General features: G+C 43.4%; 4 protein-coding genes across 4 annotated transcripts; 3 read left to right on the top strand and 1 right to left on the bottom strand.

The window, feature by feature from the left end:
• The first annotated feature begins 5571 nt into the window (after nt 1-5571).
• On the top strand, nt 5572-18742 carry LOC311100416 (guanine nucleotide-binding protein subunit alpha-13-like). Its single transcript, XM_084141329.1, has 6 exons — nt 5572-6106; nt 6721-6947; nt 15730-15780; nt 15885-16085; nt 16215-16349; nt 16621-18742. The coding sequence occupies exons 1-6, from the start codon at nt 5824-5826 to the stop codon at nt 16855-16857; spliced, it is 1134 nt and encodes a 377-aa protein (XP_083997455.1). The 5' UTR covers nt 5572-5823; the 3' UTR covers nt 16858-18742.
• Nucleotides 18743-29883: 11141 nt separating this feature from the next.
• bicral (BICRA like chromatin remodeling complex associated protein) lies at nt 29884-47706 on the bottom strand. Its single transcript, XM_084142030.1, has 13 exons — nt 47418-47706; nt 44988-45039; nt 44321-44366; nt 44072-44120; nt 43885-43950; nt 42606-43793; nt 42464-42509; nt 42333-42382; nt 41318-41367; nt 40402-40547; nt 33747-33841; nt 33562-33664; nt 29884-33445 (listed from the first exon to the last, which is right to left on the bottom strand). The coding sequence occupies exons 2-13, from the start codon at nt 45013-45015 to the stop codon at nt 32973-32975; spliced, it is 2340 nt and encodes a 779-aa protein (XP_083998156.1). The 5' UTR covers nt 45016-45039; nt 47418-47706; the 3' UTR covers nt 29884-32972.
• Nucleotides 47707-49477: 1771 nt separating this feature from the next.
• On the top strand, nt 49478-51198 carry tbcc (tubulin folding cofactor C). The gene is made up of 2 exons (XM_084141515.1): nt 49478-50064; nt 50202-51198. The coding sequence occupies exons 1-2, from the start codon at nt 49498-49500 to the stop codon at nt 50667-50669; spliced, it is 1035 nt and encodes a 344-aa protein (XP_083997641.1). The 5' UTR covers nt 49478-49497; the 3' UTR covers nt 50670-51198.
• A 1670-nt stretch (nt 51199-52868) lies between these two features.
• On the top strand, nt 52869-58299 carry prph2a (peripherin 2a (retinal degeneration, slow); the record flags this gene model as incomplete). The annotated part of the gene is made up of 3 exons (XM_084141402.1): nt 52869-53449; nt 55821-56067; nt 58093-58299. The coding sequence occupies 3 exons, from the start codon at nt 52869-52871 to the stop codon at nt 58297-58299; spliced, it is 1035 nt and encodes a 344-aa protein (XP_083997528.1).
• Between the last annotated feature and the right edge of the window lie 13790 nt (nt 58300-72089).

Here is a 72089-nt window from a genome sequence, read left to right as displayed (position 1 = left end):
GACATTTCAAATGTCATATTATGTATATATACAGTGTTGTAACAATGTGCAAATAGTTAAAGTACAAATGGGAAAATAAGTCAACATAAATATGCGTTGTATTTACAATGGTGTTTGTTCTTCACTGGTTGCCCTTTTCTTGTGGCAACAGGTCACAGATCTTGCTGCTGTGATGGCACACGGTGGTTTTTCACCCAGTAGATAAGGGAGTTTATCAAAAATGGGTTTGTTTTCGAATTCTTTGTGAATCTCTGTAATCTGAGGGAAATATGTGTCTCTAATATGGTCATACGTTTGTCTGGAGGGTAGGAAGTCCAGCTCAGTTTCCACCTCATTTTGTGGGCAGTGTGCACATAGCCTGTCTTCTCTTGAGAGCCAGGTCTGCCTACGGCGGCCTTTCTCAATAGCAAGGCTATGCTCACTGAGTCTGTACATAGTCAAAGCTTTCCTTAAGTTTGGGTCAGTCACAGTGGTCAGGTATTCTGCCACTGTGTACTCTCTGTTTAGGGCCAAATAGCATTCTAGTTTGCTCTGTTTTTTTGTTAGTTCTTTCCAATGTGTCAAGTAATTCACTTTTTGTTTTCTCATGAATTGGTTGGGTCTAATTGTGTTGTTGTTGTTGTCCTGGGGCTCTGTGGGGTCTGTTTGTGTTTGTGAACAGAGCCCCAGGACCAGCTTACTTAGGGGACTCTTCTCCAAGTTTCTTTTTTTTTTTTTTTTTTTTTCAGGGGGTAGATCAGCTTAATATTGCAGATAGATTGTAACTTCTATCAATGTAATTGTCTGCATCACTTCCAATCCCCCATGTTTTTTATATATATACTCCCCTTTATTACTTTTCAACCCCGCCATCCTTTCCCTACTTGGGGTAAATTAGTGAACAACAATGCCCAGGCCTCTACTTCCAGCCTATACTTACTATCTACACCTTATGGACACAGTCAATTTTACAATAATTCTATTTTATTAGTTTTTTTTGTTTTTTGCTCCTGAACTTATTCTACTCTCAACCTCTCCGATCATTTTCATGATGTCCATCCGGTTTGCTTCTATATGCCATATCTTTCTAACTGTGCTCTTTCCCAAAAGCTCCCAACATACAACCTATATACTTATTATGGACACAGTATGCTTACATTATTAGTTATCTTGTTATTATTTGTTGTTATTTGTTATTAGTCCCATCCTTCAACTCCATTCAATACCTCCCATCTATCTCTTAACACCATCCATATACTCTTATCCAAGTTAATCTCTCTGTAGGTGATGGCTTTGTTATGGAAGGTTTGGGAATCGCTTCCTTTTAAGTGGTTATAGAATTTAACGGCTCATTTCTGGATTTTGATCATTAGCGGGTATCGGCCTAATTCTGCTCTGCATGCATTATTTTGTGTTTTTTGTTGTACACAGAGGATATTTTAGCAGAATTCTGCAATTTGGTGTTTGTCCCATTTTGTGAATTATTGGTTGGTGAGCAGACCCCAGACCTCACAACCATAAAGGGCAATGGGTTCTATAACTGATTCAAGTATTTTTAGCCAGATCCTAATTGGTATGTCAAATGTTATGTTCCTTTTGATGGCATAGAAGGCCCTTCATGCCTTGTCTCTCAGATAGTTCACAGCTTTGTGGAAGTTACCTGTGGCACTGATGTTTAGGCCGAGGTATGTATAGTTTTTTGTGTGCTCTAGGGCAACGGTGTCTAGATGGAATTTGTATTTGTGGTCCTGGCAACTGTCAGGGCCCAGGTCTGACAGAATCTGTGCAGAAGATCTAGGTGCTGCTGTAGGCCCTCCTTGGTTGGTGACAGAAGCACCAGATCATCAGCAAACATAAAGACATTTGACTTCAGATTCTAGTAGGGTGAGGCCGGGTGCTGCAGACTGTTCTCTCTCTCTCTCTCTCTCTCTCTCTCTCTCTCTCTCAAAACCCCAGCACAGGGTGATGGGCAACAACAGTGAATCTAAAAAGGCTTTCATTTCAGCTTCAGCTGTATATGACGGTAAAACTTTACTTAAAGCATTCAGGTATAATGCATTGGTAGTTGTTATAAGCATGTATAAGCCCCTGTTGTGTTTTATAAATCAACTGAAATATGTTATTTCTTTCTGTGGTATTTTGTTTTACATATTCTAAATGGCTATTATACTTTTTACATTTCGTGGTAATTTTGTGGTCATTTCGTGATTATTTTCAAACCTCTTCAAACTACTCCTATAACAAAATAAGAACTGAGAAACAGATGATGCAAAAACAAGTATCATTTATTAGAAAATATGATATTGTATTATTTGGAATGCAAATGAACAATGTCCTGTATGGGCACGTTATTCAGTGTTTCCCCTTGTTGGACTGACGGCGGAGGCGGCGTGCTCTCTTCTTAGTTGAACCACGGGGGGTCACCAACACTGGAGCGGTTTGAGCATCTTTACAGCTGTCTGTCTCCCTCTCAGCTCCTCTCTCCTTTTGCTCATCTCCATGGAGCTCTAATGCGACCATTATCTATGGAAAGAAAATAAACTTAGTCTTATTAGGAAAACAAAACCATATTTTAATTCATGTTCCAAGGTCAAATGAATTGATAACAATGTGGTGATTTCTTAAGTCTTTACAGTGACATGTAAGTAATACTGCATGTCAGCTTAGGCAATATATATATAACTACAATGGGTAAATGTCACTATTTGGACCTATTCTATTGTTGTTCTTAAAGCCTTTCTCAGACCCCCTCATACCCCTAATCTCTCTTTCACATCACATTACCTGCAGTAGTCCTCTCACACTGATGGTGAGCAGCAGGCCCATTCCGTACAACCAGCAGCAGAGAGCCAGAAACATGCAGCATGCAGCCTCTATCCTCCTCTCTTCTGCCCCATTAATCACTTCCACCATCTTCTTCCACACAAGCTCACTTGCTCCCGCTCTCTCCCTACTCCTGAGCTCAGCTACTCGGGGGCGAAGCGTTCTGAGGCTGGCCGTAGAATCACTGGTTGTCTGGTGCAAAGCACTAACATCTCTGTATTTCTGGTCAATACTGTTTCTGGTCTGGGTGGTGGTGGGCTTGTCCAAGCCACAATGGCCCATAGGGCAGGAGCCTATCTCCTGTTTTTGTAGCATGAGGCAGCTTGATGTACACCCCCTGGATAGGACACAAGTCTGTCGCAGGGCCTTACCCCCAATCCATCTCCTTAATGTGTGCCAAGCTGAGAGGCACCGGGTCCCGTTTTTAGAGTCTTTGGTATGATTGGACCGCGGATAAACCACCCGACCTTCCAATCTCAGGGCGGACACGCTAACGACAAGGCCACTGAGTTGGTTAGTGTTGTTTGTAGCTACCCGGGTAGCAGTGGGTTCCAAGCTGACCATAACACAAGCCTCTCCAGTGCACTTGTGCAAACTGTGTCCAGTGGTCTCGTTGGTGTTCTGTGTGGTCCAGGGTCGTTGATGGAAGTTGATGGTGTTGGTCTTCTTCCACACAAGCTCACTTGCTCCCGCTCTCTCCCTACTCCTGAGCTCAGCTACTCGGGGGCGACGCGTTCTGCGGCTGGCCGTAGAATCACTGGTTGTCTGGTGCAAAGCACTAACATCTCTGTATTTCTGGTCAATACTGTTTCTGGTCTGGGTGGTGGTGGGCTTGTCCAAGCCACAATGGCCCATAGGGCAGGAGCCTATCTCCTGTTTTTGTAGCATGAGGCAGCTTGATGTACACCCCCTGGATAGGACACAAGTCTGTCGCAGGGCCTTACCCCCAATCCATCTCCATAATGTGTGCCAAGCTGAGAGGCACCAGGTCCAGTTTTTAGAGTCTTTGGTATGATTGGACCGCGGATAAACCACCCGACCTTCCAATCTCAGGGCGGACATGCTAACGACAAGGCCACTGAGTTGGTTAGTGTTGTTTGTAGCTACCCGGGTAGCAGTGGGTTCCAAGCTGACCATAACACAAGCCTCTCCAGTGCACTTGTGCAAACTGTGTCCAGTGGTCTCGTTGGTGTTCTGTGTGGTCCAGGGTCGTTGATGGAAGTTGATGGTGTTGGTCTTCTTCCAAACAAGCTCACTTGCTCCCGCTCTCTCCCTACTCCTGAGCTCAGCTACTCGGGGGCGACGCGTTCTGCGGCTGGCCGTAGAATCACTGGTTGTCTGGTGCAAAGCACTAACATCTCTGTATTTCTGGTCAATACTGTTTCTGGTCTGGGTGGTGGTGGGCTTGTCCAAGCCACAATGGCCCATAGGGCAGGAGCCTATCTCCTGTTTTTGTAGCATGAGGCAGCTTGATGTACACCCCCTGGATAGGACACAAGTCTGTCGCAGGGCCTTACCCCCAATCCATCTCCATAATGTGTGCCAAGCTGAGAGGCACCAGGTCCCGTTTTTAGAGTCTTTGGTATGATTGGACCGCGGATAAACCACCCAACCTTCCAATCTCAGGGCGGACACGCTAACGACAAGGCCACTGAGTTGGTTAGTGTTGTTTGTAGCTACCCGGGTAGCAGTGGGTTCCAAGCTGACCATAACACAAGCCTCTCCGGTGCACTTGTGCAAACTGTGTCCAGTGGTCTCGTTGGTGTTCTGTGTGGTCCAGGGTCGTTGATGGAAGTTGATGGTGTTGGTGTTCAGTTCAATGTGAGGCATGCTGGCCCACTGCCAAATGCCCATGGGGGGCATCAGGTTATCCCGAAAATCCTTGCCGTCCAGATGGTGTAATGCCAAGATTACATACACCAACAATTTAATACTGGAAGAGTACAAAGCCATCTCTCAATCAGTAAAATTCAAAAAGCAACTACTCTGTACAGAGATAGGTGAGTTGTGGTGTTAAGAATGTTTGATAGGACTGTTGTGCCATACAGTGGTCTATGATGTCATAGAGGGCATCCAACATGTCACCTAGGTGAAGATAACTAGAATGTCACCCCACCCTCCTTTATGACATCATTGCGATATAGATGCGGTAAAGAGGTTAATCGAACTCAACCAAAACAAAGGAATTGCCATGGCTGTGAGGGAAAGGGCTGTGAGGGAAAGGGCTGTGTGGGAAAGGGCTGTGGGGGAAGATCCTGAGTCTCCTCATTGCCCTCCTCATTGATCCCATGTGGCTTAGTTGGTAGAGTGTGGCGCTTGCAACGCCAGGATTGTGGATTCGATTCCCATGGTGGACCAGAAAGAAAAGTGTATGCGCTTACAAGTCGCTCTGGATAATTTAGGCTATTGTTTATATGTGTATTTCACACTATGTTGAGGTAGAATGTTTGTGTAGTATGTTTGTGTGTGTGTACAATGTGTGTGGGGGCGTGTGTGTGTGTGTACAATGTGTGTATGTGTGTATGTGTGTGTGTTTGTGTGTGTGTGTGTGTGTGTGTGTGTGTGTGTGTGTGTGTGTGTGTGTGTGTGTGTGTGTGTGTGTGTGTGTGTGTGTGTGTGTGTGTGTGTGTGTGTGTGTGTGTGTGAACGAGTTGCCTGGCGACAGTGGCTGCATTAACACAGGTAGCCCAATTCAGGGGTGTAATCATTAGTCCAAACAGTTGCATCAAATTGAAGTAGGTCCCTCCCCGTTTCGTTCCGTTTGCTTCCGTTAAGGAAACGTTTTACAACAGAATCTGCTTAATGAATACACTCCTGATATTTTTCCACGTATTGGTCTTTTGACCAATCAGATCAGCTCTTTCTACAATAATTGGGTAAAAGATCAGAATCTGGCTGCCAGTGTGTACTTACATCGAAATATAATCATTATATTTCTATGGTGTATAGACAGTTGCGTTTCCGCGCTCCTCACATGAACGCGCAAACTCTCTCCCGTGTATCGATGAAGCTGGTTGAAACATGGCGGACTTCCTGCCGACCCGATCCGTGCTAAACCACTTCTTCCCCGCTTGCCTGCTTACCAGCAACGAAGTGGAACAGCTGAGGAAATCTAAGGAGATTGACAAAAGTATTTCCCGGGACAAAACCTACGTGAAACGGCTAGTAAAGATACTTCTACTGGGCGCGGGCGAGAGCGGCAAGTCCACTTTCCTCAAACAGATGAGGATCATCCACGGGCAGGACTTCGACCAGCAAGCTCGAGAAGAGTTCCGGGCAACAATTTACAGCAATGTTATCAAAGGTAACTAGGGAGAAAGTCTACGGGACTATATCTAAAAAAAGTTAACGTTACATTAACATTCTTAACGTTCGTCTTTCGGGCCCTACTGTAACTTGAGCGGTGAAAACTTTTTGGCAGAGTTTCCATTCTGTTTATAAGTTGAGCTGCTAGCCGAAGTTAGCAACAGATTAGCTTGCTACTAGGGGTTTAGCTTAAGAAATACACATTCCCCGTTTAGTGGAGTAACGCCCGTGTTGATGACTATTGGCTGGTGTGGGAGTATCTCTGTTTCTAATGTAAAATTGCAATTTTATGTTATAACTAACTAACTAAATCAGATACACACTGCAAAAAAGGCATTAGGACCCCTCTTTAGAAAATATGACTTCCTGCTGTCAACTCTTCTAACGTTATTCGTTTAGGTTTTTTTCAGTGTCCGTTTCGTTTGAACAGTGGTGTAACATGCCTCCAGAGTGACCAAACTATCTAACTGTTGTTTATATCCTCCAACATTCAGACTTGTTTGAAATCAGCCTTGTTACCTTCTGATACTTGTCAGATGGGGTTGTGGGCCACAGACCCCCATCAGTGTGTGTTTGTTGTTGTTAACTCTAAACCCTATCTCTCCCCTTCAGGTGTTCGTGTGTTGGTGGATGCACGGGAGAAGCTTCATATCCCCTGGGGTTCCTCTGACAACCAGGTGCACGGAGACAATGTGATGTCATTCGACACACGGTCTTCAATGATGGTGCACGGCCAGGTGGAGACGAGCGTGTTCCTCAAGTACCTGCCCTCCATCCAGGCCCTGTGGGCCGACAGCGCCATACAACACGCCTATGACAGACGCAGGGAGTTCCAGCTGGTCAGTACACACACACATGCATGCACAGATACACACACAGACTCACCAGGCCTCTGCAGACTGGCCGAGCTGATCTGAAGTGAAAGTGAAACTGAGTCAAGACCAGAGAGTTGCTACTCCTTCCTCCCTTGTCTCTCAATGTCTCTCTCTGCATGTTTGTGAGGTTGGTGTGTGTGTGTTCAAGCACGTGCGTCAGTCTGTTTCCTGTGCAGAGCTCAGCTCTCCTCTCTTGACACCTGGGCTTTCCAAACACAAACACACACACACTAGGGCTGGGAATTCAGTCTGTTTCCTGTGCAGAGCTCAGCTCTCCTCTCTTGACACCTGGGCTTTCCAAACACAAACACACACACACTAGGGCTGGGAATTACCAGGGACTTCACAATACAATATGATGAAGATACTTAGGTGCTGCTACGATATGTATTACGGTTTTATCATGATTCTATATGTATTGCGATTCGATGTTCCAAACATATTGCTCACTATAGGTCTGCTGCAGAGGAACAAGAGCGAGCCATGAGAAAATGAGTTGGAGTCATGGAAATAAGTGCTGAAAACATTAAATCAAAGTTTATTGGTTGCGTACACAGATTTGCAGAAGTTATCGCAGGTAAGGTGAAATGCTTGTGTTTCTAGATCCAACAGTGCAGTAATACCTAGCAATACAAAACAATGCACACATAATCCAAGAAGGAAATCAAGAAATGTCGGAACAAATCCAATTAGCAACCCAAATAGCACATGTTGGCACACCATTTAAAAAGATGGAGAACAAGCTATAGAAGGAGAAATACTCGAGTTTTGGTGAGATGTTTGTTGGTGAGATCGAGTGTGATATGTGCTGGAATGCTGACATAGCAGCAATGCAGCAGTGACATAACCAGATTTACAGGATGGCAAGGAGATATATAACTATGCGAGAGAGTCAGTCTCACGCCTGAAATTTTGCGATTTCAGGGGCAAGGCCATTTGGCCTTCAAGAGGTGACCAATCTGCCAGGGCACCAAGGCCGTCTGCTAGGGCACCAAGGCCATTAACCAAATAGCCTATTTAAATTGATTTCAAAACCAAAAAACACTAGCTATTCTGTTAAGAAAAACATAAGTAAATGTACATAAATAATTAGCCTACATGTCAAAGTGTAGGTAATAGCCTATGCATATTGGCTACATTCTGTCATGTCCAGACAAATGCTGACAGGAGGGAGGCGGCAGAAAATGTAGCCAAACTTTAATTAGACTTATAATTACATATACAGTACCAGTCAAAAGTTTGGACACACCTACTCATTCAAGGGTTTTTCTTTATTTTTACTATTTTCTACATTTTAGAATAGTAGTGAAGACATCAAAGCTATGAAATAACACATATGAAATCATGTAGTAACCAAAAAAGTGTTAAATAAATCAAAATATATTTAATATTTGATCTTCTTCAAAGTAGCCACCCTTTGCCTTGATGACAGCTTTGCACACTATTGGCATTCTCTCAACCAGCTTCATGAGGTAGTCACCTGGAATGCATTTCAATTAACAGGTGTGCCTTGTTAAAAGTTAATTTGTGGAATTTCTTTCCACAATGCGTTTGAGCTAATCAGTTGTGTTTTGACAAGGTAGGGGTGGTACAGTGAGGGAAAAGTATTTGATCCCCTGCTGATTTTGTACGTTTGCCCACTGACAAAGACATGATCAGTCTATCATTTTAATGGTAGGTTTATTTGAACAGTGAGAGACAGAATAACAACAAAAAAATCATCAATGCGAGCTGTGGCAAGAAGGTTTGCTGTGTCTGTCAGCGTAGTGTCCAGAGCATGGAGGCGCTACCAGGAGACAGGCCAGTACATCAGGAGACGTGGAGGAGGCCGTAGGAGGGCAACAACCCAGCAGCAGGACTGCTACCTCCGCCTTTGTGCAAGGAGGAGCAGAAGGAGCACTACCAGAGCCCTGCAAAATGACCTCCAGCAGGCCACAAATGTGCATGTGTCTGCTCCAACGGTCAGAAACAGACTCCATGAGGGTGGTATGAGGGCCCGACGTCCACAGGTGGGGGTTGTGCTTACAGCCCAACACCGTGCAGGACGTTTGGCATTTGCCAGAGAACACCAAGATTGGCAAATTCGCCACTGGCGCCCTGTGCTCTTCACAGATGAAAGCAGGTTCACACTGAGCACATGTGACAGAGTCTGGAGACGCCGTGGAGAACGTTCTGCTGCCTGCAACATCCTCCAGCATGACCGGTTTGGCGGTGGGTCAGTCATGGTGTGGGGTGGCATTTCTTTGGGGGGCCGCACAGCCCTCCATGTGCTCGCCAGAGGTAGCCTGATTGCCATTAGGTACCGAGATGAGATCCTCAGACCCCTTGTGAGACCATATGCTGGTGCGGTTGGCCCTGGGTTCCTCCTAATGCAAGACAATGCTAGACCTCATGTGGCTGGAGTGTGTCAGCAGTTCCTGCAAGAGGAAGGCATTGATGCTATGGACTGGCCCGCCCGTTCCCCAGACCTGAATCCAATTGAGCACATCTGGGACATCATGTCTCGCTCCATCCACCAACGCCACGTTGCACCACAGACTGTCCAGGAGTTGGCGGATGCTTTAGTCCAGGTCTGGGAGGAGATCCCTCAGGAGACCATCCGCCACCTCATCAGGAGCATGCCCAGGCGTTGTAGGGAGGTCATACAGGCATGTGGAGGCCACACACACTACTGAGCCTAATTTTGACTTGTTTTAAGGACATTACATCAAAGTTGGAACAGCCTGTAGTGTGGTTTTCCACTTTAATTTTGAGGGTGACTCCAAATCCAGACCTCCATGGGTTGATACATTTGATTTCCATTGATCATTTTTGTGTGATTTGTTGTCAGCACATTCAACTATGTAAAGAAAAAAGTAATACGATTATTTCATTCATTCAGATCTAGGATGTGTTATTTTAGTGTTCCCTTTATTTTTTTGAGCAGTGTAGTTTCTACAGATTGTAAATTAAAGATAAACATTTTTGCTAAGAGTATTATTATATTATTGATCGATTGACTATAACTTTTTAAATTACCCAGCAGTGCTATTTGCAGAGTTAGCTCCAGTAAATTATTCAGCCATTCCTGAACCTGAGACCAAAAATAATTTTGTATAATAATTTTAAATTGAAAAACATAAATTTCGAATACGGTGTCGTTTTGTGTATCAGTTCATAAACCATGTGCCATGGAATCGGTACATCAAAAATCTCTTCCCAACTATTTTGCAATCTATATGGTACATCTATAAATGTTTTGGGTCCTGGTATACATTTTTATTTATGACAATGAGGCATGTCTTACTGTGTTCCGACCATAGGAGTGTTAAGGGGATTATTTTATAAACACTTCCTCATATGTAATTGAAACCAGTATTTCTCTCATTTTCTTTTGTTGTCCAGCAGCCAAAGACACAAACCTAGTCATATTAAAAACCTTTGCTAGTTGTTGCATTTTTGATTTTTCAAAAGTAAATTTTCATCTCTGTCATATGAAACCGCTCACATTTGTGGTGCGCTTTAGAGATTGGAGAATCGTGTTTTCCCGCTAATTGCATTTTGGAACATTTGTGCTTATAGCCTACTGCCGTTTGCGCATTGCTGCGCTCATAATGTGAAGATTTGGGATCTATTGTCCCACAACTGTCCCAAAGTCTGTTTTTGGAATATTTCTTTCTCGCACAGAACGACAAGTTGACCAATAGAATAGGTCAACTTTTGTACTATGGGGATAGTAGATTGACGTAGGCTAATGCTTTTGCTGTTACTCATCTTGTTGGCTGAAGAAAAGTAAATGTGGACAGTTCTTCAATATGCACCTCGGAATTAGATAAGGACTCGCGCTGTTTCATCCCTGATGTGTCTGTCTTCACTAGTAGCCTACTTCGGAGCTGGACCCGATTTACATGACGGGCGTTGGCTAATAAGAATTGAGATATCTGAGAGAGCCATGTGAGTGAGAGGTGCTTCGGAGCAGGGAATTTATAATTATAATTTTCAGCCCAAGGGCACAACGGCCACTTTGGCCGCAAGGCATGGATTTCTTTAGGGGGCATTACGAGCACACAAGGGGGCAACGACGGCCGGGAAGTCAGTCTGAGATGTAACAATTTGTGTTTATAACTCTTTGTGTGTGGGTGTGTGTCAGGGTTTACATTAGCCGGTAATAGCCGGATTTTGGCAGATTTTTATAAAAATACATGAAAAGCTGATAAATAAAACTGGCGCCAGCCAATTGTCCCAAAAAAACAAAAAACATTAGCTAAATAATGCTTTTGAACCTATTCATTGATGGAAATACCAGTCGATGGAAATACATTTGACCGGTCATGCTTGTCGGTCTATAGGTTAATTTTTGTAGTGCAGAGCATACAGAGGCTATGAGCGTAAATCTGTCAGGACAGCGTGAGAGCTGCTGCTGCTAAAGCTTCTCATTATCTCATTCGTTGCTGCTGGAGTGAAACATGATTTTATAAGCCCAATCATTGTGTAACAACTATAAATGCAATCGTGTGTTAACAGTTTTGATAGCCCCGATTTTAAAAGCGCAATTTATTTTATTTTCTCAACTAGTAATTAAAGCGTTCTTCCCATTCGCCATTCAAGTGGAAATAGGCAATGGTGGGCAGGCTTCAGCGAATCACACGCCACTTTGCAATGAGCTGGAGGCAGTATGCATTTTGAAAACATACAGTATACTTAATTGTTTGAAGCCTGAATGTTTTACTTCATATTATGAGGCATGTCTTACCTTGCTTCAAAGTAAAACCCGACCATCGATACGTGGAGGCAATTAATTTATAAAGACTTCCAAATGCCATTGAAACAGTAGCATATTTCTGTCATGGTCTATTGGTTTTCAAATCAACTTTCTTTCATTGTCAAGTAGCCAAATGCGCAATCCTAGTCATATTAGCAACCCATGCTTGTTTTAGCATCCTTAGATCTCCCCTCTTTCTAAATTTCTAACTGATTTTCATCTCTGTCACATGAAACCGCTGGCATGTACAATGCGCTTTTGACAAGTGTTTTCCCGCCTTGTGTGCGCCGCCTACTGCCTTGTGTGCGCCGCCTACTGCCTTGTGTGCGCCGCCTACTGCCTTGTGTGCGCCGCCTACTGCCTTGTGTGCGCCGCCTACTGCCTTGTGTGCGTTGCTGCGCTTAGAATGTGAAGAAATAATAGTTTATCAACGTTTTAAGCAAAACTCTCTGGACTGTTGCATCAGCCTCATTTCTTTTATGTAGCCTAGGCCTACTGGTTGGATGAATTATGGATCTATCGTCCCACAACTGTCCCAGTCTGTTTGGAACAGGCTATTTCATTCTCTCACAGAACGACAAGCTGACCAATAGAATAGGTACACTTTTCTACTATGGGGAATAATAGATTGACATAGTGGCTAGTGATTTTATTGTTCGTTACTCGTCTTGTTGGCAGAGGAAAAGTAAATGTGGCAGTTATTCTAGCATCGGAATTCGGTATGAAGGACACACGCTGTTGCATCCTCGACTTGCATGTTCTGTTAAGATGAATAGGCCTAGCCATAATCTAAATGTGATTTCTGTCATTCTGAGAACCCTGGGTGGACACCCTAATCAGGTTACGCACCCAATGCATATGAGTCCGGTAAATTTCTCAAATGTCTGTTAAATTAAAATGCTGCTGGTCAAATGTCCGGCGCCACATTTTCCTACGGAAATCATGGTGTGTGTGTGTGTGTATATCTATGTTTACAGTATGAAGGGAGGCAGGATCTGTTACAGAAAATATCAAATCGTATGCCTTGGTTTCACTTTTGGGTTGGTTGCCTGTAGCTGAGGCCATCTTTCAAATGATATCCTGGTCTCTGTGTGTATTCTGCCTGTATGGACAGACACTTGAGCTCTGATCTGTTCAACTCTACATACCCACCCCATCCCTCTGTAATCTTAGCCTACCACACACACACACAAAGACACAGGCTTTTCAGGCCAGGTGAGTTGTAGAGATAAAAGCCGTTTAGTGTCATACATTTACATCATTTAGCAGACGCTCTTATCCAGTGTCCATTTATTTTATTTTATGGGGGGTGGGGGAAGAAGGATTACTTTATACTATTCCAGGTATTCCTTAAAGAGGTAGGGTTTCAAGTGTCTCCGGAAGGTGGTCAGTGACTCTGCTGTCGTGGGGGAGTTTGTTCCACCATTGGGGTGCCAGAGCAGCGAATAGCTTTGACTGGGCTGAGCGGGAACTGTGCTTCCATAGAGGTAGGGGAGCTAGCAGACCAGAGGTGGATGAATGTAGTGCCCTCGTTTGGGTGTAGTGTCTGATCAGAGCCTGAAGGTAAGGAGGTGCCGTTCCCCTCACAGCTCCGTAGGCAAGCACCATGGTCTTGTAGTATAGGATGTGTACAGTAAAACAAACACACACACACACACTGTTGTGATCTAATCATCACAAAGACACAAGAATAGATCATTGTTTTTGTTTTTACACTTCTGTAGCTTTCATGGGTAGCGTGAGTACAGGCTCTAACACACACACACACACACACACTCAGACTGGAATGTGAGCCAGTCTTGGCTGTGCAAGCTCGTGTCTGGGCACGCCCCACTCACTGAGAAACAACACCAGGAGGACAGGGTGGAAAACACACACACACACACTCCGTTACACATCACACACACATACAGGCACACATTTACATCATTTAGCAGACGCTCTTATCTAGAGCCACTTACAAATTACACAAATGCTCACTTCACATGGATGCACTACAGTTTTTTTTAAAGACTGTAAAATCACCAGGAATTCAGCTACAAATCTATTCCCAAGTATTCCCACAAATGAATAAAAAATAGACTTATGTGATCGTGTCTCAATGATTGCGGTTACATGCACACAATAATGCAATTATTGTGGAAAGTCAGATTAATATAATAGTTTGATTAAAACGTTTACATGTTTTGCAAGAAGAACGATTTCCATAATAATTATGTTTACATGGAAACATCTGAAATCAGGCCACCTGATGGCACTCATGCAGAAATCCGCCAATCAAAATAAACATTCTACCACAGCGAACATGTTCTTTTTGGGAAGCATATTTGATTCTGAGTTTGTACATACAGTGCATTCGGAAAGTGTTCAGACCCCTTTACTTTTGACTGGTAGTAGATATAAGGTCAAACAGTTGACAGTGCATGTCAGAGCCAAAACCAAGCCATGAGGTCAAAGGAATTGTCCGTAGATCTCCAAGACAGGATTTTGTCGGCACAGATCTGGGGAAGGGCACCAAACAATGTCTGCAGCATTGAAGGTCCTCAAGAACACAGTGGCCTCCATCATTCTTAAATGGAAGAAGTTTGGAACCACCAAGAGCTGGCCGCCCGGCCAAACTGAGCAATCGGGGGAGAAGGGCCTTGGTCAGGGAGGTGACCAAGAACCCGATGGTCACTCTGACAGAGCTCCAGAGTTCCTCTGTGGAGATGGGAGAACCTTCCAGATGGACAACCATCTCTGCAACACTCCACCAATCAGGCCTTTATGGTAGAGTGGCCAGACGGAAGCCAACGGAAGCCACATGACAGCCCGCTTGGAGTTTGCCAAAAGGCACCTAAAGGACTCTGACCATGAGAAACCAGATTCTCTGGTCTGATGAAACCAAGATTGAACTCTTTGGCCTGAATGCCAAGTGTCACGTCTGGAGGAAACCTGGCATCATCCCTACAGTGAAGCATGGTGGGAGCAGCATCATGCTGTGGGAATTTTTTCAGCGGCAGGGACTGGAAGACTAGTCAGGATCAAGGGAAAGATGAACGGAGCAAAGTACAGAGATCCTTGATGAAAACCTGCTCAGGACCTCAGACTGGGGTGAAGATTCACCTTCCAACATTACAATGACCCTAAACACACAGCCAAGACAACGCAGGAGTGGCTTCGGGACAAGTCCCTGAATATCCTTGAGTGGCCCAGCCAGAGCCTGGACTTGAACCCGATCAAACATCTCTGGAGAGACCTGAAAATAGCTATGCAGTGACGCTCCCCATCCAACCTGACAGAGCTTGAGAGGATCTGCAGAGAAGAATGGGAGAAACTCCCCAAATACAGGTGTGCCAAGCTTGTAACGTCATACCCAAGAAGACTCGAGGCTGTAATCGCTGCCAAAGGTGCTTCAACAAAGTACTGAGTAAATGGTCTGAATACTTATGTAAATGTGATATTTCCATACATTTTTTCAAAAAAACTGTTTTTGCTTTGTCAGTATGGGGTATTGTAAGTAGATTGATGAGGGGGGGAAACTATTTAATCCATTTTTGGGAAAAAAAGCTGTAACATAACAAAATGTGGAAAAAGTGAAGTGGTTTGAATACTTTCCAAATGCACTGTGTAAAGTTAGTATGTGAAAACTACTTCTAAGGCACATACATTCAGTTGTTCCGAACACACTTCACTTGCGCTAAAGAGGGAGGCTCGCTAATCCGTTTTAATATCGAATTATTAGTGTGCATGTAAACATACTCAATGTATGAAATTATTGTTATTTTCAAACATAATATATTTTTGGACTTATTTGTGGTCAATGTGGTGTTTCGAATGATTATAATTGGGTTCCGGCCCCCGACCATTCGCTCCGACAAAAATCGGCCCGCGGCTGAATCTAGTTGCCCTACCCCTGCAGTACACACACACTCACATGCAGCAGTTTTAGGCTGATGTGTGTACATCATCTGAGTATTAGTAGGATTGGCAATGAAGCTAAAACAAATTTCTCCTCTCTCTCAGGGTGAGTCGGTGAAGTATTTCTTGGACAATGTGGAGAAGCTGGGGGAGCCGGTAAGTTTCTCTCCCTCACCCTCTTTCCCTCCATAAATCACTCTACCTCCTTAACACCCCCATCCCCCTCTCCTGTCTTCTACTCATCCCTCTCTCTCCTCCAGAGCTACATCCCTTCCCAGCAGGACGTCCTGCTAGCCCGTAAGCCCACTAAGGGTATTCATGAGTATGACTTTGAGATCAAGAGTGTTCCCTTCAAGATGGTTGACGTGGGAGGACAGCGCTCGGAAAGACGGCGGTGGTTCGAGTGTTTTGACTCAGTCACCTCCATACTGTTCCTAGTGTCTTCTTCAGAGTATGACCAGGTACACACACAGTGGACACTCACGCACATTGAATAAGCTTACCACACACGCCCTCTGTTTCTCTCTCTCTCTCACACACACTACCTCATTTATTTGTATTTATTACATTTTTTAACCCGTGTGTTCTAGGTCTTGATGGAGGACAGATTGACCAACCGTCTGAGAGAGTCGTTGAACATCTTTGAGACGATCGTCAACAACCGAGTCTTCCTCTCAGTCTCCATCATCCTCTTCCTCAACAAGACTGACCTGCTGGAGGAGAAGGTCTGTACAGTCACATTCCCCATAATCACAAACACATCAAACACAGTCATTAGGAATATTCTATGCTGTGTTTTCATTTACCTAAGACAGTGCTTAGAGATGCTGTGAGTAGATAGGACTCATGCGAGCAGGGTCCACACTGAAGAAAATAAGCTCTATTAGCTTTTCAGATATAAATATATTGATGTCAAGTATTGTAATTGAGGCCAAACCAACCTTCTGATTACACTGACGTTCCATGTTATGTTGGTCTGATCCCTGTTCCCGGCAGGTCTCGAATGTTTCGCTAAGTAAATACTTCCCAGAGTACACCGGGCCGGACCACAGCCTGCCGGACGTCCAGAAGTTCCTAGTGGACTGTTTCCGAGGAAAGAGAAGAGACTCGACACAGAAGCCCCTTTACCACCACTTCACCACAGCCATCAGCACGGAGAATATCCGCCTGGTGTTCCGAGATGTCAAGGATACCATCCTCCACGACAACCTCAAACAGCTGATGCTCCAGTGAACTATGACCTCTAGAGAGGACCTGAGCAAAACCAGCCTCCAAGAGGACCCAAGAGAGGACTTATTCTCTCGCCTAAAAGAGGACCTGATTGAGGACCTCTCTCACCTTTAAGAGGACCTGCAATAAACCAGCCTTTAAGAGGACCTGATTGAGGACACCCGTGCCTTGGGAGGACCTTGACGTTCCACTTTTGTTGTTTAGATGGTTTTATTTGGTTTTTACTGCCCTGTGGTGAGTGGGTGGTCTATAGACTGCTCTGAGGTCAGTTTGGCAAGGGACATGATTGAATGCTGGATAATAAGCACTGTCCCTGGGTCAGTTTATCTACCCTGATGCCTACCGTGTTGTCATAGCCCCTCTCCTGTCCACTGATCTGAGACCTGTGACTGACTGATGGAGAAACCATAACACCTTCATAAAACGTCTTAATAACCCTTAATCACTGTGTGTGTGCGCGCATGTGTTAATCTGCACTGAGTTATCTGTCTACCTGTCTAGCCTTAGGTATTTGCGTTAGCTATCATTTAATCAATCATGTCATTGATCACATACATTCCAATGTGTGTGTATACAGTTAAAATAACACCACACACACTTGCAGTCGGCATGTGTGCCGGTTAGCTAATATTGTTATCTCAGGGTTGTATGGAGACCACTGTATAAATGTCATTATTGTGTCTGTAGTCTATTGTCTAGACCCCTCAAATTCAAATCTGGACCTCCACTGATTTTTTTAAATGTTTCCCCTCTAATCAGTCTGATTTAGACCTGGGACACCAGGTAGGTGAAATTAATTATCAGGTTGAACAGAACCAGCAGTACTCCATACTTTGTAGGGTAATATTTGAATACCCATTGTCTATATTGTATACTCCAGGTTAAAGCTTTCGATTCTTAGTTAAATGTCTTCTGTGAGAACCTGTTCTGGGACGTATTCACTAGGCACGAATTGGAAGAAACAGGCTGAAATGGGGAGGTACTATCTGAACTTGTCCAATAAGAAACACTTGTTTTCTTTTTTCATTGCACAATGTTTTGAAACGTTTTGCTACAGTGTGCCCTAATGAATATGACCCAGAAGAGCAGAGGGGCGTGTCTCAGACCCTGGGCTGCATTCATTTGGGGGGCAAACATTACAGAACCTTCAGGTAGATACATGCATGTTAATTTCTATCTGAAAATTTCTATAATGTTTTGCCCACACGGAACGTGGTCCAGGTTACCACGACAAGTTAAAGGTACCGCTCCCTCCCTCTCCTCCCCTCCCATTGGTGGCCTTGTAAAGGGACGTGCATTGCGTTGGTCAGAGAGGCTGGCTATCTAATGTTTGATGTTTATAGTTGTACAGACTGACTCCAATTTAATTCTAGTTTAAATGATGACAGATTTTTCTTTCCTGTCTAACTGTAACCTGTGTTGTTGATGACCATAGTGTGTGTGTGTATACTGTCCTAACGTGTATAGGTATGCTGACACTGTAAGATCTGCCACCTTATAGTGCTGAATGACAGCTAGAGACTGACTCCAGATCAGCATTTGAACGTTTCGCTCCTGCTAAATCACACTGTGCCTTCACTGTAAGTGTATAAGGATCAATTGTCATAGTTTCCCTCTTGCTACGGAGATGGCGTTTCTTTCCACTGTGCCTCTCTCTGGCTCTGGCCTTGTACATACTGACACCTGATACCTTAATTGTAATCTACAATTATTGGGTTACTTTCATGTGTAAATAGTTGTTAAAAAAAAGGGCAGATGATTATTCGCTGATCGCTGTGTCACACTTTGCCTTGTCATTGAACAGACTATGGACGTGTTGTTTCTTTTTCTAACAATCAGCGTTCTTCGTTGTTTAATGCCACTGTAACCGTTACAATAAAGCACATTTCTTTAACAAAGTGTGACTTGTCATTCATTCACACCATAGACTATAAAGTAGGGGTTCTCAATTCTGGACCAGAGGCCGCCGCAGTGTGCATGCTTCAACTCCCCAAGGCCTGATTAGTTAAATTGAACTTGAGAAACCCTGGTATAAAGAGTTCCATCCTCTGATCAGACTGCCTTAAAATTAAATCTAAAAAGTCATTACATTTGATTTGTTTTCCTAATGATCTACACAACCTGCTCCACATTTCCAATGTGAACAAAAAAAAATAGAAATGTTTCAAAATTCATACGATATGATGAGATCTTAATTTTTTTATGTCTTCACACCCCAGAGTTAATACTTGGTGGAAGCACCTTTGTAGCTGTAGATCATTTTAAATACGATTCTACCAACTCTGCACAATTCTTAGAGCAACAAATCCATTGTTTTTGTCAAAATTGCTCACGCTCAGTAAATTTGTTGGTTGTAAGTCACTGATGGACAGCAATATTCCAACCTTTTCTATGATTTTTAAGCAGATTTATGTCAGGACTGAGACTAGACCCCTCAGGAACACTCAACACCTCTTGGAAAGCTATTCTGGTATGTCTTTTGGCATTGCAATTTGTGTAATTGTCCAGCTGAAAAATACAACTATCCCAGGATTAGGTATTCAGAAGACTGAGGCAGGTTTTCCTCTAACCTTAAACAAGGGGTTCTCCTTTCATATTTCTTTTGATCCTGACAAACTCCTGACAAACAAGCAAACCCATGACATGATGCTGCCACGATACTTGAAAATACAGAGGCATTGGCATGTATTCATGGAGGCCAAGGGAAGAGGCTTCCCCAAATATATATATATTTATTTATTTATTTTCGTCTCTGTGTTTCATACATTTCCTTCAATTCACAAGAGGCTGAATGTACAGCGGCCCTCTGTCTCTGTATGTGTAGCCAATCTATGCTGTCTGGTCAAAAAGAGGATGACATTGTTGCTGCCCGTAGCATTGAAAGAAAGGGAAGCCAGCGTTTGGCCTCCCTTGATAAAAAAAAAAGTATAAAATAATAGCCAATCAGCATTGAGCTAAACTGAGTGAGCTCAGCTGTGAATGGTGATTAGATTATGTCGAAATGGTGCTGGAAAATTGGATGCAGTGCCTGTTTTCTTTGGGACTTGCGTTAACTCGTGGTTCTAAATCAATAGTTATTTCGTAGTCTGAAAATGGCAGAAACATTAACTTGCTTGACCACGCTGTAGGTCATGTAACTTTGTTACATGCAATATGTTTTGCTCTCCGGTTTTGTGATGAAACAAAGGTTTGGTTGAATTTATTCTGCCACTGTGTCTCGGCCTTAGGCCTATACAGTGCATTCAGAAAGTATTCAGACTTGACGTTTTCCATATTTTGTTACGTTACAGCCTTATTCTAAAATTGATTAAATTGTTTGTTTTTTCCCCTCATCAATCTACACACAATACCCAATAATGACAAAAAAACTGAAGTATCACATTTACATAAGTATTCAGACCACTCAGTACTTTGTTGAAGCACCTTTGGCAGGGATTACAGCCTCGAGTATTCTTGGGTATGACGCTTCAAGCTTGGAACACCTAATTTTGGGGAGTTTCTCACATTCTTATCTGCAGATCCTCTCAAGCTCTGTCAGGTTGGATGGGGAGCTGCACAGCTATTTTCGGGTCTCTCCAGAGATGTTCGATCGGGTTCAAGTCCGGGCTCTGGCTGGGCCACTCAAGGACATTCAAAGACTTGTCCCAAAGCCAATCCTGCATTGTCTTGTCTGTGTGCTTAGGGTCGTTGTCCTGTTGGAAGGTGAACCTTCACCCCAGTCTGAGGTCCTGAGCGCTCTGGAGCAGGTTTTCATCAAGGATCTCTCTGTGCTTTGCTCCGTTCATCTTTCCCTCGATCCTAACTAGTCTCCCAGTCCCTGCCTCTGAATAACATCCCCACAGCATGATGCTGCCACCACCATGCTTCACCGTAGGGATGTTGCCAGGTTTCCTCCAGACATGACGCTTGGCATTCAGAACAAAGTGTTCAATCTTGGTTTCATCAGACCAGAGAATCTTGTTTCTCATGGTCTGAGAGTCTTTAGGTGCCTTTTGGCAAACTCCAAGCGGGCTGTCATGTGCCTTTTACTGAGAAGTGGCTTCCGTCTGGCCACTCTACTATAAAGGCCTGATTGTTGGAGTGCTGCAGAGATGGTTGTTGTTCTGGAAGGTTCTCCCATCTCCACAGAGGAACTCTGGAGTTCTGTCAGAGTGACTATCGGGTTCTTGGTCACCTCCCTGACCAAGGCCCTTCTCCCCCGATTGCTCAGTTTGGCCGGGTGGCCAGCTCTAGGAAGAGTCTTGGTGGTTCCAAACTTCTTCCATTTAATAATGTTGGAGGCCACTGTGTTCTTGGGGACCTTCAATGCTGCAGAAATGTTTTGGTACCTTTCCCAGATCTGTGACATAGACAGGTGTGTGTGCCTTTCCAAATCATGTCCAATCAATTAAATTTACCACAGGTGGACTCCAATCAAGTTGTAGCAACATCTCAAGGATGATCAATGGAAACAGGATGCACCTGAGCTAAATTTCGAGTCTCATAGCAAATGGTCTGAATACTTATGTAAATGTGATATTTCCGTTTTGTATTTTTAATACATTTGCTAAAATGTATAAAAACCTGTTTTCGCTTTGTCATTATGGGGTATTGTGTGTAGATTGATGAGTAAAAAAAAAAAAAGTAATCAATTTTAGAATAAGGCTGTAACGTAACAAAATGTGGAAAAAGTCGAGGGGTCTGAATACTTTCCGAATGCACTGTATAACAGTGTCAAGGCTGCTGAGGGGAGGACGGCTCATAACAATGGCTGTAACGGAACAATTAGAATGGCATAACCCCATGGAAACCATGTGTTTGATACCATTCCACTAATTCCGCTCCAGCCATTACCACCAGCCCGTGCTCCCCAATTAAGGTGCCACCAACCTCCTGTGGTGTCAAGGCATATGAACTAACAGGTTATAGAGCAAACAACACAATTATCACAACACATAGGTTGTAAAATGGCTTTTTTTCCCCTGGCTTGCCTTCCCCAGTGATTTTACCCACGCACCGCTACTGTACATCGTGTTCTTTTTAAGGCAGCAAAATTTGTGTTAACTGTGCAAGTGGTATTTAGACTCACTAGGCACTAGTGGAGCTGCAGTTTCCACTAGGTGGCAGCAAAGGTATATTTCTACAATTCCACGCCCACTGTCTTGACTACTAGATACATTATATACATCTGTTGTTATCATTACAACTGTCACCAATTTCTGTATTGGTAACTAGTGAAATAACAGTTTAGCAAAAGTAATGTCAGACATTTCTAAAGATTTTTCTATGCTGAAAATATTTTTGATGTGGAATGATCTAGGTCATTTACTCAGGCGTTTACTTGTGCTACCCAAGTGGTTTTTCAAAATAATTTAGTAGACAAAAAAAATCGGAATGTTATGGTTGAACAATTTTGGCTATGCAGACTCGAGAAGTCTAATACTCATCAAAGAAACTCACTCTGTGGTCAATGATGCTGGGACAATAAAAGGTCACTCTAAAATGTGCAGTTCTGTCACATAAAACAATGCCATAGATTTACATTTACATTTTAGTAATTTAGCAGATGCTCTTATCCAGAGCGACTTACATTTTCATACTAGATGTCTCAAGTTTTGAGGGAGCGTGCAATTGACATGCTGACTGCAGGAATGTCTACCAGAGCTGTTGACAGATAATTGAATGTTAATTTCTCTACCATAAGCCACCTCCAACGCCGCAGACCACGTGTAACTACGCCAGCCCAGGTCCTCCACATCCAGCTTCTTCACCTGCGGGATCGTCTGAGACCAGCCACCCGGACAGCTGATGAAACTGAGGAGTATTTCTGTCTGTAATAAAGCCCTTTTGTGGAGAAAAGCTCATTCTAATTCTGGGCCTGGCTCCCCATGGCTGCACCCCTGCCCAGTCATGTGAAATCCATAGATTAGGGCCTAATTTACTTATTTCAATTGACTGATTTCCTTATATGAACTGTAACTCAGTAAAATCGTTGAAATTGTTGCATTTTGCGTTTATATTTTTGTTCAGTATATTTTCATAATCTATATTGTTTTCTCTCTGTGTTCCTGCAGTCATGTCTTCCTCAGTAGAGGCTTGTCCATTCTGTGGGAAAACCTTCAAGAGACTGAACAACCACCTTCCCAAATGCAAGATGGCTCCAGTCACCACGACAACACAAAGCTCCCCGACCCCCCCCCCCCTTGAACTTCTACTAAGAGTAAGAAGACATCATCTTCATCATTTTCACCACCTTCATCAACACCATCGGCAAATACAACTAAGACTAAGAAAACAACTTCATCATCATCTTCCTCATCATTGCCAACTACTAAGAAGAGTAAGTAGACACGATCATCACCATCTTCACCATCATCATCTTCCACACCGTCAACAACATCAACTAAGACCATGAAAAAGCAGAAGCTCCTTGAGACTTTGATTGTCTCCAAGGAGAGTTTGGTTAAAGATCCAGCCCCTCACGAAACTCAAAGCTACTACAACCACAGCCAAGCTCAACGCAGCCCCAGCCCCAGACCCTGCTACAGTCACAGCCACAGCCAAGACTAAACCCAAAGCTACTTCAACCACAGCTAAGCTCAAAGCAGTCCCAGCCACTGCTACAGTCACAGCCAGCACTAGAGCCAAAGCTGCTTCTAAGGTTTCACTGCAAGAGGGGGTTGAACTATCCGCTCAGACAGCCAGAGCTGCTGCCACACTATCCAAGGATCCTTTACCATGGGCAAAGTGTGAAGCAAGACCCTTCTGGCAGAAGGTGGAGTTGGGGAGCAGTAGAGAGGAGGTGGAAGAAGAGAAGCTGCAGTGGTCAGGGAGTGGTCAATCCCCACATCTAAGACCACACCACCAGCACTGCTGACCTCAAACCTGACCGTCTGTATAGCAAGACAACCGCACTGGACCATAACCCAACCATAACCTCTGACCTCAATAAAGACAGTCTAAGCAGCAAGACAAGCAACAGGGGACCACTCTCACGGTTGACTTTGTTCAAACCTCAACCACAAACCCTGCCCTCAGTTGTAGCCGTGAAACTGTTGGCATGTTAGCGCCCGAAGCTAACTCAGTCCAGTCACCCACCCTCAGACCTCAGGCTAACTGGGCTAGTCACAAGCAAAAGCCAACACTAACCGAGAGGATAAGAGATCTCAACAGCAACATACAACCCAGCCTTCCCCCCTCCCTTTCAGCAGTCACCTCTCTTTCCTCTGCCCCTTCCCTCACCTCTTCAGGATTACCCCACCTGGGCCCGAATAGGGGTCACCCCACCCCAGCCTTCTAATTTAGCTCCCTCCCTCTGTCTCACCATCCCTGTCCTCTGTTCCTGCCCCTCTCTCCCTCCTCCCACCTCCCTCAATACCCCTTGGACCTCCCAGAGGGGTGTGGTCCATATGGATGCAACGCTTGAGATGCTCCTGCCCTATCAGAGGATAGGACTCAAGATAACGTCATCACCCTGCTCTCTTACTGGCCCAATACTGGTAGGGCTGATGCTTCATGCATCTACTCGGTTCCCTCCCTGTCTCCCCTCCTCCTCCCTCTCACCCTCCCAATCTTTCTGCCCCTCCTCTTTTCTTTCTCTCACCTTCTCTCCCTCTCATCGTTGCGAGGGCGAAGCCAGCAACAGCCAATCAGAGTGTGACGAGGGAGAGAGCGCCACTCAACGCCAGGATGTACGGCACTGAGCAGAGGATAATGGGTCGGTAGTGTTTCCGTTAACCATTGACATCCCTACTCCCTGTAGAATAGATGATGAGGCCATCACTAACTAACTGTCATGTTGTGTTGCAGGTGCACTGTCTCTAGGGGAGGTGAGGCTTAAAGAACTTCCTGGCTGGATCGCTAGCCGAGCTCCCCGCAACCCCAGACAGGGAATATTGGCCCTGCACAGAGGTAGGACACCCTACACACACACACTCACACAGTGTCTTTTCGATAATCACATGATATCTCTCATTTCCAACTCACATTTTCTATCTCTCTCTAGGATGGCAGTAGTACTACGGGAGGTACTGTATATAGACGTGAGGAAAGGTGGAATGGGAGGAGTGGCCATACTGCTAGCAGGATAGTGCATCCTAAATTATATTATAACCGCGATCGATAAAAAACAGTACTGTGCAGCCCTCTTCATCGACCTGGCCAAGGCTTTCGACTCTGTCAATCACCGCATTCTTATTGGCAGACTAAATAGCCTTGGTTTCTCAAATGACTGCCTCGCCTGGTTCACCAACTACTTCTCAGATAGAGTTCAATGTGTCAAATCGGAGGGCCTGTTGTCTGGACCTCTGGCAGTCTCTATGGGTGTGCCACAGGGTTCAATTCTCGGGCCGACTCTATTCTCTGTGTATATCAATGATGTCGCTCTTGCTGCTGGTGACTCTCAGATCCGCCTCTACGCAGACGACACCATTTTGTGTACATCTGGCCCTTCATTGGACACTGTGTTAACAAACCTCCAAACGAGCTTCAATGCCATACAACACTCCTTCCGTAGCCTCCAACTGCTCTTAAATGCTAGTAAAACTAAATGCATGCTCTTCAATCGAACGCTGCTTGCACCCGCCCGCCCGACTAGAATCACTACTCTCGGCGGGTCTGACTTAGAATATGTGGACAACTACAAATACCTAGGTGTCTGGTTAGACTGTAAACTCTCCTTCCAGACTCACATTAAGCATCTCCAATCCAAAGTTAAATCTAGAAACGGCTTCCTATTTTGCAACAAAGCCTCCTTCACTCATGCTGCCAAACATGCCCTCGTAAAACGGACTATCCTACCGATCCTTGACTTCGGCGAAGTCATTTACAAAATAGCCGCCAACACTCTACTCAGCAAATTGGATGTAGTCTATCACAGTGCCATCCGTTTTGTCACCAAAGCCCCATATACTACCCACCATTGTGACCTGTACGCTCTCGTTGGCTGGCCCTCACTACATATTCGTCGCCAAACCCACTGGCTCCAGGTCATCTATAAATCACTGCTAGGCAAATCCCCGCCTTATCTTAGCTCACTGGTCACCATAACAACACCCACCCGTAGTATGCGCTCCAGCAGGTATATCTCACTGGTCATCCCCAAAGCCAACGCCTCCTTTGGCCGCCATTCCTTCCAGTTATCTGCTGCCAATGACTGGAACGAACTGCAAAAATCTCTGAAGCTGGAGACTCTTATCTCCCTCACTAACTTTAAGCATCAGTTGTCAGAGCAGCTTACCGATCACTGCACCTGTACACAGCCCATCTGTAATTAGCCCACCCAACTACCTCATCCCCATATTGTTATTTATTTTTGCTAATTTGCACCCAAGTATCTCTATTTGCACATCATCTTTTGCACATCTATCACTCCAGTGTTAATACTAAATTGTAATTATTTTGCACTATGGCCTATTTATTGCCTTACCTCCATAACCTACTACATTTGCACACACTGTATATAGATCTTCTATTGTGTTTTTGACTGTACGTTTTGTTTTACCCCATATGTAACTCTGTGTTGTGGTTTTTATCGCACTGCTTTGCTTTATCTTACCCAGGTCGCAGTTGTAAATGAGAACTTGTTCTCAACTGGCTTACCTGGTTAAATAAAGGTTAAATAAAAATAAAAATTAATAAAAAATCCTCAGCTACACCTGCAGCTACCCACACATCAGTAAGTGTGCATGTGTTTGTGTTTGTTAATTCAAACTCTTTTCAGAAAATCTTTCTTTACTGACTGACTGTCCATTTTCCCTCTTTAGAGCATGATCACTGGAGGAAGTACCACTGAGTCCTGGCAGTAAGGGTCAGACTAAGGGGAAACCTCTGTCACTCAGGGATGGAGCCCCTAGTGGTGGAGACAAGATGTGAAGAGCTGTAGTCTGGTGTTACCTGGAAATAAAGGCTAGAAGACCTGAAGCTATGACGAGCTCTCAGCATAGAATCATCTCTGAGTGGTGGGAGAATGTGAACAGAGGCAACACTAAGGTGCTGAGCGAAAAAGTCTCATTTCAGTTTTAAGTTTCTTCTAGTCTAGACCTTATAGAGTGCCCTCCACTAATATTGGCACCCTTGGTAAATATGAGCAAAACAGGCTGGGGAAAAAATGTCTTTACTGTTTATCCTCTTGGTCTTTCATTCAAAATATTCACAAAATTCTATCCTTTAATTTAAGTAAAATGATTGAAAAAAATCAATGTGAAATAAATTAAATAACTATTTTTATCCAAAACATGTGTGCCACAATTATTGGCACCCATAGAAATTCTTATGAGTAAAATCTAACTGAAGTATATTCCCATTAATATTTTTCAACTGAGTGATTAGGAACTCTTACGTTGTAAGCCATGACTGCCTGTTTCACTGGGATATAAATATGAGGTGACACACAGGCCAAGTTCCCATAGTCATCCATCACTATGGGAAAGACCCGAGAATACAGTAATGATGTGCGACAAAAGGTTGTTGAGCTGCACAAATCAGGAAATGGCTATAAGAAAATAGCTCAAAAAATGCCCATTTCCACTATCAGGACAATAATTAAGAAGTTCAAAGCAATTGGAGTTGTTAACAATCGGCCTGGAAGAGGACCTGTGTCTATATTGACCCCACGCACAGTGAGGAGAATGGTTTGAGTGGCCAAAAAATCTCCAAGGATCACAGTTTGAGAATTGCAGACGTTAGTTGGGTCTTGGGGTCAGAAAGTCTCCAACTACGATCAGACGCCACCTACATAACATCAAGTTGTTTGGGAGGGTTGCCATCATCAAACAACAAACTCAAGCGCCTACAGTTTGCCAAATGTTAATGGACCTTTCAATGGGACCGGGTTCTATGATCAGATGAGACCAAAATAGAGCTTTTTGGAAACAAACACCAGAGGTGGGTTTGGCGTAGACAGAAAAAATAGCCATGCAGAAAAGTACCTCATCCCCACTGTGAAGTATGGTGGTGGATCTTTGATGTTGTGGGGCTGTTTTTCTTCCAAAGACCCTGGGCAACTTGTTAGGATATACGGTATCATGGACTCCATCAAGTACCAGCAGATATTAAATCAAAACCTGAAACTGGGCCGTGGTTAAATCTTCCAGCAGGACAATGATCCAAAATCAACACAAAAATGGTTCACTGACCACAGAATCAAGGTTTTGCCATGGCCATCCCAATCCTCTGACCTAAACCCCATAGAAAACCTGTGGGATGAGCTGAAGAGGAGTCCACAAGCGTGGACCTCGGAATCTGAAGGATCTGGAGAGATTCTGTATGGAGGAATGGTCTCAGATCCCTTGCCATGTGTTCTCCAACCTCATTATGCATTATAGGAGAAGACTCAGAGCTGTTATCTTGGAAAAGGGAGGTTGCACAAAGTATTGAATGAAGGGGTGCCAATAATTGTGGCACACATATATTTTAGAAAAATATTTGTTTCATTGTAAGAATTTATTTTGTAATTAAAGGTTAGATTTTTGTAGATATTTTGAATGAAAGACCAAGAGGATAAACAATAAACACGTTTTTTTCACAGCCCATTTTGCTCACGGGGGTGCCAATATTAGTGGAGGGCACTGAATATATACTATATGTACAAAAGTATGTGGACACCCCTTCAAATTAGTGGATTCAGCAATTTCAGCCACTCCCTTTGCTGACAGGTGTATAAAATCGAGCACACAGCCATGAAATTTCCATACACAAAATTGGCAGTAGAATGGCCTTACTGAAGAGCTCAGTGACTTTCAACGTGACACCGTCATTTCATCAAATTTCTGCCCTGTAAGTGCTGTTATTGTGAAGTACCAAGGTCTAGGAGCAACAACGGCACAGCAGCGAAGTGGTAGGCCACACAAGCTCACAGAACGGGACCGGCGGGTGCTGAAGCGTGTAAAAATCGTCTGTCCTCGGTTGCAACACTCACTACCGAGTTCCAAACTGCCTCTGGAAGCAACTTCAGTACAAGAACTGTTCGTCGGGAGCTTCATGAAATGGGTTTCCATGGCCGAGCAGCCGCACACAAGCCTAAGATCACCATGCGCAATGCCAAGCGTCGGCTGGAGTGGTGTAAAGCTCGCCGCCATTGGACAGGCAGTGGAAACACGTTATCTGGAGTGATGAATCCCGTTTCACCATCTGGCAGCCAGACGCACTAATCTGGGTTTGGCGGATGCCAGGAGAACACTACCTGCCCCAATGCATAGTGCCAACTGTAACGTTCGGTGGAGGAGGAATAATGGTCTGGGGCTGTTTTTCATGGTTCGGCTAGGCCCCTTAGTTCCAGTGAAGGGAAATCTTAATGCTACAGTATACAATGACATTCTAGACAATTCTGTGCATCCAACTTTGTGGCAACAGTTTGGGGAAGGCCCTTTCCTGTTTCAGCATGACAATGCCCCCGTGCACAAAGTGAGGTCCATAGAGAAATGGTTTGCCAAGATCGGTGTGGAAGAACTTGTCTGGCCTGCACAGAGCCCTGGCGTCAACCCCATCGAACACCTTTGGGATGAATTGGAACACCGACTGTGAGCCAAGCATAATCGCCCAACATCAGTGCCCGACCTCACTAATGCTCTTGTGGCTGAATGAAAGCAAGTCCCCGCAGCAATGTTCCAACATCTAGTGAAAAGCCTTAATATTAATGCCCCTGATTTTGGAATGAGATATTCGACGAGCAGGTGTCCACATACTTTTGGTCATGTAGTGTATCAGTATATATCTGAAGTATTTATGTGTGGGATTTTCTGTTGTTTAATTTCTGTTGTGATGAAAGGGAAGGATACTTCAACAGCACTTGTATTTCTAGGACTAGTTAAGATTATTTGTTGTGTTTACAGCAACAAAGCAAAACCAGAACCTGTGAAGGGCTCCCAAGACTGTCACTTTTGGACTGTTTTTGTATATGGCTCATGATTTTGCTATACCAGCAACACGCTACTTTGTAAGCAGTATGAGTTTCAAACTGGACCCCACAACAAACTGAATGTCTAAACTACTACCAATAAAACATTTGTTGGAGAATGTTTTAAATGAATCAGGCTGTGCCAGTTTATGATTGTATTCAAAATGAATTTATTATTGACTTATTTTTGCTGTTGTAGTAAACACACAAACTAGAAATGAACAACTGACAGTATTTTTGTAACGATTTCTCTTGGAACACTTCATAGCCAACAGAATAAAAATAACTTCATTTTTCTCGTGTTTTTTTCTGGGGGGGTTTTCCTTACAAAAGATTATAAATATTTTGTGTTTCACATTTTCATTTTTTTACCAAAAAACCCCTATCATGTAGATAGTGAGACAGACCAAAAGAAAGTCAACAGTGAAAACGGGTCAAGAAAGTAGAAATGTATTGCTCTCCTTGGCGGAAAGGGCATAGCCTAGTACTTCAACCCCTCAAGACACTCCTGTGTGAAATTACTTTTGAGTCACATAGGGTTACATAGGCTCTGGTTAAAAATATATGGGGAATAGTGTGTCATTTGAGTGTAGACCAGCAGACACAGGGGGTCTGGAATAGTATAAAAGTCATCCTTCTACCTCCCCTCCCCCAACCCCCCATAAAAGAAAAAAGTGGTTGTCCCACTGGCTGTCATAAGTTGAATGCACCAATTTGTAAGTCGCTCTGGATAAGAGCGTCTGCTAAATGACGTAAACGTCCACAGGACCAGGGCTGAGAAGGCCACACCCAGTGGTTGTGTTCCTCTGCTCAGACGTTGCTGGCACATGAAGACCTTATAACGCCTGGATAGGTATTTTACTTATCAGCTAACCAACCACATGTTACAGCAATCTGGTCCCCGACATCACGGCACAGTCAATGACGTGGCACGCAACCATTGGTTGATGCATGCAACATCTGAGCAGGAGAACACGACCATTCAATCACTCAGACACAAGATAAACTGACGAACAGGCAGAGATCTCCTTGTTTCTATCTAAGATCTTCAGTCTGTTCATTCAGTCAGTTTAAAAGCATAGTTTACATACACTTCTCTCTCTCATCTCTTACCATAACGCCTGTTGATTGGGGTTTAACTGTTGGGAGGGAGAGATGGATAGAGTGTAAAAGTGAGGGATAGAATGGAGGAGAGGAAAGTAAGTGTGCTAGGGAACGAGTAACATTCATCCGGGGTGAGTGAACACACACACACACCAACAAACATACGAACACACCAGCACACGTACACAGAGAGTCGACATACATATACAATCCATGACCTTCCAGGGTCATTGTATCACATGACAGTAACACATTACCATGGTTGCGTGTTGACGTCGCTGGGACACACATTACTAACAAAACAAATAATAGCGATGTTTCATTTCTAAAAATGAACTAAATCTAATCTAAATAAAAAAAGATAAACATGTCTTAACATTTCTCACTCAATCTGAGGAGTTAGTGTGAATGAGTGTGTGTGTGTGTCTAGGTTGGTTCTTCTATACTTGTGGGGACAAGGACAGTAAAACAAGGAAAATTCTCCCTCGTGGGGACATTTCCCACATCCCCATGAGGACAAATGCTATATTAAGATTAGAGGTTAGGTTTAGGGTTACAGTTAGGGTAAGGGTTAGGAAAAATAGGATTTTTAATGGAAATCAATTTTAGGTCCCCATGAGTATAGAAGAACAAACTGTGTGTGTGTGAGATGTGTGGGTTGGTTTTTCTATCCTTGTGGGGACCTAAAATCCCCAAAAGTCTCCACAAGGATAGTAAAACAAGGTACATTCTCCCTCATGGGTACATGAAGAAATAGGCTATTTTAAGCTTAGGGGTTAGGTTTAGGGTTATGGTTACAATTAGGGTTAGAATTAGGTTTAGGGGTTAGTGGTTAGCAGTTAGGTTTAGGGAAAATAGGATTTTGAATGGAAATTAATTTTAGGTCCCCATGAGGATAGAAGAACAAAACGTGTGTGTGTGTGTGTGTGTGTGTGTGTGCGCGGATGGTCATCACATACCTTTAAGGTACAAAAGAAAAATGTCAAATAAGATACCAAAACGGACAGAAAACCAAAACCTGCTTGTTTAGTAGTTAGACACTCAGAGTGTGAGTGAGTCTCTCTGGCTTGACTATGAAAACTGAAGTAGAGAACAGAAAAATTACAATATATTTCTTGTAGTTGTCAAATCCATCAATGACTATGGTATTATACACTGAGTATACAAAACACTAAGAACACCTGCTCTTTCCATTACATAGACTGACCAGGTGAACGCTATGATCCCTTATTGATGTCACTTGTTAAATCCACTTCAATCAGTGTAGATGATGGGGAGGAGAAGGATTTTTAAACCTTGAGACAATTGAGACATGGATTGTGTATGTGTGCCATTCAAAACGTAAATGGGCAAGACCAAAAATGTAAGTGCCTTTGAACGGGGTATGGTAGTTGGTGTCAGGCGCACCGGTTTGTGTCAAGAACTGCAACGCTGCTGGGTTTTTCACGCTCAACAGTTTCCCATGTATATCAAGAATGTTCCACCAACCAAAGGACATCCAGCCAACTTGACACAACTGTGGGAAGCATTGGAGTCAACATGGGTCAGCATCCCTGTGGAACAATTTCGACACCTTGTAGAGTCCATTCCCCGACGAATTGAGGCTGTTATAAGGGAATACTCAATATTAGGAGGGAGTTCCTAATGTTTGGTATACTCAGTGTGTGTAGGTATGTAATGTCAGGTGCAAAAATTAAAGGACATTTCTTACAAGGCTTCTTCATGTAAACATTTCAAGGACAACGTAGAATTTCTCAGGCACAGAATCATCATCATCATCATCTTCCTTCTCCCTAAACTTCAGCATAATGGCACGTGGCTAAAGTTGGGGTTCAGGGGGTTGACATCTTCTTCCGGCTCACACCCAACTGGATATGATGTAACAGAGGTCATGACCCCTGGCTGTCCTACAGTAACCATAGTACTGTAACCATAGAAAAATAATCTAGATTATATTTCTATGACAGTAACTAACTCAGAGCTGGTTGAACTGGACTGACATGAGAGAGAAAATAAGAAAATAAACAATAACAAACGTGTAGCCCCAAGAATGAGCCGGGGGGCAAAGGATGGGAGGATGAGAGAGATGGAGAGATACAACAATAGAATGGTGGCACGTCCGTCTGTCAAGTCTGTCTGTCTAACATTCTAGAATGCTGTTGACGGCTGCCTCTAGAACCGAGTCTGTGTCAGGCAGGGTGGGAGGGAGGGGCAGGGGGGCCTGGGGGTGAGAGGAGGACAGGTGAGACAGGAACTGAGTCTGTACCGCCCCTGTCGACATCGCCGCTGTGGCAGTAGCAGCCACATTGCCGTGGTGATAGTTGCTGTTGTTGCTAGAGGCAGCTTTGTTTCCATAGTTGCTATGTTGAGTCCTCTTCAGGTCCATGATACTCTTAAAAGAGTCTATTCCTCCTCCCCCTCCTCCCCCGCCTCCCCCTGGGTCTCCATAGCCCGACTGGGGGTCTGTCCTGTAAGGGGGGTCTGTGGTTGCCCCCTTCCCTGTCTGTCTACCGCCGTGGCTGGACGAGGGGGAGGAGAGAGGGTCCAAGGGGAGGCAGGGGGGAGAGAGGGGAGACGGCTTCACCCCACAGCAGAAATCTTCCAAGAAGCCATCTATGGAGGGAGAGATCAAGAGAGAGGGGAGAGAGAGAGAGAGAGATGATGATGAGAAAAATAATGTTCCACACTTTTTAAATGGTCCACACCCATGCCATGTCCCGCCTCCTCACCTGGGTCCACCAGTATCATACGTTTGTCTTGTGTCAGGTTCTGGCGCTCCTCTTGGTTGAAGGTCCTGTCAATCATCACCATCTCTGAGGAGGGACTGGAGCGCTGCAGGGAGGGGAAGGGACTTCCTGTTAGCAACAACCTTACACTTTTCAAAGATTAAAAATAATTGTGTGTGCGTACTCACCTCAGCCTCCACCATCAGCAGTCGTCTGTATTTGTTGATCATGACCTGGGTCCTCTTCAATACCTGAGTCGCCATCGACTCAAACTCATCATCCACTGTTAAGAGACAGAACACAGTGGTTACACACACACACTAGTGATGCACGGGTTGACACATAACCTGCAGTCCCTGCGGTTATATCCGCAGGGCGGGCGGGTTTAGGGTCATGAAATATGGTGTGGATGAAAAGCAGATGGGTGGCTGGCAGGCGGGTTGAATAAAAAGAAAACAATGCATTAAAAATCCATAAATGTATCATTATTGTGCAATTCAGAAAAGCTGCGAAATGGAGAGTTGAAAATAAATAGTAGGGAGGCCAGAACAGTAGCTTAATGTTTGGGGAAGATTTGGTGAAGTGGTAAATTAGGATGATAGCAGTGCCAGCTATGATATGTGTAAGGATTGTGAGGCGCTATACAAATTCATATACAAAATCTACATTTTGACTCAGGAACAGGAGTGGAGAAATATGATTTATTTCATTCAGCATCTTGAGAGAATGTGAATGAGCGATAGGGACCGTCTGTAAAGTGCTATCTTTATCAGCATCATAAAAGCTGATAGTATTTCAACCACATAAAATATGTAACCAAGCCGAACTGAAATCTTATCAGAAACGTTTGGTCGTTTTCACAGCTTTTAATTTCCTTAAAACCGGTTAAACTGATTTTTAAATTTATTATTATTGCATTTTCTCCCCGGTCCTTAAACATCTTTGCTGCGCGAGAGAATCAGAGACGAAAGACAACTTTACCGATGTCAACTAGATTGAAGCATTCATTCTATCATTAAAGACATTATTCTGGTGAGAAAGGGTTTATTTAGTATTCTAGGGCAACAAAGGTGGCGCGTCCATATGGCTAAGCTTCCCCTAAAGTAAATTGAATTCAATTGCCAAAATTATAAAGCCTAATAAGTCTATCACAGAAATAAATAAAAACATAAAAAATAGGCTACTACACCAGAACGCATGATTTGGCCACAGAGAATTATTAGCTTCTTTTAAAAAAAGAAGCTGTGGATTGTTTTAAAATTACATTGCCTCCAGCGGAAGGGCCCACAATTTGGGCAGTGCACACGGCAAATACCAAATAGATGATGGTTGAGTTGCGACTGTCAGTGAAAAGTAGAGAGGCCCAGCCAGGCATAGGCCCATTGCAATATTTCAAAATACAACTGCGGGAAAACATAGTTTGGAAAGCAAATGTCCAAATACACAAACACAGCTGATTCAAATAATCAACTAATCATCAAGCTTTGATTATTTGAATCAGCTGTGTAATGCTAGGGCAAAAACCAAAACGTTGCTGTAAAGAGAAGACAATGAAAAGACTCTAATCTGTATTTTAGTTATCAAAATTCGCAACTTAATTTAACGGACAGTATAGCCTACTCAGGGATCATTACCTAGATTCAGCCGTGGGATGATTTTTTCTTGAGCGGATGGTCAGGGGGCCGGAACATAATCACAAATAATTTGTAGACTGCAAATTGACTGCAAGAAGCCCAAACAGATATAATATTTGACTAAAACATAATCATTTAAAACCTTGCTTGCATATTTGAATACGATCACATACACAGTTTATTAGGTACACCCATCTAGTACCAGGTCGGAACCCCCTTTGTCTCCAGAACAGCCTGAATTATTTGGGGCATGGAAACGTTGCTAAACGAGTATCAAGGGACCTAACGTGTGCCAGGAAAACATTCCCCAAACCATTACACCACAGCTACCAGCCTGTACCGTTGACACCTGGCAGGATGGGGCCATGGACTCATGCTACTTGTGCCAAATCCTGACTCTGCCATCAGCATTAAAATCACTTGGAGCTAATTTGCTTGTGTTTTTACAGTCAGTTAGAAAATATACATATATCATTGATATATCATTGTTGTTTCTTCTCAGAAAATTTGGGGGCCAAATAAAACATCACCAGTTGGGGAACCCTGGCCTATCTTATTGGCCCCAGCGGAGAACATCGGCTACATCCACGGTGAGTGTGCATATTCACTCTTTATCATTGTTGGGTCAGTGCCACTTGAAAGTGTATTTGGACAATAATTTCCTCTTCCAGGTCAGATGGACGTCACATTGTATTTGTGTTTCCCCTTCTAGTAGGCCTATTATATGGATTAGACAACGACGTTTTTATTCATCTCTTTGTCAGTGTCAGCAGAGTAGGCTACCCTGTAATTTTTGTCATATTAAAAATTATTCTGCTCCAGTCATATAAAGTGTAGTAGAATTGCATGAAATGTGTTTATAAAAGGCCACATTTTCCCCCTGCAAAGATAAGAGAAGAAACGTATCTGATATATGCGGCCCAAATAAAATTCAAAGACTCCAGCCACCCAAGGGTGCATGTAACGCTTATCAATCCAATGATGTAATACGATAGTTGAAATTGAATAATAGAATATTAGTTTCAATGTTTACATTTTCTGATCCACTCGGAAATTTGAAAAATAGAAACAGAGTTAAGAAACTTCAGTTTCACATTATTCTACCCTGTAAAATGTAGATTTTGATATAGTTTTTTTAAATTTTCAAATGTACCTTGTGCCATTTGAAAAATGAAAGTTTAAATATTGGTGCGGTTAGGAAAACTGGGTGATTTCTAAATACGTGGTTCAAGTGGATGCTACCATTACAGTGCACAGGGAGAGACCCTGCTCATCCAAAGTGGTAAATTAATGTGGTCCTTTGGAGGAGAAATCTATCTCACACTCACTCACACACACACCAGACAGGACAGCGGGTAAAGACGAGTGCTGCGAGTCACGGACTGGTCCTGAGGTGAGGTTTGGCACACACACACACACCAGGTTTTTCCCTGGCAACTTATAGGCATACACGCTTCTAATGGCCATGTTGCATTATGAGCACAACCAAAAAACACTTGGCACTGTCACTGACTGCAGAGATAGTTTGCCTAATTTTATTGTACGATCTAAACCGCTGTGAAATATAATTTTCAAATAACCAAAAATATTGTATTTTCAGACAAAAACGAAAGTAACAGACACAAAAACAAAACTTTACGGGAAGCAAAGAAATAGCGCACATAGAACAGATCTACTGCTTAAACTTTCTTTCAATGAGAATGACAGATCTATAACTCACATTTCTATGTCAATTTGGTCGGGTCGCCCAAAAAGTTACATATTGCAGCTTTAACAGTAGTATTTCCCCCTTATGGCAACTATCCTTCTAACGACCGTAGGCTAGTAGGCAACATGAGCACACCCAATGAAACAAATTACTGTATATTGGGATCCTGGAGACCAGGGGCTATGCGTGTGTATGTGTCCCATGTTGAGCTGCCCTCCAAATTCACTACAACACTCCTATTTTGCAGCCCATTATCCTAAACTGTAGGCTAATAGTACGTTACAGTGGGCAAGTGAAAGTAAATTAGACTATAGCCTATCTGCATTATATCCAACGGATGTGGGAGGAGTGAAGCAGGGATTTTACGCAAACGTGTCTGTGGGAGGAGAGGCAAAGGAGCTAATCTTAGGCGCTGTTTGAATATATTGAAATAATAATTGATCTAAATAGGCCTATTTGATCAATGATGATCAATGATCATAGGCTTTATATAAATAAATAATCACTGTGTGTGTGTGTGTGTGAGACTTCGACTCCAAGGACAACATTAATTTACCACTTTACAGTGTAGACAAGGCTAATCTCCCCCCACACTGAAGTGGTAGCATCCACTTCAACCAGTGTTAGAAATCACCCAATTTTTCCAGCCACACTAATATTTCAACTTTCATTTTTCAAACAAAAAAAGGTCAACTAGAACATTTTACAGGGTAGAAAAATTAGAAATGTAAACATTTTAAACCCATTTTCTATTACTCAATTTGAACAAGTGGACCAGAACATTTTGAAATTGAAACATAGAAACAAATTGTCATGAGCCTCTCACTCCACCGGGTTACCACCTTAATTTTCTTCCACTCTGCTCACCACTCTCTCTACTCAGCCTAACTAGCTCCACCTGTCCCTGCTCTGCTCTGCTCTAATTACTCTGCCAGCTGCGCTGCATTACCCACTACCTCTCCCAGTATTTAAGGCCCTGTCTTTCAGCTCTCCGGTGTCAGATCGTCTGCAAAGCTCACACCCGGAACCTGTTTGCTCGCGCTTCTGGCTCACCCTGGTTTTGTGACCCCGGACCTGCCTGATTTTTGGATACTCTTCTGCCCCAGGAGATCCAGACCTGCTTCTGCCATAACGACTCCTGACTACTCTTCAATCCCGGTAACTCTGACCAGCCTTCTGCCTTGCTACTACGTATTTTGGATTTCCCTTGAACTGTACTGCTGCCTTGTTTCATTCCGCCCTGTTGTGTCTGTGTCTCCCCCCCCCAGGACTTCTGGACCACCCACCACCGGCTTCATAGGACGCATCGCTGCCACTGGGGGGGGCACAGACCCAGCACATTGGACGGGATCCCTGTTACCCCTGGAGCCTTCATTCACTCCCTACTTCCCTTTTCCCTTAAGTTTTAATAAACTTTCTGGTGTGACGCAATTGTGGTCCTCTGGTCGTCTGTCTGAACCGTGACACAAATATTATATTGTTCAATTTCAACGAGTGTATTAGATCGTTAGATTGATAAGTGTTACACAGACCCCCAAGCCATAGACTGTTGGCAAGCGGTACCAGTGCACCAAGTCTGGAACCAACAGGACCCTGAACAGCTTCTACCCCCAAGCCATAAGACAGCTAAAAAAGACTGCTAAATAGTTAATCAAATGGCTACCTGCATTGACCTTTTATTGCACTAACTCTCTTGCACTGACTCTATGCACACACACTGGACTGTACCCACACACTCACACTACTTACACTGACACCCCAACACACACATACATACACACTACATACGCCCACACACACATAACACGTGCACACATGCATACTGACGCCACACACTCACATACACACACTTTCACACTCACCACATACGCTGCTGCTACTGTCTAAAAATGTTATTTTTAGATGTTATTGTTAAAAAAAAATCTTTAACTCTGCATTGTTGGAAAAGGACCCATAAGTCAGCATTTCACTGTTAGTCTACACCTGTTGTTTACGAAGCCTGTGACAAATAACATTTGATTTGATTTACAGGCTAGGCCTACTCTACACCACTACGTGCTCAGCCATGCATTTTTGCAAACAGTGAGTTATATTATTAGCCTAAATTATGATTATCCAATCTACTCATCACATTAGGAATTAAGGTTATTATAGTTTTGTGTTTTTATATGAGCTTTTATTTCTTTTAGTTTTAAGTTGTTGTTTTTTTATTCGGTTTAGTTTCAGTTAGTTTTCAGATCCACTTTACTAGTTTTTATTTAGTTAAAGTTTTATAAAAACATTTCCATTTAGGTTTTTTATATTATTTAGTTTCAGTTGTAGTTTTAGTGTTAGTAAAGAAAGTAACCTATCTACTGTATCCATGGGAGGCTAGGAGCCATGTATGTGTTGTATCGTTTTCGTGTTTTTTGGGATGTCACTTCTTGCCACTGTGAGGCAGTAATACATAAGGTGATAGGTCAGGTTAAGTTTAAAGGTAGATTTAGGGAGATGACGCAAGATGACGTAGATACACGAAGTAAACAGTAGTAGTGGGTCAATTTCCGCAACAACCAGGAGTGTTGAAGCGCAAGGCTAAACCCTCAGCTGTTTTGGTCTCGTAGCTACCACGTTGTAGCAGCGTGATGCGCACCTGCGCACATGTGCAGATACTCTGTGTGACTGTGTGAGAGCAAAGCCTTGCATCATGCTCATCTCAATGGGCGCGTTCGAGCAGATCACTTTTGTCAAGTCGATGACTATCATTGGTGACCGCAGTTCAAAGTGTGTTGCATTCTGGGGATAAGAATTGTCCGACTGGCACCTATGTAGCACATGGGTTTGTATAAAACGTACTCCTCAGCCTGAAGTGTCCCCACTTACGCCAGCGAATAGCTAGCTATTTGAGTGGGGTTGACTGGTAAGACACTTCAGGAGGGCGGTCACATGTGCTAGCAAGGCACAGGTCCTGGGTTCAAACCTCAGTGTTAGCCGAATCAGGAGGAAGTGGTACTCACTAAGCAAGCAGCGTGACGTCCGTCACACCTACATGTCGACTCCATGAACTTTACAAAAATCATGTTATCAAAGGTAATGACGTTTTGACTGCAAGTTTCTTCAGTTGATTTTCCCAAACTGCGCCATGCAGCCATCGCCTGCATTGTGGGAGGCTCTAATATCAACCAATCATTAGGGAATTTTTGTTTTACCCACGCGAACGTGACCAAAGACATGACTGAAACAGGAACCAATTTGCCGGAATTTGTGTGTGCAGTGGATATATTCAAATAAATGTGATATTTGAGGCTCTCTCTCACTAATCGATTGTACAATGTGTACACACAATATTATATTATATTATGATTTCAGTTTGTGAGTGTGTGATATGGGGGTTAGATACATGCTTATTTCAACATTATAAAGAAAACCTTTCATAAACAATGACAAGACTGCCATGTTGATCTGAGCCTTGCTGTTGGAAAACCCCATTAGTGTCTGACTTTCGGTGAACAAACAGCTGACCTTGGGAAAACTCTTCCTTGTTGGGCGGAGCTCCGTGGAACACGTGGTAGGGGAGGAGTCTGTGCAGTGCGTCATCCAATGAGGTGAAGCGGGCGATGTCAGGTGACAGAACCCCAGAATGATCCATCCTCAACTGCTGTAGCATCCTGGAGAGACACACACAGTACACGTATCACACACACACTCCCTCAGCCCCCCAAGGGGGACCCAGCAAAACTGCAGTACACCACTGACACACGCATATCCAGTCGCTAGTGAAAGTCTACACACCCCTTGCACAGTCTGCACATTTTGCTGCCTTAAAATTTAATCTAAAAAGGATAAATAAAAACCAATCCAAAGTGAAAGAAAAATTCTAGAAAATTCTCCAAATGACTAAGAAATACAAAATGAGGATGTATTGATTACGTAGGACTTCACACCCCAGAGTAAATACTTAGGTGGAAGCACCTTTGGCAGCCATTACAGCTGTGAATCATTTTGAATAAGATTATACCAACCTTGCACAACTCTTAGGGCAACATCTATCCATTGTTTTTGTCAAAATTGCTCAAGCTCAGTAAGTTTGGTTGGGAATCATTGATGGACAGCAATATTGAAACCTTGCCTCTGATTATTTTAAGAAGATTTAAGTCAGGACGGAGACTGGACAATACAGGAACACTCAACACCTCTTAGAAAGCCATTCTTGCTATTTTTGTTTATTTTTGACCATTTTAATTTAAAACAATCACAGTAAGGTACTTAATTGTTATCCAGAAATGATTTGATATTGAGATAAAAACGGCTGCATTGGACGTTTAAGGCTAAATGTGAAAACTGTGCAAGGGGTGTGTAGACTTTCACTAGACACTGCATGCGCGCACACACACACACACACACACAGCATCTATAAACATACACACACACTACTTACATTCCTCCTCTGGAGAGCTGCTGAGGGGCCGGCCTCTTCTGAGCGCTGACCTACAAAAGACACATTTCAATACCATCATCATCACCACACACATAGGGCTGTAAGCCCATGTTGCGCAACATTTCTATAGGCTATGCAATTGAGTTTAGATGGAAACTAAAAATAATAATAAGCACATTGCTTCGCTTTACAATCGGAGCAGCCTACATGACTGGCATGAAAATGAACCATGGGAAAAGAGTATTCCATTGGCTATTCAAGTGCATACGGATTACATGTATTTTTTTACCCTGCCCCTGTTCTGACAGGTGAATGATAATGGCCCATTTTAAATCTAAACTAATTTCACATATATTCTTTAGTATATATATAAAGACAAGATTCAATTGAGAATAGTCTGATGGGTGAAAATATTATCACTTGTGAATGATGTCCAGCTTGTGCAGTCTAAGGCCAGAAACAGCGCATGCATTTTTTCATACTTTTTCGAATCATAGGCCTATATGTTATGATAAGGTTTGTATCAAAACTAAAGTGGCAAATAACTCCAAACGTAGCCTTTAGGCCCAAGACCCCTGGAACACTGTTGGAGAGCCCATAGCCTACAGAGCCTAGTGAAACATGTGTTCTTATAAGCCCAGTCATTGTGCAATCGCGTGTGAAAACAGAGTTTTAACTGGACACTATTTAAAAGAAGATCCCAGCTTTCTCGTGCTGCTATATTTATTGCTCAATTCTAAAAAATTAAGCACATGAATCAACTTTACAAACGGTGTTGCCTACCTGGCATATTAACAACATAACTGCACGTAACCTAACATTTTATGACCACCACAGACCTACACACACACACACACATTTACATTTTAGTCATTTAGCAGACGCTCTTATCCAGAGCGACTTACAGTTAGTGAGTGCATACATTTTTCATACTACACCATTTAAATAAATTGCTTAGCGCCCAAACACTTACTATAGTAGGAGGTACACATACAGTGTATAACATGTAGAATACCTGTGTGTTTAGCGGGGCGTCTTGGCTGATGTAGGTCATTGTTTTCACAGCTATGAGACAAATGAGAAACAGATGTCAGGAGAGGGGATTATATACATCTATAACAACTACACACACACACAAACACAAACCTTTGTTTCCAAGGAGGTTGACGAGCTGTGTCTGAGCCTGCTTGTCCTGAGGAATTGGAGAACAAAACATTACAAAAACATATTATAGAAACGCATCCAAAGAGGATAATAATTAAGTGAGAAAGAGAGTTGTAGTTAGTACCTGTGTGTACTCCTGTTCCTGTGTGGCAGTACCAGAGAGAGACAGGGGGGAGAGGGAGCTGCTGTTCTGAGTCTGAGACAGTACGAGGCGCTGCACTGGGCTGCCCGACACCTGCCCTCTAACCCCAGTTGCTGTGCCAACCAGCGTCAGACGCCCCTGATTTGATGCCGCCTGGACTGGGGCAGGGCTTGTACCAGGAAAACTCTGCCATGTTTGGGTCATGGCTCCTCCTACTCCCACCTGGCTGCCTCCCACCTGGATTAGCTGACCTCCCGCCGTCGCTGTGAAGTTCTGCCCGGCGATGAGCTGGACTGTGTTCTGATTGGCTAGCAGGGTTGATTGGGATGGGTCTGAGGGGCCATTGTGGTGGACCAGGTACTGCCCTGGGGGCAGGTTGGCCTGGCCTTGCTGTCCCTGGTTCTGCTGCCCCAAGGGAGAGTGGACCAGGATGGAGCCGTTAGCTGTGTAGTGTCCCTGGGCCGCAGTGTTAACCATGGTGGTGGTTGTGGTCTGAAGTCCCAGGCTGTAGACTGTCTGAGCCCCAGCTTGAAGGGGTTTGGGCTGGATAGGTCTGACCAGGGCCTGGGCGCCCCCTGGTCCTCTCTGGATGATGATATTCTGCAGGGGGATGTTCTTAAAGGGCAAGCCCACCTGGTTCACCTGGGCCGCTGGGGAGGGGGTGGCGAACACCTGCCCCCCTGCTGCTACTCCCCCCACCGCCCCCCCTACCCCCCCACCCTGCCGGAGGAGGATCTGTTGGACCCCTCCCCCTCCGAAGGACCCCAACACCTGGATGTGCCCCCCTGCCTGGCCATTGGGCAGCTGGGACATGCCCTGGAGGAACTGACCACTGGGAAACGCCGCTGTCGTTGTAGTGACCCCGCCACCGTACCCCCCCGAGACCAGCTGGGGGGGGAATGGGGAGGGGGCCGAGGGTAGAGGAGGGGGAGGTGGTTGAGAGTCTAGCATGGCCTCCTGTTCCAGAGTCTGTTCAGTGATGTCTGCCTCCATGAGAGACTTCTGCAGGATGTCAAAGGGCTGGTCCTCTCCTCCGCCAAGATCCATTCCTCCTGGAGAAGCTTCTCCCCCCAGCTCGTCCTCAATGAACGATAGGCTGCTGGAAAGCTGGAGGCCCACCCTCGCTGAATCCTCAAACTCTTCATCTTTGAGGCCGGAGTTAGAGCCAGCCTGAGAGAAAGAGAACACTTTATAACTATGCAGGCTCCATCAGTTTATAAACCCATTACCAGCAGGTAAGTGCAGAGTTACTTCTACTCACAGTGTTACTGGTGAAGAAGGTTCCGGCAGAGCCGTACGCTGCGTTCGTCACGTCATCCTCCTCAATCTGAGGGAGAAAATACACGTCACTTCACCTGTATCACAAAGCAGCGTGCTAACTTCATTAAATATTATATTACTTGAAATGGGCATGGATGAACTAGTAGACCAGAGGGGGAGACACTCACAGACTTGTTGGTGGAGCCGTGGAGGTAGTCATTCAACGCCTGCACATCCCTGGAGGACAGAAGGAGGGAGAGAGCTTGAGTCAGAGATCATCTGAATTTCACTTTTTAAAAAAAAAGCTATTTAGTTAACATTCGTAACCCGTGGGCAACAGACTTATCGGTTCCACTTGCCATTACTAATGCCTTAAGAGTTAGATGTTTGTAGATGTGTTATAGTGTTTGTGATTTATGTGTTCTAGATAGATTTACCCTATAATATCCAGAAGACGGCGATCGTCCTCATCATCCATGACACCTGGGAGAGGAGAGGTGAGAGCAGAGAGGGGGATGAAGTGAGAGGAGGGGGGTGAAGTGAGAAGAAAGAGGTGTAACGGAGGAAAGGATAAGAGGAAGGGGGAGATATCCTATTAGGATTTTAACTGTATACACTCTGTAACTACGCTAAAAAGCTCATAAATGCAATATAAGAGTTCTTATTCAAAACCCTCTTACTATTCTACATTTTATTTTATTTTACCTTTATTTAACTAGGCAAGTCAGTTAAGAACAAATTCTTATTTACAATGACGGCCTACATTGCTGCAACAATTCTTATGAATGCTTGTGAGCACTAAAGAGTTAAGGAAAGTAATGCAGAGACATAGGCAGTGAGACAATACAGAGGAAGTGCTGGGTGGGTGTGTGAGTCACAGGCGGCGGTGGCACCTGGGGAGGACAGGCTCATAGTAATGATTGGACTGGAGTAAATGGAATTGTATCAAACACATGGTTTTTTAATAACATTCCATTCACTTCATTCCAGCAATTATTATGAGCCGTCCTCTCCTCAGCAGCCTCCTGTGTGTGTGTGTGTGTGTGTGTGTCAGACTGTATCTGCATGCCTATCTGACAGTTGGCGACGCAATAAAACACTCACAGCTTTCTGACAGCGAGCATGGAATCATTCATTAACCACCACCTTTTATTTCCTGTGATGGAGTGGTGGGCAGAGTGAGAGATAAGAGAGATGGGTGGGGAGAAAGAGAGATTGGGGAGGCACAGAAAAAGAGAGAAGTTAAGAACAATAGTATTCAAAGTGCAGTATTGCCCCTATCCCTCCACCTACCTATCCCTATTCCATGAGAGTGAAGCTCCCGCCCCCTACCCTTCTCTCTTCTCCTGCACATTGGTTGTCTCTCCTGTCACCTCCCATTGAATGAAGATGGTCATCAAAGTCTAAATAACTCCACCCTGTTCCCTTTAAAAGGTTGTTTGTTTGGGAATTGAAGGTTTACAAAGCATTTGCTTTGTTTAATAGCCAGCATTCCACAGAACTACCTCCAATTATGTTGACCTTGTATCATGGTGAAAGGGGACATAAAAGAGTTAATAAAGTGGTGAATAGTAATGAGGAGCAAATCAGTAAATGTAGCTGGAATGTAGTATTCGAATATTCTCAAGGCTAAGCTGTGTATTTCGTTAATTCACAGAGCTGCAATGCCTGGGTTAAACAAGGTGGTGTTTTGAAAAATGGCATGCCACTGTAGGGGGGGGGGCTGTGATGTGTCCAAATGTAGCAACATTTTTGACTTTGTATCTTTCATTCGACGTCATGTCAAATTACAAATGTGATACATTGTGTCATGTCGGTGATGTAACATTGACTGTGCTCTTGTATCAGTCTGTTCACACGTTTAACCAGTTTCAAACAAAATGGCGACTCGGCCACCATCTTTGGTTGAGAAAGAACCAAGCCTAATAAGGCTCAAACAGCAAAGCGTCATAAAAGGTCTCAGCTGCAATTGAGTAGCTCGATGTAGGGAAATTGCACGATTATTATAGTTAATAAAACGGGTCGTTTTGGAATTGTGAAACAACTAGCTGTATTTTCAAAATGTGGGCTGCTAGCCTGTTTTTTGCTAGCAGCCCAGATATCTAGCTAGCTGCTAGCATACGCAGATAAGAGTGCCACTTTATATTAACCTTTCCACCAACAAAAAAGGAAATAAAACAGTAAAACAATCTTTTATTTAACAAATTAAACCGATACACGTGCTCGTTGAAGGGTCCCTTCAAGTGTTGCCGTTTTAAGATATTTTTGACAATATAACCTGGTGATGGCGTCGAGGTTAACGTTGGCTACTCGGCTAGCTAACCTCTAATGAGGTCCCTTTTCGCTTCCCATTTCAACATTGGGGTTATTTTGTGATAGTGGCTAGATTAGCTAGCACCACTAAATGGGGGAATATAGCTACACGTGTCAAATAACTGGCGAAATGCACAGTCTCAAAGCCTGGAAGAGTTAGTTCAATTTAACAGAATTTTGCGAATGGAGAAAACAAGCAGCCGCTAGCTAAACGCTGTTAGCTTGCTAGGTGCCCAGGAAAATTCAAAATAGTCACAATATAGTGTTTCCTCTCCCCTGGATACACCTAGCTTACTGGTCGGAGTAGGCGTACAAGAAGAAGAGATGGCTAGCCAGGGTCGGAGTAATTTATAAACCTGTTTATCCAAAGAATAGTCGAAACATTTAGCTCCAATAGAATTTCGACATCGTAATAACACCCTCCCAAATCATAGCATCAGACAAACAGCTAGCTAGTAACGACAGTCGTGCCACAGCCTTCAAGCTTTGGAAACGTCGTTTAGACCGCCAGCTGATGTACAGCTTGCGATTTATGTCCAAAAATAGACTGAATCGACAGACAATGATAATCGCATTCGAGCACAAAAAGCCTGTCCTCCCAGCCTCTAGCTGGTCGCTGACGTGCTCTCTTTCTCTGCTGTGTTGGGGTAGACTTCGGAAGCTACCATTTGTCTTCTATTTAGCTCATCTGCCAGCATGCAATGCAAAACGTCAGATTTCCCTCGATTTGCTGAACAGACATATTTCAATCGTGGAATTTACGACAGCGCGGAGTCTTCTTCACCAAGCAGCTCTTTGGGCTAGCTATTTGACCGCGGATTTTTTTTTACTGGTAAACATCGGCCTGTTCAAGGTTAGCTAGCCGATGTCGCCTATTTAGAATCGTCGGATAGAATTCGTTGATACGGCTAAACAGTGTCGAGACCTAAGTATTTTTTACGATTAACATAAAGACGACTGAAAGACGGCAAACCCTTACTCCTGTCTCACTCCTCTTGAAACCCAATATCTCCATTTGGCAACTTTTAATTTGCTCCCCCCTCCTTCTCCTCCTCCTCCTTCTTCCACTCATATTTTTCTCACTGTCCCTGTTGTGTCTCAGATAGATTTCTCTCCACTCTCAGTCTCTTCCCTCCCCGAAGGAAGGGAGGAAGGAGGTTGTGTGTGTTTTTTCCTAGAAATTTTATCACAAAATTATAATACACTCAAAGGGAAACTCACCGTCATGAAAAAGCAGTGCCTTGTCAACGGGGTTTCCTCGCCATCACAGCACGGGTAGTGCCGCTCCAGCAGAAGGCAGTAACATCCGAGCATTCTACAGATATCGTTGCAATATTCCATAGTAGTAACATAGGACGGAAAAATTGTCACTAAACTCTAAATACTGAAAAAATCTGTTTTACCATTAATGAACGTTTTTTAAACTTCCATGACAGCTATTTCATAATTATTCTCCCCTATGAATAGGAAATTGTTTTACAGTAGACTTGGCCATTGTGAACGGTAGGGGGCGGGCCACTAGTAGATGCCACACCTTGATGTGGCTGATAAAGTAATTGAGGAGGTTGTACATTGACCACAGAGAGATCAGCGAAACGAGGGCGTTATTCCACTCACATACCCTCCAGTGGGATATAGGAGGGGGGTAACAGCTTTTATAAGTAATCTCAAATATTAAACAATTAATCCTATTCACAGTGCTGCTCTGTACACCATGTTTCAATCAGAGATGGGTGCCAACTATACACATTGTAATTCAGTCTATTCTGGTGTACATTTTGTGAATTCATGTAGGCCTATTGTATTCCATATACTACAAACCCATTTCTTATACTTGCAACAGCGGTCTAAGTTGGAAGAGTGCAGTTATTTCTTCCTGCAGAAGAATTAACAGGTACTGTATGTGAAAGTATGAAAAATGTATGCACTCACTAACTCTGGATAAGAGCGTCTGCTAAATGACTAAAATGTAAAATGTAAAGTGAGGTGTGTGTGACATTGAGAAATGAATAATAAACGATTCTACATCTACTGTGAAGGTGGCTACTGATAGACTATTTTACTATTCTGAGATTTGTCTTCTATTCTCCTAGATTAAAGCTCAGGTTTTGCTTAATAATGTGCATTGTCATCCTTCCACTTGCTTTCGCAGTGGGGCACAATAGAACATGAACATCATTATATATGGATATTTACAGTGGTGTAAAGTACTTAAGTAAAAATACTTTAAAGTACTACTTAAGTCGTTTTGGGGGGTATCTGTACTTTACTATTAATATTTTGGACAACTTTTACTTTTACTCCACTACATTCCTAAATAAAATAATGTACTTTTTAGTCCATACATTTTCCCTGACACCCAAAAGTACTCGTTACATTTTGAATGCTTAGCAGGACAGGAAACTGGTCCAATTCACACACTTATCAAGAGAAAATCCCTGGTCATCCCTACTGCATCCGATCTGGCATACTCACTAAACACAAATGCTTCATTTGTAAATTTTGTCTAAGTGTTGGAGTGTGCCCCTGGCTCGCAGTAGATTAAAAAAACAAGAAAATCATGCTGTCTGGTTTGCTTAATATAAGGAATATGAAATAATTTATACTTTTACTTTTGAAGCATATTTTAGAAAGTACATTTACGTTTGATACATACGTATATTTAAAACCAAATACTTTCAGACTTTTGCTCAATAAGTATTTTACTGGGTGACTTTCACTTTTACTTGAGTCATTTTCTATTAACATAACTTTACTTTTACTCAAGTATGAAAATTGGGTACTTTTTCCAACACTGGATATTTGTTATGGGCTCAAACAATCATGTATTGATTGCCCAATAATGTTTGTACCATGTCTTTCTTGTGCAGCTACCATGTTGTGTTGCTACCTTGCTGTGTTGTCGTGTGTTGCTGCCATGCTATGTTGTTGTCTTAGGTCTATCTTTATGTAGTGTTGTGTTGTCTCTCTTGTTGTGATGTGTGTTTGGTCCTATATCTATATATTTATTTATTTTTTAATCCCAGCCCCCGTCCCCGCAGGAGGCCTTTTGCCTTTTGGTAGGCATTATAAATAAGAATTTGTTCTTAACTGACTTGCCTGGTTAAATAAAGGTTAAATAAATAATAAATAAATATGAATTTGGGTGAGAGTGGGAGTGGGAGAACGTAGGAAACAGCGGTCCCTAATCCACCAATGGAATGACAGTATAGTCACAAAGGGGGAGAGATTTATCCAATAAGAAGGCCGTTTGTTAGAAGCAAAGCGCATCTTTCCGGACACAAACAACATTAGTGAAAACATGGATGTGGAGAGTGGTATTTGTCAGGGAAACGGGGACTCTGGTCCTAGTGAGTCCGCCATTAAGATCCCCGACAGGATGCTGAAACGGGAACAGGATAGGCTCGAGGACGTGGAGAGAAAGAAAGAGGCGAAAAATAGCCAGTCAGTCACGGAGGAGAAGAGTGGGTTCTTCACCGCGACGTTCGGTAGTGAAAGGGCGGCTATCGAGGAGTTACTGGCGGGCTGCTCGGGGGCTACTGACCGCGCCCTGGCCACCCAAACCTTGGAGGAAGTGACTACTAAAACACAGCACCTCCAGAAGTTTCTAAATGATAGCATGGTGTTTTTACCGCAGTACGAGCTGAGACAGGCCCAGGCGGCGCTCCAGAAACTACAGAACTCTCTGGCCGAGAAGAGAAACGAGATTCTCCCCAAGAAGAAGTTCGCCTTCAGGTCGCGCGCAGCAAATACACCCAAAGTAGACCCACCAGCTCCACCTGTAACACCTAAGGATTCTGGCCGAACTAAAGTGGAAGGAGCCATAAGCCCGCTAGAGCAGTGTGGCTTCTCCCACTTTGAGACCCAGGTAACAGTCCCTAACATAACAACATTAATTAAATCATTTCTTCTGAGAATGTTTGTCTCTAGTCAATTGTGATTTAGATTCTACTCTTTGCAGGTATGTATCTTAAATCTCTGATGACCACTGTTTATTTTTGGCAGGTGCTGACCAAGTCAGGGGAGGAGATTAAACAACAGGACGTTCTACTGACCCACCTGACCAACTGCAAGGTCAGACTCCTGGGCTCCCCCAGCACCGTCCACATCAAACACGTCCAGAACTGTGAAATCTTCTCTGGGCCGGTGTCCAGCTCTGTGTTCGTGGACCACTGCACCGGCAGCACCCTCTCCTTCCCATGCCAGCAGCTACGGACTCACCACACCACCGACACACAGGTCTATCTGCACGTCACCAGCCGCGCCATCATAGAGGACTGTCAAGGGGTGCGCTTCGCCCCCTTTGCCTGGTCCTACCCGGGTCTGGACCAGGACTTCAAGGTGTCTGGTCTGAACCGGGAGAGTAACAACTGGAACCAGGTGGATGATTTTAACTGGCTGGCCTTAGGGACCCAATCTCCTAACTGGTCTGTCATTCCAGAATCTGAGAGAAGAACTGAATGGGACTCCTAGAGACATTAGTATACAAAGAGCATGTCAATAAAACAAATGAAGTTTTCTTATTTTCACTCAGCCCTGATGTGACAAAGCCTTACGCAACTTTGTTTTTCATGTGATTTTATGCTGTGTTGTTCCATAGTATTCCGTAGTTCCATAGATGTCCTGACAGGGTTGACCATAAAAAAATATTATTGGGTAATATTCATGGTAGCGTGCTGCCTGAAATCTTTTTAACATTTCCTCACAGGGAGGAAAAAGTTGACGCATTACTGCTTTCTCACTACCCTACTCTGGGCAATAAACAGAGAATATGTTAACCACATGCAATGTACTGTTACACAGTTCATTACATGTTCATTTCATCAGAAAGGACCACCTTAGTCCTTAAAAGAACTAACAACGCCACCTTATATTTACAAACAGCACTTGTTCTGTCATTATTCTCCCATCTGTAAAGCACTATACACCTCCAATGTATCTGTTCTTCTGACTGTATGTGGTCTGGAGTGATACTAGAGATGTGAATAAAGGGTTTGGCTGACACTCCAACAAATCTGTCAGTTTCTTATGTTTGTCTTTAATTGTGCATGAAATATTTTACTGAAACTGTTAGGGGTGGTTTCCCATATACAGATTATGCCTAATCCTCAAATTCCTAGGCATCTCCATTGAAAATGCTTTTTAGTCCAGGACTAGGCTTAATCTGTGTACGTCCCTAACGGTTTCTTTCCCTCCCTTTCCACATCCTCTCCCCACTCTTCCAATGAGATAGCTAACATGCATTTGAGGTCATTATCATACTGCTGTAGTGACAGTGCTGGTCTCTGCCCTCAGGCACACTAACACCAGTATGCTCCTCTGGTTTCTCTCTGATCTCAGGCTCTGTCACAAGTTCTGCCAACTACTGAAGGTGTCATATCAGGTCTGCTGGCCTGTTGTGCGTCCCAGTGCACGCACAACAGGCCAGCAGACCTTGTATGACACATTCAGTAGTTGGCAGAACTTGTGACAGAGCCTGAGATCAGCGAGAAACCAGCGGAGCATACTGGTGTCAGTCTATCATGTAGTTAATTGAATGCACTGACACAACCACACCCATCTCCTTGCTCTCATATACTGTACCAATCGCAATCCTAACTTTGCTGTGCAGTGAAGAGGCCCCCATTAGAAGTTAGTTATTGGTCTACCAAACTGCCATCAGCATTACACAGATAGTTCAGTCAGTGCAGACACAAACACCTATAGCTACATTTGCCTGCTTCCTTACTACAGGTGAGAGACTGACAGGTTGTTGACTGCTGAGTGTAGGTGGAGCTAAGTGGGTCATGCGGCGACTGTGATTGTTGTAGGAACTACTCTAAGGACCCATTCTTCCAGTCTGTCTGTCTCTGTGAGGGGCTTACATGTTTTTTGGGTGGTTTACTGAATCATCTCAGGTGACTACACTGTAAACATTCTGCCTCGTCTGAACCCAGGGATCCCTTCCAAAAGCGCAGCACGGCGTAGTTCCACATCTCCACTCTCCGTTAACCATTAACTGTCCTCGTTAACGGCCCCCGGTGGGTTCAGTCAGGGTGACCATGACCACGTGAGCATTCAAACCAATTATGTCTCCTGGCAACAGCTTACAGCCAGGCTCATCTTCTGGAGGGGGATTTTTGTAAATGGGATCAGGCTGCTTACAGGGGATTATCATGACGCACCTCCCCTCTGGCTGGAATCTGGAGGATCTTCCTCAAGCCTCTTCCAACCAGCGAAAGGAACATCACGATTAGCCTCAACTGTTGATTTTGATGTTTTTGGAGGGAAAGTTTGGAACCGAGGCGAGGGGGAAAGTGTGACCCTGTGTTCTGTCATCCGTCTGGGTGAGTTTTCTTTTTAGGGTCCTGCCACTATGGGAGAGGAGAGGGGCCTGAAGGAATAACCACACTCCTCTTCCTTGACCTCTGCTCCTTCTCTCTGGGATGGATTACAGATCATTGCCTGAGCTGACAGTCCTTCTCTGCTGGATGAGCTGCAGGAGAGACTGAGAGACGAAAAGAACGGCTGAAACCACCTAACAGGGAATCAACGGATGAAACCGCTTAACGGGAACAGCTGAAACTCTGCTGGCTGGGACATCCAGAAGAACGACCAGACCTCAGAGCTATATCTCATCTCAGTAGTGTATTTTCCTTGTGTATAGGAAGGGAATATCCCTAGGTTGCCACCATGGCACTAATGGTGGTCAAGTTTGACCTGAAGAAGCGGGTGAAGCTAGCCCAGTTCTTATGGCTGATGTACTGGTTCTCAGTGATGGCAGGCGTGCTGGTCTTCAGCATGGGGCTGTTCTTTAAGATTGAGCTGCGTAAGCGCTCAGAGATGATGGACAACAACGAAAGCCACTTCGTCCCTAACTTACTAATTGCCGTGGGGCTGCTGGCCTGTGGGATCAACGCCATGGGAGGCAAGATCTGCTACGACTCCCTGGACCCTATCAAGTTCTCCAGGTGGAAGCCCATGCTCAAATCCTTTCTAGTCTCCTGTGTGGCTTTCAATTGTCTCCTGGTGCTGACGGCTCTGCTCTGCTTCCTGATGAGGATCCCTCTCCAGTTCACGCTGGCCGAGGGCCTGAAGAACGCCCTGAAGTTCTACAAGGACACAGACACGCCAGGACGCTGCTACATGAAGAGGACTTTGGACCAGATGCAGATGGAGTTCCGTTGCTGTGGCAACAACAACTTCAGGGACTGGTTCGAGATCCAGTGGGTCAGCAACCGCTACCTGGACTTCAGCGCCAAGGAAGTTAAAGAGTGAGTCATGATATTAGCAACAGCTCTATGATCAGTTCTATAGCTAACACAACCCTATCCTAACTATTGGCCCACACCAACAAATGGTATGAATGGAGATTGTAGGGTTAGGTTATGGTGAGTTTCCTGTTCTTAATGGGTGTTCATTATAAATGGATTCCAGGTGCATGGAGGCGGGTCGTAAGCAATATAAAAGGGTGTCTTTCCATAATAAGGTAAAGGAGGGATTACAGGATCAGTGGATTTGAGGTTTTAGTGTTAGAGGTGGTGATGGGGCTGTGCGTACGTGTGGGTTGGTTTTCGACTTATGGGAGGTGAGGGGGATTCAGTCATTAGTGTGGAGTAATAACGAAAGTGGTGGCAGGAAGGAAGGTGAGCTTTCTGTGAGAGTTGAAGGGGAATGATGCAGGGGTCCATTTTGCAGTGTATGGGTGTAAGGTGTGTTTGGTTGCAGTTGTTTCAAGTGTTGGTTTTCAGTGTAAGTGATATCAAGTGTGTGGTTGTAAAAAGGGACAGTTTTCATTGTAAGTGTTGTCAGGTGTGCGTGCACCGTGTGTGCGAATGTGTGTGAGCCTGTGAATTCTTAGTGGCTAATATTCTTGGATCACATTTCCTCATCCTTCAGGCTTATGGCCTAACCAATCAGCATGCGGCCTGGTGAGGGTCTGGGAATACACCTGCCTAGAGAGAGACAGAGTTAGCCAATAAGGCCTTGCGTAGAGACAGTGATTGGCCAACCATTCACTTAGAGAATAATTGACCAATAGGGGCTAAGCTAGACACAGTGATTAACCAATAAGACCTCAAGGAGATATTAGCTGCGTGCTCTATTGATTCAGGGTTGATGATGACGATGATGATGATGGGCTATGGACTGTGAAAGGACCACATCTTAGTCCTGCTTAAGTTCCTTAGCTTTCAGGAAACAAATGATCTAAAGCAGGGCTGGCAAACCCTACTCCTGGAGATCTATGCAGATTTTTGGCTCCAGCCCTACTGTAATACACCTGATTCAGCAAATCAAGGTCCTGTTTAGAGTTTCCCATCCCTGGTCTGTGTCAGCGTTATCCTGCAGTGTCAGTATTCCCAACGGAGTATAATTCCATGTCTGTGTTGTTGGGAATGACTGGGAATGATCTGTATCCCTGTCACTCTTTCTCATCTCTGATCCCATCACACCACTCTTTCCATAATCCTAATTTAGAACTGCCCTACACCTGTCAATCACAATTGAAACCCCACCCCCAGCCCACCCAAAGGCCAAATGCACACTTCCTGCTACAGAATCAGAGATTACTGCTGTCACGGTCAGTCCTTTCAGTCTCACTTTGTTAGGATAATCCTCATCTACTCAGACGTTCTACAAACTGCTTGATTGATTACCTGTCACAACAAGGTTTACTACTACTGTATATCCAGCCATCTATTAGCTAGTATGCAGACTAATTCCATTTAGGCAATTCATCCTCATTCGAAGTAATTAATCAATCATCAATTTATGAATACAATTTCAATACATCCTCTGAAATGCCCTCTCAGTGTAGGAGAGGAAAGTAACTCTAGGAGAGAGCATTCGTAAGAGGTGTGCAGCATGATTTTCCATAACCTTTTGCTGTAATTTCTGAGTATTTGGCAGATATACTATATGTGCATCTTTCCAAGGAGGATGTATCCTCCAAGAGTTGCTGAATGTTTTTCTCATCTTCAGTGTGTATATCTGTTTATGTTGGAAAGCGAGGTATAGTGGAAGTATTATTGTTCCTTCCCAATGTGAGCAGAGTTCTTGGCTCATGCACCTTTGTTGGAAAGCAAGTGGCAGTATTAGTTTCTTCCCAAAGCCAGTGTGAAGAGAGCAAAGTGTCCACAGAAGGGAGGGGCTAATGGGGTTAATCCCATTCAAACAGCATGTGAGAGACTGATAGACCTTCATGATCCTCTCTTTACCAGGTAGACAGCATGTGAGAGACTGATTTCAGCTCTGTGTCAGAAACAATGCAAGCTCTGTAAACCCTCTATCATGGACACTGAACAAAAAAGCTGTGTTAGGTTGTGTCAAGGTATGAATGACTTTGTTGTAGATGTTCTTTCAGACTAATACTACCTTTCTAAATACTGGTAGTTCACTAGGACTTCCTCACACTTACAGTACATGATGAAGAATGGATTGGGTAGAGCTTTCATATATTACCCTGACCCTCTGCCCTTTGTCCTCTGACCCCCAGTCGCTTCAGCGGTAATGTGGATGGGAAGTACCCGATGGATGGCTACCTTTTCACTCCCCTAACCCCATAAGACCTTGACCCTAACACACAATGCACTGACCAAAACCCATAATACCCTAACCTCTGTCCTTTGCCTTTTCACCCCCCAGTCGTATCGGCAGCAACGTGGATGGGAAGTACCTGATGGATGCTGTTCCATTCAGCTGCTGTAACCCCAGCTCCCCGCGGCCCTGCATCCAGTACCAGGTGACCAACAACACGGCCCACTACTCCTACGACCACCACACTGAGGACCTGAACATCTGGAAACGGGGCTGCCGTGATGCACTGATATCCTACTACGGAGGCATGATGAACACCATAGGAGCCCTGGTGCTACTGGTCGCTATTCTGGAGGTAAGGAAAATACTCCCTCTCACATGCTTTTTCAAAGGCGTGGGGTGTATTTTTTGTGATGGCGTTCGTCACTGAGAGTTGACAAAGTTGCCCCAGTTGCCTGGCTAGATCCAGAGCTCCTTGCATGGTGTCCTCCTTTACTCGCAATGTAAATTTGCACACCTCCCTCCACCCCATCCATCCCTCCTGCCTTAGTCATGTTACCAGTTCATGTGTGGGCTGCTGCTACACCTGCTGCTCTCTGCTGTAGAGGCTGCATCACCTGTTAGGCTTACAGCGGTACACATACACACCTGCCAGGTTTACAGTGGTACACATAGACACGCGCGTAGAGGCAGCTTCACCTGTAAGGCTTACAGCAGTAGTACACAGGGCTGGTAACGAGACTTCTGTACTGGTAATCCTGTGGGCCCGTGTGGATGCATGCTTTCACAACAACCAAAGCAGTAACACAGCTGATTAATTAAGACTAATTAAGTCTATATTAAAGAAGATGCTTGGTTGGTTAGTTGAATCAGGTTTGTTACTGGTTTTGGCTGGCGCATAAATCTGCAACTGCCACCTGCCTACGCAGACAAAAAAGCAAAATGGCTGCCCTTGAACATGTGCTGTTTGTCTCTTTGTGCAACTCGCTCTTTTCAGAATAAATTAACTGAAGAAGTATGAGAGAAGTGTTACTATAAATGTTTTGCTGTTTTGGTGTTTGTAAAACACATATTACTACGGACAGCAAATCTCTGTTCTATAAATATTACAGTACTTAATGTGTCTTGAAAACCTAGACTTGTCTAAGACTCAATCTGCTGAAGCTTATCAGGGACAAAAACAACCAGAGCTATCTCCTACCTGGAATAACCATGGTTACGCAACTGTCTCCATGGTATTACCTTACCGATAGCCTTGTGAGAGGTGGAGTGATATCTTAATTTGGGGGAGGGACCAATTATAAACCACTTTCTGGAAATCAGACTCCTGATCTAATGTTGGGGGTTATAAAATGACCAATCAGAAACACAGATAGTGTAGAGGTAAAAAATACATTTATTTGGTTGTGTACACTATGCTACTACATTAGCAAACTTATGATTGCTTTTGCTTGTTGTTGCTTTCCCTGTCAGTGTGATTCTGTCTGTTTTTAGCTAACTCCTTGCTTCAGACTGGTTTGATGTGTTTATGTGGAACATAGGCGAGGCTACATATTCAGTTGTTAAATGCTGATTGGTGTGATCCATTGCCTATAGCTGTTAGTGCAGGCTGATGTGTCTATCTCTCTCTGGGTCTACCCCTGTAGGTTGGTCAATGTAGGGTTAGATTTAGTTATGGTGGGTTTTCACTTCCAGTACATGAGCATGTTGCTGAAGCTAGATCTTACCTCAGGCCAGGTGTAGCTCTTACATTTACATTTACGTCATTTAGTAGACGCTCTTATCCAGAGCGACTTACAAATTGGTGCATTCACCCTATAGCCAGTGGGATAACCACTTGACCATTTTTTTTTTTTTTTTTTTTTTTTGGGGGGGGTAGAAGGATTACTTTATCCTATCCCAGGTATTCCTTAAAGAGGTGGGGTTTCAAATGTCTCCGGAAGGTGGTGAGTGACTCCGCTGTCCTGGCGTCGTGAGGGAGCTTGTTCCACCATTGGGGTGCCAGAGCAGCGAACAGTTTTGACTGGGGTGAGCGGGAACTATGCTTCCGCAAAGGAAGGGGAGCCAGCAGGCCAGAGGTGGATGAACGCAGTGCCCTCGTTTGGGTGTAGGGACTGATCAGAGCCTGAAGGTACGGAGGTGCCGTTCCCCTCACGGCTCCATAGGCAAGCACCATGGTCTTGTAACAGATGCGAGCTTCAACTGGAAGCCAGTGGAGTGTGCGGAGGAGCGGGGTGACGTGAGAGAACTTGGGAAGGTTGAACACCAGACGGGCTGCGGCATTCTGGATGAGTTGTAGGGGTTTAATGGCAACACACGCTAGCTGTTAGTCTTAGCCCAGGCTAGCTGTAACTAATATGTCTCTCTTTATCCTCTGTAGGTTATTGTGATGATCGGCCTCCAGTACGTGAACACCTCCCTGTCCAACCTGGTCAACCCAGAAGACCCAGAGAGCGAAAGTGAAGGCTGGATCCTGGAGAAGACGGTGAAGGAGACGTTTACTGACATCATGGACAAGATGAAAGCCATGAGCAAGGGTAACACAGTGGAGGAGGGCGGAGTGGATGGTGTTGCCACGGTGAGCTGATCAAGATACGCCACACAAACTGAGACCACTCCCACCGAAGGGAAGAGAGGGAGATTGACCACCTCCTTTGCATTTATTACACAAAATACAGTGCCTTGCAAAAGTATTCATCCCCCTTGGCGTTTTTCCTATTTTGTTGCATTACAACCTGTAATTTAAATTGATTTTTATTTGGATTTCATGTAATGGACATACACAAAATAGTCCAAATTGATGAAGTGGAATGAAAAAAATAACTTGTTTCAAAAAATTCTAAAAAATAAATCACGGAAAAGTGGTGCGTGCATATGTATTCACCCCCTTTGCTATGAAGCCCCTAAATAAGATCTGGTGAAACCAATTACCTACAGAAGTCACATAATTAGATTGCACACAGGTGGACTTTATTTAACTAAGTGTCACATGATCTGTCACATGATCTGTCACATGATCTCAGTACATATACACCTGTTCTGAAAGGCCCCAGAGTCTGTAACAGCACTAAGCAAGGGGCACCACCAAGCAAGCAGCACCATGAAGACCAAGGAGCTCTCCAAACAGGTCAGGGACAAAGTTGTGGAGAAGTAACTGACGTGGTCCTCTGTAGCTCAATTGGTAGAGCATGGCGCTTGTAACGCCAGGGTAGTGGGTTCGATCCCCGGGACCACCCATACGTAAAAATTTATGCACACATGACTGTAAGTCGCTTTGGATAAAAGCGTCTGCTAAATGGCATATTAAGTACAGATCAGGGTTGGGTTCTAAAACAATATCCAAAACTTTGAACATCCCACGGAGCACCATTAAATCCATTATTAAAAAATTGAAAGAATATGGCACCACAACAAACCTGCCAAGAGAGGGCCACCCACCAAAACTCACGGACCAGGCAAGGAGGGCATTAATCAGAGAGGCACCAAAGATAACCCTGAAAGAGCTGCAAATCTCCACAGCGGAGATTGAAGAATCTGTCCATAGGACCACTTTAAGCCGTACACTCCACAGAGCTGGGCTTTACAGAAGAGTGGCCAGAAAAAAGCCATTGCTTAAAGAAAAAAATAAGCAAACACGTTTGGTGTTCACCAAAAGGCATGTGGGAGACTCCCCAAACATATGGAAGAAGGTACTCTGGTCAGATTAGATTAAATTGAGCTTTTTGGCCATCAAGGAAAACACTATGTCTGGCGCAAACCCAACACCGCTCATCACCCCGAGAACACCATCCCCACAGTGAAGCATGGTGGTGGCAGCATCATGCTGTGGGGATCTTTTTCATCGGCAGGGACTGGGAAACTGGTCAGAATTGAACGAATGATGGATGGCGCTAAATACAGGGAAATTCTTGAGGGAAACCTGTTTCAGTCTTCCAGAGATTTGAGACTGGGACGGAGGTTCACCTTCCAGCAGGACAGTGACCCTAAGCATACTGCTAATACAACACTCGAGTGGTTTAAGGGGAAACATTTAAATGTCTTGGAATGGCCTAGTCAAAGCCCAGACCTCAATCCAATTAAGAATCTGTGGTATGACTTAAAGATTGCTGTACACCAGTGGAACCCATCCAACTTGAAGGAGCTGGAGCAGTTTTGCCTTGACGAATGGGCAAAAACCCCAGTGGCTAGATGTGCCAAGCTTATAGAGACATACCCCATGAGACTTGTGGCTGTAATTGCTGCAAAAGGTGGCTCTACAAAGTATTGACTTTGGGGGGGTGAATAGTTATGCATGCTCAAGTTCTCTGTTTTTTTGTCTTATTTCTTGTTTGTTTCACAATAAAACATATTTTGCATCTTGAAAGTGGTAGGCATGTTGTGTAAATCAAATGATACAAATGCCCAAAACATCCATTTTAATTCCAGGTTGTAAGGCAATAAAATAGGAAAAATGCCAAGGGGAGTGAATACTTTCGCAAGCCACTGTACACACATACACAAATATGCGCACAACACACACGATTTTGGCCATCTGAAGGGAAAACTAAAATGGACACAAATGGACAGATCTTGCGTATGCCAGGATAGGATATTTTGAATGTATGTGTAATTTATACAGTATTATAACCAATTGATAAATGTACTTTCCAATATGCCCTCCTCCACCCCAATACACACACACACACACTCACACACAATACACTTTTTCTAAACCTCATAATTTTTCCAGACACACACACTCCCTCCAACCCTAGTTTTGTTAATCTGCAAAGCAGTTCCCATTTGATGGGATGCTCTCTGTGTGTTTTCTTACATTCTGTATAATTCTGCTCTATTTCATGTTCATATTTTACAACTTTATTTTTACCCCATTTTTTATAAAACGAGGGGAAAAACAACAACACGATCCACTGTCATGAAAATGCATAATGTCAGATGTTTTGCATTGTATTGAGAATATATATATTAACAGGTTAAGAGTAAGGTCAGGAAAGCAGGTATGTTGTGTTTTAAGGATGGTGTGGGGCTGGTGGTTGCTATGCAACCCCCCATCCCAGAGAGGAGGTTAAAGTGGAAAGGTTAATTCATAGCCCAAGGAGCAGAGAGTTTTATCTTAAAACATTTTTACCCACCTGTAGTGCACTTTATTGTTGTTGTTGATAATTCATAGCAAATTCCAAAGAAATGGACTGAAACACCTGAGACATCACCTCTTTAAAGTCCTTCATCTCCTACCATTAACTTGAGGGATGGAGGGGGGCTGGAGACTCCTGGGGTAGAGGAGGTGGAAACATTTCACCCTAACCTGATGGTGTTGAAGTTTGGGGTGCACGGCTGGAGGTTTGGAGGGGCTATAGGAGACAAGGCGCGGGTGAAAGTGGCAGAGGTGAACCAGGAGTGACCCCAAAACTTGAGGAGGACATTTGAGATTGGCAGCTAAACCCCTGACCTCCGACGCCTGAACTCTGACCCCAGCCCCTGCTCTGTGAGGTCACTCAGCAGGTCCAATCAGCATTTCTCTTATTGGACCGTCGAGAACTGTATATATCACACTCACTGAGTTACTGTACATACCACAACCTCACACTCATAGGCCAACACCCAGGCTACTGTTGTCTTTGTAAATAGTCTAGTATTGATACATAACTTTTTTAAACAATGTAATTAATCTAAATTATTTTATTTACTGTAAAGAAAATGTGTTTTGCTATGGGAAATCAATCTGGTTTTCTTTCTGTATGTTGTGTAGAAAGATGATAAGACCATTGTGTAAATTTGAATAAAGGAAGCTAGCCCCATGAAGTAGAGTGTTGTTGTGTTGTTTCTACTTAAGACTGATCAGAGATCAAACAGCAATGCCTTCTGGGAACTCAGCGGGGCACCTGATTTAGCCATTTGGATCAGGGTAATCATCAGATTATCACGATCACATGGACACAGGACAACCCTGCACATGGAGGCTGAAGGACAAAGGTGTGTGTGTGTTCTGTGATTTTAGATTACAAAAATTGCAACTTCCTATCTATTACTTTCTACGTGTTTCTATTTGTTAGGCAAACAAAGGATCCACAATTAACTACATTACAAATTCCAATGTCATCATTCAAACACCTTTGCAAGACTTGATCTGACATTGAATTGTGACATCTATTGTCAAATTTTCTAATTGTCTGTATGACATTATGTGATTGTCTGTGTCCAGTGGTAAGCAGTAAATCTTATAAATCTATAAACTGACTAGACAACGGCAGAGCCCAGTCATTCATCTGAGCATTCAATGACCAACAGAGATACTACAACGTTATTCATCTATAGGCGATCATCACATATTTTGTCAAGTAAGTCGCCAACCAGTGCCATGGGGCCAAATTCTGTTTTACTTGGCCATATATTTATAATCGGCATATACCAGTGCCTTCAGAAAGTATTTATACCCCTTGACTTTTTCCTAATTGTATTGTGTTACAAAGTGAGAACCTTGATTTGTACCACCAATCAAGGTTCTGATTCCAGGTTAAGTCAGAGGGGAGACCAATAGAGGGCTATATGGAGGGCAGGACAACAGTAGTTGTTATTTTGGTATTGTGCTGGACCAGGTATAATGGGGTAGTTAGCTAGTGAGTGGGGTCCTGAGGGGTAGTTAGTGGGTGTGTGGGGTAGTTGCAGGCACCGGTAAAGAGGCCAATAGCAGGTAGTATTGTGGTTAACCAGCTGCTCTGAGCAGATGAAAGGCCTAAAGAAGCTTTAGATTAATATTATTAGACATCAGCCTGGAGAACAGCTGAACATACATCACTGAGGGAGGGAGGGTGATGGAGGAGGGGGGGCGGGAGACGGAGAGTGAGATGGGGTGAGGACTGGAGAGTGTGAGGTAGAGAGAGAGGTTCTCACTATGCTCAAAGCCAGAGCACGCTGCTTAGACCACTGCGCCACGGCAGTTCACAATTGTCTAGCAAGCAGTGAGAGTACTTGATGATACTAAATGGAAACAGCGATTTTTAAAAATACTTTTGTTTTATCCTTTCCCCAAACCATAGCCCTAACCTTAACCATTCGGAATCAACACCTCAAGTTAACCCTTTGAGTTGCTTCTGTTTTAACCCTGTAACCAAGTGGAATGAACCCTGTAACCATGCGTAATTAATGGATCAAAAATCGAAGTTCATCCAATTACGTAAAATCTAATCTAGGCTATACAGGTGTTTCAGGATTAGGGTGGGTAAAGTGTCTTAGGGTGGGTAAAGTGAGTTAGAGTGGGTAAAGTGGGTTAGTGCTAGATGGATCAGGTGGGTTTATGGTTAGTGAAAGGGTAGCTGAAAGGTGTGTAGTAGGCAGGGGTAAAAGTAAGCCAAAACTGTCCAGTACTGGCAAAATAAATAGTGGGGGTACGCTATACCAGTAAAACATTAGCCTTTTCACTATAATTAAAACATAGATTCCAATAAAACTGTAGGCTGTTGCACTATTTATCATTACCGCATGTCAGCGAATAAACGTGTCGAATACGCTCCAAAATGCTATGTGCATTGAAACAGAAGTCTTTGTCAAGGCATACTGAGATGAGATGTATGTGGGCAATGTATAGGCTACAATTCAGGTTACAAGACTTGTCTAGGCCTAATGAATGACAATAACCGAATAACCAAATGTCATTCATAACACTTTTTGGTGTTTTGTAAGTGATGTCTCTTTGCATTTATCAAAAGGCACTGTATGGATGCTGGAATTATTTTACAGTAGAGTAGCCTAATATACTGAACATGCAACAATTTCAAAGATTTTACTGAGTTACAGTTCATAGAAGGAAATCAGTCAATTGAAATAAATAAATTAGGCCATAATCTATGGATTTCACATGACTGGGCAGGGGCACAGCCATGGGTGGTCCTGGGAGGGCATAGGTCCACCCACTTGGGAGCCAGGTCCATCCACTGGGGGAGCCAGGCCCAGTCAATCAGAATGAGTTTTTCCCCACAAAAGGGCTTTATTACAGACAAAAATACTACTGAGCAACACTTTACATGTTGCTTAAATATTTTTGTTCAGTATAGTTGGAATAGTAAATTAAGTCTGGACATTGACTATAGTCCTCACATGTAGCCTATTATAATATTAACTCCTGCATAATTAAGTGTCCCTCGCAATAAAATGATAGTTTTATTGTAAATCTTTGTCTCGGGAACAAGAGTAAATAAATAATATATTTTTATTTCTGCCTCTTGAGAAAATGTGAACGCGCGCTTAAGGACCTGTTGTGTCGCCTAAACGTGCAATTTCTTTCAGTGACACAAAAGCTTAACAGTTCTTCATTTTCAACCACATAAAATATGTTTCCAAGACTAACTGAAATACTATCAGAAACATGTTGGATTGTTTTCACAGCTATTCATTTTCTTAAAACCGGTTAAACTGATGTCATTTGGAAATCTCCCTGGTCCCTAAACGGTCTCGCTCCATGAGATAAGCGGAAATGAAAGAGTCAACTAGATTGTCGATGATGCATATATCATTATATTGATTTATGACATTTATTTAGTATTCTAGAAAAGCATCAAGTAATGAGAGAAGAGAAGCTGCATGCCTACCAAATAACAGAAATTATAAGCAGAATAATATCTAAATAAGGCTTCAAAAAATGTATCATGCACCCCCTGTCCTTCCGCCATCCCTGAGTAACGTGTGCAGGTAGCCTAAATTAGCCTTTTTAAGTAATTGTTTGACAATCAGATGAAAACATCATGACTGGTTGTGTTTATGCCACATTAAAAGGTAGGCTAATACATTTTAAATGTGAAATGACTAATCTTTACTATTAGGCCCATAGAGATCCTATAGGGATTCTATATGTAGGCTTAATTATATGATTAGGCCTATATTTATTTTTCAAAAGTGCGTAAACACATAGGAAGTCCATGTACTGGGAAGAAATCAAAAGTAATTTCACCAGGTGTATGTGTACAGTCAGCTATCTCTCAAGGGTTTAAACCTTCATAGGGTGAACTATACAGTGCATTCGGAAAGTATTCAGACCCCTTGAATTTTTCCACATTTTGTTACGTTACAGCGTCATTCTAAAATGGATTAAATTGTTTTTTCCCCGTCATCAATCTACACACAATACCCCACAATGACAAAGCAAAACAGGTTTTTAGAAACTTTAGCTAATTTATTAAAAATAAAAAACTGAAATATCACATTTACATAAGTATTCAGAACCTTTACTCAGTACTTTGTTGAAGCACCTTTGGCAGCGATTACAGCCTCGAGTCTTCTTGGGTATGACGCTACAAGCTTGGCAGACCAGTATTTGGGGAGTTTCTCCCATTCTTCTCTGCAGATCCTCTCAAGCGCTGTCAGGTTGGATGGGGAGTGTCGCTGCACAGCTATTTTCAGGTCTCTCCAGAGATGTTTGATCGGGTTCAAGTCCGGGCTCTGGCTGGGCCACTCAAGGACATTAAGAGACCTGTCCCGAAGCTACTTCTGCGTTGTCTTGGCTGTGTGCTTAGGGTCATTGTCCTGTTGGAAGGTGAACCTTCGCCCCCAGTCTGAGGTCCTGAGCACTCTGGAGCAAGTTTTCATCAAGGATCTCTCTGTACTTTTCTCCATTCATCTTTCCCTCGATCCTGACTAGTCTCCCAATCTCTGCCACTGGAAAACATCCCCACAGCATGATGCTGCCACCACCATGCTTCACCGTAGGGATGGTGCCAGGTTTCCTCCAGACGTGACGCTTGGCATTCAGGCCAAAGAGTTCAATCTTGGTTTCATCAGGCCAGAGAATCTTGTTTCTCATGATCTGAGAGTCCTTTACGTGCCTTTTGGCAAACTCCAAGCAGGATGTCAAGTGCCTTTAACTAAGGAGTGGTATCCGTCTGGCCACTCTACTATAAAGGCCTGATTGGTGGAGTGCTGCAGAGATGGTTGTTCTTCTGGAAGGTTCACCCATCTCCACAGAGGAACTCTGGAGCTCTGTCAGAGTGACCATTGGGTTCTTGGTCACCTCCCTGACCAAGGCCCTTCCCCCGATTGCTCAGTTTAGCCAGGCGACCAGCTCTAGGAAGAGTCTTAGTGGTTCCAAACTTCTTCCATTTAAGAATGATGTAGGCCACTGTGTTCTTGGGGACCTTCAATGCTGCAGAAATGTTTTGGTACCCTTCCCCAGATCTGTGCCTCCACACAATCCTGTCTCGGAGCTCTACGGACAATTCCTTCGACCTCATGGCTTGGTTTTTGCTCTGACATGCACTGTCAACTGTGGGACCTTATATAGCCAGGTGTGTGCCTTTCCAAATCATGTCCAATCAATTGAATTTACCACAGCTGGACTCCAATCAAGTTGTAGAAACATCTCAAGGATGATCAATGGAAACAGGATTCACCTGAGCTCAATTTCGAGTCTCATAGCAAATGGTCTGAATACTTATGTAAATGTGATATTTCAGTTTTGTATTTTTTTTATAAATTAGCAAACATTTCTAAAAACCTGTAACCAAAAAATCAGCTCAGTTGTCCTTTGTAGCTCAGTTGGTAGAGCATGGCACTTGTAAGACCAGCGTAATGGGTTCGATTCCTGGGTCAACTCATATGTGAAATGTATGCAAGTATGACTGTAAGGCACTTGGCATATACAGTGCCTTCAGAATGTATTCACATCCCTTGACTTTTTCCACATTTTGTTGTGTTACAAAGTGGGATTAAAATGTCATTTTTTTGGTCAACAATCTACCCAAAATACTCTGTAATGTCAAAGTGGAAGAAAAATTCAAACAAATTATAATATGAAAAATAAAACACTAGTATATCTTGATTAGATAAGTATTCAACCCCTTGAGTCAATACATGTTACAATCACCATTGGCAGCAATTACAGCTGTCAGTCTTTCTGGGTAAGTCTCTAAGAGCTTTCCACACCTGGACTGTGCAACATTAGCCCATTATTCTTTTCAAAATTCTTCAAGCTCTGGTAAATTGGTTGTTGATCATTGCAAGACAACCATTTTCAGGTCTTGCCATAGATTTTCAAGTAGATTTCAATAGAAATGTTGATCCATCCTCAGTTTTCTCCTATCACAGCCGTTAAACTCTGTAACTGTTTTAAAGTCACCATTGGCCTCATGGTGAAATCCCTGAGTGGTTTACTTCCTCTCCTGCAACTGAGTTAGGGAGGAAGCCTGTATCTTTGTAGTTACTTGGTGTATTGATACACCATCCAAAGTGTAATTATTAACTTCACCATGCTCAAAGGGATAGTCAATGTCTGCTTTATTTTAATTTTTTACCTCTTTACCAATAGGTGCCCTTCTTTGCGAGGCATTGGAAAACCTCCCTGCTCTTTGTGGTTGAATCTGTGTTTGAAATGTATTGCTCGACTAAGGGACCTTATAGATAATTTTATGTGTGTGTCACAGAGATGAGGTAGTCAATAAAACATCATGTTAAACACTTATTGTACACAGAGTGAGTCCTTGCAACTTATTATCTGACTTGTTAACCCCAATGGCTCCAGGGGCGCTGGACAATGGTGACTCTGGCCATGACCCCACTCCCTGCGGGTGTCGTAGTTGGGATATGCAAGAAATACATTTCCATTGCACACTTGGAACGATGAACACTTTTACAACTGTGTAACAGGACAAATATAAGCACCCCCAAATTATTATTATAGACCGTTTACGACATCTGACAGAGGAGATGCTTTTAAAAGACCGCCAGGTACTGTTAAAGTCACTAGGACAAATCCTAACTTCCGTTGCATACATTGATGTCAATGGGAGACTTATGGGAACATTTGACGTAAGTAAAAGTTAGGATGTGCCCCTGTGTACTATATGATGTCACTCATGATGTGTGTTGTCATGACGACTTCAACTATAAGGAATACATGCTCTATTGATCTTCACTTGACAAGGAAAGGGCTGCATATAGCCCACGTTAATGTATGTAGCTTTCCTAACAAAAATACATTAGGTTTTTAACTTGGTCAACATAAATAATATTCAAATTTGAGCTTTAACCAAAATGCATTTGGATGCATCTGTTAATGATAGGCAAATTAACATTCATACTTAGAAGGGACAGGAATAGGAATGGTGGTGGTGTAGCATTGTACATTCAGAATCATATACAGTGGGGAGAACAAGTATTTGATACACTGCTGATTTTGCAGGTTTTCCTACTTACAAAGCATGTAGAGGTCTGTAATTTTTATCATAGGTACACTTCAACTGTGAGAGACGGAATCTAAAATCAAAAATCCAGAAAATCACATTGTATGATTTTTAAGTAATTCATTTGCATTTTATTGCATGACATAAGTATTTGATCACCTACCAACCAGTAAGAATTCCGGCTCTCACAGACCTGTTAGTTTTTCTTTAAGAAGCCCTCCTGTTCTCCACTCTTTACCTGTATTAACTGTACCTGTTTGAACTCGTTACCTGTATAAAAGATACCTGTCCACACACTCAATCAAACAGACTCCAACCTCTCCACAATGGCCAAGACTAGAGAGCTGTGTAATGACATCAGGGATAAAATTGTAGACCTGCACAAGGCTGGGATGGGCTACAGGACAATAGGCAAGCAGCTTGGTGAGAAGGCAACAACTGTTGGCGCAATTATTAGAAAATGGAAGAAGTTCAAGATGATGGTCAATCACCCTCGGTCTGGGGCTCCATGCAAGATCTCACCTCGTGGGCATCAATGATCATGAGGAAGGTGAGGGATCAGCCCAGAACTACACGGCAGGACCTGGTCAATGACCTGAAGAGAGCTGGGACCACAGTCTCAAAGAAAACCATTAGTAACACACTACGCCGTCATGGATTAAAATCCTGCAGCGCACGCAAGGTCCCCCTGCTCAAGCCAGCGCATCTCCAGGCCCGTCTGAAGTTTGCTAATGACCATTTGGATGATCCAGAGGAGGAATGGGAGAAGGTCATGTGGTCTGATGAGACAAAAATATAGCTTTTTGGTCTAAACTCCACTCACCGTGTTTGGAGGAAGAAGAAGGATGAGTACAACCCCAAGAACACCATCCCAACCGTGAAGCATGGAGGTGGAAACATCATTCTTTGGGGATGCTTTTCTGCAAAGGGGACAGGATGACTGCACCGTATTGAGGGGAGGATGGATGGGGCCATGTATCGCGAGATCTTGGCCAACAACCTCCTTCCATCAGTAAGAGCATTGAAGATGGGTCGTGGCTGGGTCTTCCAGCAAGACAACGACCCAAATACACAGCCAGGGCAACTAAGGAGTGGCTCCGTAAGAAGCATCTCAAGGTCCTGGAGTGGCCTAGCCAGTCTCCAGACCTGAACCCAATAGAAAATCTTTGGAGGGAGCTGAAAGTCTGTATTGCCCAGCGACAGCTCCGAAACCTGAATGATCTAGAGAAGGTCTGTATGGAGGAGTGGGCCAAAATCCCTGCTGCAGTGTGTGCAAACCTGGTCAAGACCTACAGGAAACGTATGATCTCTGTAATTGCAAACAAAGGTTTCTGTACCAAATATTAAGTTCTGCTTTTCTGATGTATCAAATACTTATGTCATGCAATAAAATGCAAATTAATTACTTAAAAATCATACAATCTGATTTTCTGGATTTTTGTTTTAGATTCCGTCTCTCACAGTTGAAGTGTACCTATGATACAAATTATAGACCTCTACATGCTTTGTAAGTAGGAAAACCTGCAAAATCGGCAGTGTATCAAATACTTGTTCTCCCCACTGTACCTTTTAAGAGGAGGGATGACCTTAATGTATGTCAAGTAGAGGTACTATGGGCTCAAGTACATCTGCCTCACCAGGCAACCATGTTGGCAGGACGTGTGTACAGTCCTGTGTAGCTTAGTTGGTAGAGCATGGAGCTTGCAACGCCGAAGTTGTAAGTTCGATTCCCACGGGGGACCATTATGACAAAAGTATGAAAATGTATTCATTCACTGCTGTAAGTCGCTCTGCATAAGAGAGTCTGCTAAATGACTAAAATGTAAATGTACATACCTATAAGGTGTCTTATCTGGATGACTCATGCACTGGCTTTGACCAGGCCACAGAGACATATTTATCTTGGGTGATTTTAATATAAATTGGAAGGATCAGAATAATTCAAATATAACTAAATTAATAAATATTCAGAGCTGTGTTTTGAAACAAATGGTTAATGACACTACTAGATCATCAACTAAGTTGGGTCACGTTTGGACACGTGCATTGATCTGATCTTCTGTAATATACCATTGCAATGCTTAAAAGCCAGATCAATGCCAGTGGGCTGGACAGACCATAATATTGTGACCATAACCATGAACACCAAGATTCCAAAGAAACCCCCAAGGATTGTGGTCGAGAATTATTATTTATTTTTTATCATGAGCAATTTCAAAATGATTTGACTGCTGTACCCTGGGAGCTGATTTATGTAGAGGATGATTTAAATCACACTAGAGAATGTTTTATTGATTTGCTCACTGGGGTAATGGACCATCATGCCCCCGTAAGAAAGAGTACAGTTGGGGCTCGTCCATCTCCATGGATTGATGATGAACTGGGTGAGGCATTTTCTCAAAGAAATATGGCAGTCTTAGCAGCCAAATCTAAACTAGAAATTGATTAACAGAATTATAGAACACTACGTAATTATAGAATTAAATGAAATCATAAGATTTTATTTTTACAAAAAACTTTGATTGATTGTAAAAATGGGCTTACACTGTCAACTGTGGGACCTTATATAGCCAGGTGTGTGCCTTTCCAAATCATGTCCAATCAATTGAATTTACCACAGGTGGACTCCAATCAAGTTGTAGAAACATCTCAAGGATGATCAATGGAAACAGGATTCACCTGAGCTCAATTTCGATGTCTCATAACAAATGGTCTGAATACTTATGTAAATGTGATATTTCAGTTTTGTATTTTTTATAAATTAGCAAACATTTCTAAACACCTGTTTTCACTTTGTCATTATGGGGTATTGTGTGTAGATTTATGAGGAAAAAATATAATTTAATCAATTTTAGAATAAGGCTGTAACGTAACAAAATGTGGAAAAATGGAAGGGGTCTGAATAATTTCCAAATGCACTGTAGGTGGGATGCAGGGTGGGATGAAGTGGGGGGCTTCTGATATATCTTGGCCAGCAACATGGAGATGCTGGAATCGACAGGGTTATTTATGGCTATGGCTTTGTCAAATTAACTATACAACATCTAGCACCTGTATTTCACCCTTGTTATTTCAGAGAGGCGATTGCAATCTTTTTGTGAAGCCTACACAAGCCTATACAACTCTACATAGGGGGTGGCAGGTAGCCTCGAGATTGGAGTGTTGGGCCTGTAACCAAAAAATCAGCTCAGTTGTCCTTTGAAGCTCAGTTGGTAGAGCATGGCACTTGTAAGACCAGCGTAATGGGTTCGATTCCTGGGTCAACTCATATGTGAAATATATGCAAGTATGACTGTAAGGCACTTGGCATATACAGTGCCTTCAGAATGTATTCACATCCCTTGACTTTTTCCACATTTTGTTGTGTTACAAAGTGGGATTAAAATGTCATTTTTTTGGTCAACAATCTACCCAAAATACTCTGTAATGTCAAAGTGGAAGAAAAATTCAAACAAATGATAATATGAAAAATAAAACACTAATATATATTGATTAGATAAGTATTCAACCCCTTGAGTCAATACATGTTACAATCACCATTGGCAGCAATTACAGCTGTCAGTCTTTCTGGGTAAGTCTCTAAGAGCTTTCCACACCTGGACTGTGCAACATTAGCCCATTATTCTTTTCAAAATTCTTCAAGCTTTGTTAAATTGGTTGTTGATCATTGCTAGACAACCATTTTCAGGTTTTGCCACAGATTTTCAAGTAGATTTCAATATACAGTGGGGGAAAAAAGTATTTAGTCAGCCACCAATTGTGCAAGTTCTCCCACTTAAAAAGATGAGAGAGGCCTGTAATTTTCATCATAGGTACACGTCAACTATGACAGACAAATTGAGAAAAAATCCAGAAAATCACATTGTAGGATTTTTTATGAATTTCTTTGCAAATTATGGTGGAAAATAAGTATTTGGTCACCTACAAACAAGCAAGATTTCTGGCTTTCACAGACCTGTAACTTCTTCTTTAAGAGGCTCCTCTGTCCTCCACTCGTTACCTGTATTAATGGCACCTGTTTGAACTTGTTATCAGTATAAAAGACACCTGTCCACAACCTCAAACAGTCACACTCCAAACTCCACTATGGCCAAGACCAAAGAGCTGTCAAAGGACACCAGAAACAAAATTGTAGACCTGCACCAGGCTGGGAAGACTGAATCTGCAATAGGTAAGCAGCTTGGTTTGAAGAAATGAACTGTGGGAGCAA

Source organism: Coregonus lavaretus (genome assembly GCF_964263955.1).
Source record: "Coregonus lavaretus genome assembly, chromosome: 25".
Classification (NCBI taxonomy): Eukaryota; Metazoa; Chordata; class Actinopteri; order Salmoniformes; family Salmonidae; genus Coregonus; species Coregonus lavaretus.
This window is presented reverse-complemented; position numbering and strand designations above follow the sequence as displayed.

Coding starts and splice junctions, on each gene's coding strand:
- tbcc (XM_084141515.1), top strand. CDS start 49,498: ATGGATGTGGAGAGTGGTATTTGTCAGGGAAACGGGGACTCTGGTCCT. Junction 50,065..50,201: donor TCTCCCACTTTGAGACCCAG/GTAACAGTCCCT, acceptor TATTTTTGGCAG/GTGCTGACCAAGTCAGGGGA.
- LOC311100416 (XM_084141329.1), top strand. CDS start 5,824: ATGGCGGACTTCCTGCCGACCCGATCCGTGCTAAACCACTTCTTCCCC. Junction 6,107..6,720: donor TTACAGCAATGTTATCAAAG/GTAACTAGGGAG, acceptor TCTCCCCTTCAG/GTGTTCGTGTGTTGGTGGAT. Junction 16,350..16,620: donor CTGACCTGCTGGAGGAGAAG/GTCTGTACAGTC, acceptor TGTTCCCGGCAG/GTCTCGAATGTTTCGCTAAG.
- bicral (XM_084142030.1), bottom strand. CDS start 45,015: ATGATTCCATGCTCGCTGTCAGAAAGCT. Junction 43,794..43,884: donor CCTTCTTCACCAGTAACACT/GTGAGTAGAAGT, acceptor TCTTTCTCTCAG/GCTGGCTCTAACTCCGGCCT. Junction 33,446..33,561: donor TATGATACTGGTGGACCCAG/GTGAGGAGGCGG, acceptor CTCCCTCCATAG/ATGGCTTCTTGGAAGATTTC.